Below are 72,089 nucleotides of genomic sequence, written 5' to 3'. Positions count from 1 at the left end.
GATGTTTCTAGAAAAAGAAATAAACTGTATTGCGAATGCTAGGAGGATAAAGTGAGGTCATTCAAGGTTGAAGACATTTTTGAAAAGGCTGTAGAGATGAAAGTGTGTTATGCTTAAAACATTGTTGCTTATATCTAGCGTTTATAAGACATAAGACAACACACAAGATAGTATGTAACCACTTGAAATAACATTGGAAAAGACTTAAGTCTTGATTTATGAATGATTTCTTGGGCCTTAGGATCATTATTTTAGTAAAATAAATGCTCAGACATTTTCTGACACCAGAATTGCACAGTCAGAAAGAACTGATACCTTGCAGGTCTAGAACAACTGGAGTCAGTATGTCCTATTTCATAAGATATATAAATGTTTGCTGACACAATCATTTTTTAATGGTGAGGCATATAAACTTACAGCTAGGCATATGTTAAAATAATAGACACTCAGAATTTATCACTTCTTCCTGGTGTTACACTCGGTTTTCTCTACCTTTCCCAGGTTGCATACATTCTATCTGCATGACAGAAACACTGTGCATTGCTGATCTACTGTACATCTTCTTTCAACTCCACATGCAACAGTCAGTGGCACAAAACTGGGTCACATGGAAAAATTTATATCATGGAAATCAAGAAACACTACAATCCAGTGTTCCCAATCTATACTCCCACCCGAGAACTGGTTTATTAAATAAATATATACCAGTATATCACTTACTTAGCTTCTTTTAGACAGTTAGTACAGGTAAAGGCAAGTGATCCTAATTGGATCTATCAAACAAAGAAGAAAATAGAGGAAGAGGAGGAAGAAAAAAGGAGGAAGAGGAGGAAGAAAAGAAAGAGCATAACAGAACAGAAAGGCTCTGTTTGGATAGGAAACAATCGCCAGGTTTAAATTATAATCACCGTGTTATTTGAATAGGTATGGCCCAACAGACTGAGACCTGGGGACAAAGGTCGTGGGACTATTAAGAGGTGTGGCCTTGTTGGAAGAGACAGGCTTTTAGGTCTAATATGTTCATGCTAGGCCCAGTGTAATATACAGTTTCCTTATGTTCCGTTTGGATCAAGATGTAGAATTATCAGCTCCTTCTCAGCATCAGTCTGCCTATACTCTGTCATGCTTCACACCATGAAAATAGATTAAACTTCTGAAACTGTAAGCCAGCCCCAGTTAAATGTTTTCCTTTAAAGTATTGCTGTGATAATATTGTCTCTTCACAGCAAAAAATACTGAGAAAGTCATAAGAATTTTCTTCAGAAGCATATTGGTCTAAATATTTATAATAGAACACTGAATTGAATTCTAAGTGTCTAACACATAATTTGTTATCTAGGTGTATTTGGATTTGTTCAGAGTTCAGCTAAGTAGGAGGAATTATCAGCTTCACAGGTTATTAAAACATGCTCACAATTTATCTACCAAGGTTTGCAAAAATACAGCAAATTCAGGAATGAAATGAAATCCAGACTTCAATATTTAAAAAATGAGATGAACATAGAGATAAAAAAACAAGATATTTGATGATACATTACAACCTTTAAAATGAAATGTTTATGAAAAGACATGTAATCTACAAATTCTATTTCATTTTCTATAATAATAATAATAATAATAATAATAAATTATTTAATTTGCTAGTAAGTGAGGACTTGCACAGAATAACAGGCATATATTCAGTAAGTCACACACTGGTGTTTGTCAAGTGAGTACAAGTAGTATCAAGTCTTATTACTGAAAGCAGATGCTCTTTATTAGTTACTGAAGAAATAAATATAAATTATTGTCAGGGAAAAGTAAATTAATACTGAAACAAAACACAGTATACTAATCTTCCTGCATTTCTAGATTGTTGCCTTGTCTTATAATACAATTGTTAAGATGGTGTGAGCAGCTTCCTCTTTCTAAGCCCATTTATTCTATGAAACTTGTAGGAGAAACAAAGGTACATGTAGTGACTTTTAAATATCTTCACAGACTATTCCAGAGTAGGTAATATTTTACCTCAGGTTTCAATGATGCACCCATGCTACATTTGGTTCTCACTTTTTTCTTCCCTACTTCCCTAATAAAGAATGTTCCTCCTTTAAGTACTCCTCCTTCTTTGCTATTCAGAGAACATACTGGAAGGATGCTACACCAGTTTAGTCAAGCAATTGCACCTTATTCTCTCTTTGCTTACCTTGCTAGTCCACTTTAGTAATGATAAGAATCACAGAAAATCAAGTCATTGCTATTCTACCAAAGGAGTCTCTCTCTTACACATCTGCCACATTTGAAGCCGAATATATGACTGACAACTATTGAATTTAAAATAAAAATAAATTTCATAAGAGTTGCAGAGCCAAAGCCATGATAGGAATAAAAGTGAAATAAGAAGGGAGTGGAGTGAAAGGCAGGAAACCAGAGCACCGAACAGCAATCCATCTCTTTTGAAGGGTGCTTAAAGGGGCAGCATGTGAAGGGTGTCTGTTCTCTCAAAAGTCACCTACTCTGATAATTAACACTTTTCAACCCAAATTTAGATAAAAAGTAAAATGGAGCAGACATTGTTTTCAAAGTCCAAACTTGTGAGTAAGCTGAATTATGCTTGAGGTTTGCACCTAAAAAAATTTGCATTTATACCTATAGTCCCCCAGATCAAACTACTGATTTTTGATATTACTACTGTTCTCTGAGAAATTAATAGAGAGAAAATCTGCAACATATAATAATGTAAAAGCTGTATGACCTCAGAAGAAATTATAGCCCATATTCTGACTAGTTATATGCTGCATGACATTCTCACAATGACAGGCAGCAGCAGTGGGCACAGATCCAGCAGTCATGAGTTCATGACTTCCAGTAGCTGGTTCTCCCCAGTGAAAAAGATGTGATGTGTGGTCGACTAAGTGCATGATATTCACTTGGACTGACCATATTCTCAGTGCGCGTGAGTTACAGCACACAACTTTCACATCTGTCAGAAGTATGGGTGCTCAATCACTGGTCATCAGTGAGTTTTAGTGCACATATGATTGCAAATGGTACTACTTAGATGATGACCATCTTCATCTTTGAGGGTGAAAAGCAGCCATTCTCATTTTCATTCATGGTTAAAGATACTACAAACCTAGAGAAGGAGGTACAAAAATAACTGGTTTTGTTCTGAGTTGGAATCCAGACTCTGTCACTTCCCAAACTTATGGTTACAGGAGACTTGTACTCTTACATAATTGGAAATAGAATGGGGCTAACTAGTCCTAAGAATAAAAGAGGAAAAGGGAAATAGCAATTTTATTTAGACACTTTTGTACCTCATAGCATGCTTCCCTGATCCCCTCGCACATTTAAAGTGAAAAGGGAGTCCTAGGAGTATAGAGCACCAGTAAAAATATTTCTACGATAATGCAGGGGAAATAATTTTAAACTATACATAGAGCCTAAGGGAGCATCTCTGTGGTAGAGCAACGCTCATCCTGTGTGAGCCCTGGTCTTGACCTTCACATCAATAAAAACTCAGCTGGTGGGGATGTTAGCAATGGGAACATTCCTCCATTGCTGGTGGGATTGCCATTTGGAGGTTTCTCAGAAAACTGGGAATACTTCTAACTCAAGACATAGCTATACCACTCTTAATATATACGAAATGATGCTCCACCATCCCACAAATACTTGCTCAATTTTATTCATGATAGTCAGAAACTGAAAACAACCTAGATGACCCTCAGCAGAGGAATGGATACAGAAGATGTGGTACATCTATAGAATGGAATACTATTCCATTATTAAAATAAAATCATGAATTCTGCCGGCAAATGGGTGGAGAATATCATCCTGAGTGATGTAACCCAATCTCAAAAGGACATGCCTGGTATGTATTCCCTAATAAATGATATTATCCATAAAACACAGGATACTCATGCTACATTCCACAGACCCAAAGAAGCTAAACAAGAAGGAAGGCACAATTGAGAATGCTTGAAACTCACATAGAAGAGGAATAAAAGTGTCAAGAGTCAGATCTAGGGAGGGAACTGGGTGGAAGAGGGGATGAGAAGGGGAATGGGGGGAATTCAGGAACAGGAGTGGGGAGGAAAAGGAGGGATGGCCAAATGACCATGAGAATGAGTGGAAATCTGCAAATGACATGGTAGGGGTGGGCAACTCCAAGATGAGACAGACCTGGGCTAAGGGAAGTGATATCAATGGAAGCATCCTTAGCTGGGACTCACAGCACTGGGGACATGGTAACCAAATCCTGTAGCCAAGGAAGGAACATCAGGGGAACAACAGAGACACCAACCCATCTAAGAAACTTGAACCAAAATCTTTCCTGTCTTCAAGAAATGCAGGGACAGGGGAAGGATCAAAGACTTAGAGAATGGCCAACGAATAACTGGCCCAATTAGAGATGCATCCCATGGGCAAACACTAATCCCTAACACCATTAATGATGCTCTGTTATGCTTGTAAACAGGAGTCTAGCATGGCTGTCCCCTGAGAGGCTCCACCAAGCAGCTGATTCAGACAGATGTAGGTACCCACAGCCAAACAGTAGGCAGAACTTGAGGACCCTTATGTAAGAATTAGAAGGAAGGATTTGGGGACCAGGAGAGGACTGGGACACCATAAAAAGACCAACAGAAGCAACTAACCTGGATCTTTGAGGCTCTCAGAGACTGAACCACCAATGAAAGAACATACACAGGTTAGAGCTAGGCCTCCCTGCACAAATGCAGCCTGGACTTCATGTGAGTCCTGAACAACTTGGTGTGGGTGTTCTCAAAACCTGTTGCCTACATGAGGGATATGTTCTAACTGGGCTGCCATGTCTGGTTTCAGGGACAGTGGATATGCCTAGACATTTAGAGACTTTATGTGTAAGTGTAGGGAGATATCCAGGAGGAACCCTACCTAGTCAGAGGAGAAATGATTAGGGAATGTGGAGAAGGAATGTGGGAGTCGGTGACCAGGAGGGGGCAGTGGCAGGATATAAAGCAAATTAAGTTAAAAATAATAATAAAGGGAGAAAAATAAAAACACCTGAGAGGTGGTGTCACCTGTCTTTAATCCCAGCACTTAGGAGGCAGAGGCAGGCATTATTTAAGGGATAATTGGGTTCAATATAATTCTAAAATTAGTAAAAGAATACAAATTAACAGAGGCAAAACAAGCTGGAAACGAATAGTAAGGCAGGGGGAATCAGTTTACCAAATTGAGATTTAATATGCAGTTCCAGTATTGCAAACACGAAACACAAAGGAAGAATCTGGCAATGGACCTGACAGCCCCCAAAATGCCTAATTGATCTTGAAAGTTGACCTTCTATAGAGCAGAGACAGTTCATTGCAATAACACTAGTGTTACTCAAACCTGACAGTCAGAGATCTAATAGAAACTTTGAGTATTTCAAAACTTACATAGAAATTCAATCAAAATAGATCATGGACTTACCTCTAAAACAAGAAAATAGGACATCAATAAAAATGTTAAGACCGAGATTAAAAAAAAAAAGAAAAGAAAAAGAAAAGTAAAGAAAAGAAAACTTCAGAACAAGGCCTTGGTAAAGAGTCATTCATAAAAGGAAATATTGATAAACTACACTTTGCCCGTTAAAGGCCACTTTAGGAGGAAACACTGCAGCAGAAGCTTCCCTGGCAAACCTGGAACTCCCTGTAGACCAGACTGATCTGAAACTCAGGAATACACCTGCCTCTGCTTCCCTAGTGCTGGGTTTAAAGGAATGGGCCACCACTGCATGTCTGGGGTAATATTTTTTTTATAAAAATTGCCAGATTTGAAAAACTACCAGATGAATTCTACCTAATATGTAAAGAAATCAACAAATTAAAAAAAACTAATAGGAAATTCAACAAAGGGTGGATTAAAAATATACACTGATAATTCATCAAAAAACAAGAAATTCCAAAGGAAACAACTAAATTCCAAATTAATCATCTGGCAGAGTGGCACCTGTGCTTGCAAATGCTCTGCAGAGTGACAGATGAGAACTGAAGCAACCTCTGATCTACTGAAGTTCTCCAGAAGTGTGCTAAAAACAAGACAAAGCTCCTTTCTGGGACTGGGTCAGGTAATGAGATGGGTAGCTCTTCTTGCAGCGGACCCATGTTCAATTTCCAGCTTCCTTATGGTTGTTCACAACAACCTAGAACTCGATTTCCAGAAGGTTCCATACCCTCTAATGACCTCTAAGGACATCAGGCTCACACATAGTGCAGACATAAATGCAAGATCAACGTTCACATTCATAAAAATATTAAAGAAATAGAGAGACATTCTCTAGTATTTCACTTGTGCTTTGTACATGCTTCTGTCACACCACAGAGTTCAACCAACCAAACTCAGACACAGGAATCTTACACAGAAGGTAAATATTACAGGTAGCAAAGAAAGGGTATTTCACATTTATAAACCTATAATTTAGATGAATGCTCCTTTCAGGATAGCACAGTTCATAAGGGAGCAAAGTAAGCCAGTCCCACTCTGTCTATATTCCCAAGGCCATGTTCCTGCTCTTGACACACAAGGGCTTTTCACTCAAATGCTTCTTTAAAATTTTTTTCTGGCAGAGGACTTGTTTAAATTGAAAGAGGGAGGTAATGAAACCTTACTGTGGGCAATGCAAAATTAGGTGTAAGATTAGAAAAAGAAAAACAATTAGAATCTTTTAAGTAGTGTTTGTTTGAGTAGGAAGACTTGGTGGGTTGGTGTTTGAGACAGGGTCTTGGTGTGTAGCTTTGACTGTCCTCAAACTCAAAATCCTCCTGACTCAGGCTCTCAAGTGCTTGGAGTACTGAGCTATGCACCCTCACCCAGCTGTGAAGTTCTTGATATAGGAAACAGAAAAGTGTGTGTGTAAGTGTCAGGGACAAGAAAGACTAACCAGCAGTTTCTACATTTTGTATCAGTTTTCTTTGCATTAATCTTTCTGTACCAGAGATGAAATATGATGAGTAGGTTATAATATTTCAACTTATTTGGTAAGTGTTGATTCCCCTTCTGTAAACAGGTAAAAATTTTTCCTTTAAAGAAGATATGTTCTAGGATCCCCTTCGAAACCATTAAAAAAATATGTACCAAGCACTGAGTATCCTGCCTGACTCAAATTCAAATGCTATGTGTCGATGAAATATTAGGTGATGACGAGATTTTTCTTTTCTTATCCACTAAACATAACAGAAGCACTATTTTACTGTATGAAACAAATTTTCTTTCAACGTTTCAATGAAAACCATATACTGCATACTATTCAGAGTATCACTGAAGAGGCCAAGGTGTAGCTGAGAATAAGGATATGCTTAGCATGCTCAAGGCTTTTCTGTAAATCCCCAACATGTGATTTGCAATGTGTGCACATTTGTGTCCACTACATTCTAAGAGATATATAGATGGCATGTCTTATTTATTAGCATAATAGCCAACTTCCTAATTTTTTCCAATACTTCCTATAAAATGTATTTTATTGGGGCTGGACAGATGGCTCGATGTTAAGAGCACTGTCTGTTCCTCCAGAGGATCCAGGTTTAATTCCTAGGACTCACATGGCACCTCACAACTGTCTGCTGTCTGCAACTCCAGTTCCAGAAGAATCTGAATATATATATATATATATATATATATATATATATATATATATATATATATATATAGAGAGAGAGAGAGAGAGAGAGAGAGATACACACACATATGTATGTACCTCCATCCACACATAAAAGGGAGGTGAACACAGACTGCCCAAATTTTCTTCTCATATCACATGCACATAATGGCATGCACAGAGCCCCCATTACATATACATTAATAATGAAATAAAATGTACAAAGAACATAATGCTAGGCAAATTAAACATACTAGCTAAATCATTTCCCACTTGAAATAGCATTAATGTCACTGTTTTCCTTTAATTCAGAGACAACTTATTCCCTTGTAGACAAGGACTTACTTTCCTATTGGAGCTGACTCCACACTGCCTGAACCAATGCTGTGGCCATTAGTGGGATGGAAAAGTTCCTGGCTTGGAACTCAGTGGATGTGGTAATTAGGACAAGGAAGCAGGACATGGGTGTATCTTCTGATAAGCACACCTTGCATTTTTCTTGCTCACTGTACTTCTGTGCTTTCTCAAGCAGAGCTCTGTAACATTCAATGACAGCACAACACCCTATCTGATTGGTTCTGTTTTGTTTACCTAGTTATTAACACTGTGACATTGGGTAGTACTCAGGGCATTCGGCAAGCTTAGAAAAAAAAGACTAGTACAACAGAAATGATCACAAGGCCTTGAAGTGATTTATAGGACTGTTATCCATTTGGTAGTGTGGATTTTGAAGTTCAATCTTTTATGCATATTCATAACCTTGGTTCTTCTACTTCCTAACTGGGGGGCTTGGGTAAATATCTTAACCACTGCTTTAATTCCCTTTCCTATAAAATGAAAATCAAGTGTTTGTCTCTCTCAAAGACTCTCTCCTTGATTTGTTTAGCTAAGTTTCTTTAACCTTTCCAGGCCTCAGTACTACCTATTGTACTTTGTACATGGGGTCTATATCACCTAGCCCTAACAAGCATCTTGGTAAGTAAGTCAAGACTGTGCAAACCCAACCTACATTGGAGCACCTACGTCTGTCTTCAGTAAGAATCTATGAGGTTAGCTTAGCCAGGGTCTCTAAGCCAGTGGTTCCTTTTAGGAAATTCCCTTTCCTTAACTTCTTCACTATAAACCCTCATTTCTTTGTTACTGATGTAAGTGGAGTTGCAAACACAGAAAGAATAATGATCACTTTTCTGCAATGGTCATGTTTCTCAATAAAATGCAACGTTTAGACCTGCCTAGCTCTGCTTTCCATATCCATAGCTGCTATGAGCAAAGTTAATTGGTACATGTTAAGTATTTCCAATAGTGTCTAGCCATGGACACAGTCCATAAATGTCACATTTGACATCAGTATTTTTTGTGATTCTTCTGTGGACATAGAGGCCAGAGGGGAATGTTAGACTTCTTTCCTCAGGGACATTCATCTTCAATTACCACCTGAGATAGGGCCTCTCTTACCCTTAAACTTGCCAAGTAGGACTGGTTGGCCTACTCCTTCCAGGTGATGGCATTATCCTTTCTCAGGCTACCATGTGATGTTTCATGTCCTGCAGCCGCTAAACCTACTGTAAACTTGTTACATGCTTTCATTTTCTTACTGTAGAATGCCATAAGCATGTCTTAACTTTCCTCAAGTTCTCTTCCTATTCTAGTTATGGAAAGAGATTTACTAGATTGAAAGATATATATTTTGGTTTTTTGAGGCAGGGTTTCTCTGTGTCAAACTCACTTTGTAGACAAGCTACCTCAATCTCAGAGGTGTGTCTGCCTCTGCCTCTTAAGTGCTGGGATTAAAGGCATGAACTACCACACCTGCATAGAAGATATATTTTTCAAAATAACAACTGCCTGAGAATAAATGCTCACTGCCCTGTACCTTTACTGGCAGTGACACCATCACCCAGCAGATATTACCATAACTTGCATTATTCTGCTACAAGTGAACTGAAACACTGCCAATGTGTTTACTCTGCAAAATTATGGTTAAGACCTTTGCCAATTAAGGAGGCATTTTGGAATGTTTTCCATGTAGAGGTCAGGTTGCAGCTGAAATATCATTCCTTTCAGCTCCCCATTCCCAAGGCAAGAGTGTTCTTTGCCTCAGTGATGCTGGGTTTGTTGGTTACTTTTGTGTTAGGCAGGGCAGGCTTCCTTTGGACCTGCTGGGAGATTTCTTAGACAGCAAGAAAATAGGCTTTAAAAGCATTTGTGCAATAGCACTTGCTTTCCTCAGTGCCACAGGAGGAGCTTCCCTTTGCAAGTCTTGCTTCATGGGTTGGGGCTCTAGAATTAACACCCATGGAACAGCCCCACTCCCAATTGACTGGTAAGAGCTAAGCACAAGGGATTGAGGATTTAGCTCAGTGGTAGAGTACTTGCCTAGCAAGCGCAAGGCCCTGGGTTCGGTCCCAGCTCCAAAAAAAAAAAAAAAAAAAAAAAAGACCAAAGCACAGATAAAACAGGGCAGAATTCTAATGCCTGAGTTCAACCTACTCCAGTGAGTTTCCTGCTGACCCAAAGAGTTTCCAGCAAGAACAAGTTACAATTATTTAAGTTACAAAATTTTGTTTGCATTTATATGTGGTAACAACAGCTGATGAGTATTCCCACTATGGTGAACTAAAAAACACTTTGAAGAGACTCATATATAGTTTTGTCTGCTCCCAAAGTATGACATATAGTAGATATGAGGCCTTATTGTCTGTTTGCCTCCTCATTTCTTCTGCCTTTTCTTTTCCAGCTAAATATGTCAATATAATAAATTCGTTGGATTTCACTGAAAGCATCAATATGAATCATATGTATAGATTAAACTGAAAATTTAGGAGTATTACAAAAGTTATATAACTTATATTAAAATGCTGGTTTTTTGTGTTTTGTTTTTTTTTGGGGGGGATTTTTGTTTTGTTTTGTTTTTTGAGACAGGGTTTCTCTGTATAGCCTTCATTATCCTGACCAGGCCTTCAAATCAAAGAGATCAGGGTGCCTTTGCCTCCCAAGTGTGGGGATTAAAGGTATGTGCCACCACTATCCAGTTGAAATGCTGTTTTTATTATAAGAATAATTAAGAAAATCAATGTAACAAAAGAAAAGAATTAAAACTGAATTAAGGTGTCAACACAGGTGTTACTTCAGTGAAGAAGAAGGTAAAGATTTAATTTTTTTTCAAAATTATAATTCCTATTATATAGAAAATAATTTATCGATACATGGTTTATATATAAAAACAATTATACCTGTTTAAAATCAGCATAATATCAGCGGAAAATGGCAATTAGTAATTAGGAAAAAACTTAGTATATTTATATTTTGGTTTCCTGGTATCAAAAGGTCTTTAGCCAATTTTTTGAGACAGATTGTAAATCAGTTCCTTCCCATGTGAGGGCATTACAACAGAATGTAATAACTTCCAAAAAAGTTAATGTTTTGAGCTAGTTTCAATAGTTAGGCAAAAATGAGAACATTTATCCAAATGAGGTTTTTTTTTTTTTTTTTCCTAACAGCACATACATCTTTTGTTAATGGAACAAAAATTTCCCTAGAGAATTAAAAACCACAATTTCCATTTTTATTATAGTATAAGCAGATTAAAATGTGGACCAGAAGCCTATTATTCAGGGCAGCAAAAGAGGAGCAACTGGGAGAACCCCAGAGAAGCAGCACTTCATGACTACATGTGCTCACTCAGAATAATGAAGCAGCTACTTCTGCAGAGGTCTAGACTGGAGCCGAGAAAACCTCTCTGAGAGGATCAGCCTTCAGAGTGCACAAAGAGACCCAGACAAGACCTGGTCACCAATAATATGGATGTGAGTGAGCTCTACAGATGGTCTCTTTCTAAAATGTAATAGCTAATCCTCCCTCAACCTAAGAAGTCTCAGGAAACATGACATGTAAGTCCTCCACCGTCACCCGCCACCAATCCCTATTATTTACATGAAGAGTAAGGTTCTAATTCCACTAGGATTTTATGTGTATTACAAAACGTTGGAAGTTGGGGTTGGGGATTTAGCTCAGTGGTGGAGCGCTTGCCTAGCAAGCACAAGGCCCTGGGTTCAGTCCTCAGCTCTGAAAAAAATAAATTCAGAAGCTACAAATGCCACACAATCTAATGAAATACTCTTTCCTTACAATTTGCTAGAAGCAATAAGGTCACATCTTTCTGCTCCTATACCTCCCAAATACCTTTCTTTGCAAAGCAAATAAATGTTAAGGAAACCCATTAAACCCATTAAAAATAATTCCCACTTTTCCAATCCAAATTTCCAAGAAAACACTCGTAGGAGTTGTTTCAACTGTGATCATGAATGAAATATGAATCTTTGAACACAGAGATTGGCTGTTAGATAAATTATTTTGTCTCCAAAAATCAATGATAGCAAATAACTTATTTTAAATGTTTCTTTTTTTAATATAACAAAAGAGGCCAAATAAATAGTATCATGACGAATCTTCCTAAATAGGCAGCCTAAATCCTCACCTACAATGATTCTAAATGCAGAGTTAATGGATACACCTCCATCTTAACAAATCATGAAACATAAAATAAAAACAACCACTGTAACAATTTTGAAAGTGCAGTTAATATAGTGCTGTTATTATGGTAACCCATGCAGATTAGTTCTTTGAAAGTATCACATCAGAATCTAAACAAGGTCATGTCATAGTCTTATACTCTTCTTTCCTCACACATGTTTCTTTTGCAACAGCCTCAATAGAATATCTACATAATTAGTCATTTTGACAAGATTCTTTTGTCTCAGTAATTATTTCTAAAGACTTTGTTTTTTAGGACACTGTCCAAACAAATAACCTAACTAGGGCTGGTGTGATGGCTCAACTTGTAGGATGTCTGCCTAGCAAACTGAAGCCCTGAGTTTGATGTCCACCACCACATAAAACTGGTTGTTGTTGTTGTTGCAAATTCCTGTAATCCCAGCACTTAAGAGGAAAACAGAAAGAAGGGAGTCAGAAGTTCAAAATCATGCTTGCTACATAATGAATTTGAAGCTAGTCACACCTATGTGTGGCCTAGCCCTGTCTTTTTTAATTTTCATGTGAGACATATACTTTTTGATTGGTTTTGTTCTGTTATGTTCTGTTTTTTGTTTTCTCTTCAAGAGAGGGCTTTTCTGTGTAACTCTGGCTATCCCGGAATTCACTCTATAGACAAGGGTGGCCTTAAACTCAAAGATCTACCTGACTCTGCTGGGATTAAAGGTATGCACTTATTGCACCTAACATGAGACCTAATCTTAAAGAGAGAAAAAAGGGAAGAAAGGAAGGAAGGAAGGAAAGAAGGAAGGATGGAAGGAAAGAAATGAAACCTGATCACAATTCAATGTCAAAATTTTGCCATGCCAAGTTCTAGACCTCTTGGTACAAAAAATATTTAAGTATCCAATATGCAGCAATATTAAAATATTTTAAAAAATTTAGGGATATGTTCAACAAAATTAATAAATGGTCACTCCATGTTTCTCTCCATGGCATTCATGCAGCAAGCACACCTATAAAGTCAATACCATGATTTCAGGACAATTCTTACAATGATTCTGTGAAGTAAATAGATATAGGTATCATTATCTCCACTTTAAAGATACAGCTATGTGTAAGACAAAAACCGCCGTGACAAATGGGGTCAAGGGAAAGAGAAGAAGGAAGCAGAATTTCTTCTCCCTTACACTGCAAGGTGAGGCTGGATGAGCCCCGTGGCACAATAACCACATGGATTACTGCATTCAGGGTCCTGAGTACGAGTCTGGTATCACAAAATAAAAATAAGGAGCCAGGCAGGATTACTCACTTTGTAATCCAAGAACTTGAGTGGTTATGTCAGGAGTATCAGACCTACATGGTCATTCTCAGCTATATGTACTGAATGTCATCTTTTATCTGTGGCCTAGGAGGCTGTGTGAGAGATTTGTGCTAAGGGTTTTACTGATCACTGCTTACACAACATAGTATAATAGAAGCTTTTCAAAAATATGTGGTTTTAAACCTCCATAATTATGCCACTTTAACCATTCCTTAGTATATACAGTTAAACAAAGCTCTATAATTTTAAATCAGATATAAGGACATAATAATAATGTAATATGATTTTTTTTTGTTTTTGAGAAAAGAATATAATTTACTTTCAGTTTACATATATATGTAACAGATAAGTCATCAATGCATCAAATACATCAATGTAAAACCACATTAAACTATAGTTAAATAATAAATATATATATTTACTAGTACAGAACTGCTTCATTTATAGATAAATTATGCTGGCTCAAACTTTGGTTCACATTCCCTGCCCCCTGTGATACTGGGGACAGAGCATCCATATCCTCATAAGCAAACTGTGCAAACACAGAGGTCAGAAAACAAACTGATGGAGGTAGTTCATTTTCTCTACCATGGGTGCTCAGGGACTCTACTCAGGCTGTCAAGTTTGGCTTCAAGTGCCTTTACTTGTGAAGCCATTTTGGTGGCCCATCCCAACCTTCTTTGTTCTTCTTCTTACATTGTGCTTAGGACTGACCACAGAGCTCCATGAATGACAGGTAAGCTATATATTACTTATTTTGAGACAGGATCTTATTATGTTGCCAGGTAGGCCTGAACTCACTCTGTAAATAAGACAGGCCTTGGACTTGTAATACTTTTGTGTTGTTAAAAGTCTTTATGTAAACATAATTTCCTCAAGGTTGAGTCTCAATGCTGAGCTTCATGATTGTAGATCGTGTGAAGACCCCAACCAGACTACCTTAGACTGTCCCTTTGAAAATCACTCACTTTTCACTCCTGTGTCTGTCACTATCCAAAACTTCAAATAGGTTCTCTGTGTGTGGAGAGCTTTGCATCAGTGTCTTCCCAGGCATTCTCTACCTTATCTTTTGAAACAAGGTCTCTGATTGAACCTGCAGCTCAATGACACCATAATATGACTGGCAAGCAAGTCACAGTGTCTATCTCACCATAGCTGGAGTTATAGGTGTTTGCTGCCTTTCACAGCCTTTACATGGGTGTTGGGGATCAACACCCTACAGCCCTGAAATGTATGCTTAGCAGGGCACCAGCCCTTACAATTCTGAAAGCTAAACATGTTATCAGACATCCCAGATCTATACAGATTTCTCCTTGTTTTGCTGTAGCCTGCTTACTGGCAGTGACCACCAATATGATAAATGCACTGATTTATGTTTTTCTTTGTTCCATATCAAATAAAATATTTTGTGATCACCTCCAGTGGTTATAATCTGAGTCTGTGCTCCCAGCCTACTACCACTTATGTTTGCCTCAAGATTAACTATCTCTTATTTCCTGAGGTGAGTGCTGTATTCTGTGTCATTAGCACCTACCAGCAATTTTAACTTCCTAATGAATATATTACTAGTATAATCTATCCCAGCACTCATTTATATCTAAGATGGGAAGCAGATGTTTCTGATAATTTAGTAAAAGAATCCATATAGCATTTTTACCAAATCAACTGTCAAATCTATAAATCATGGTGCATACTGGTACTGACTACTGGCATTCCTTAGCAAGAACTAAAATTATGGAAGTCGTGGGAATGTGTTTCCTTCACTGAGGTGCTCAATTAAATTCTATCACTTAACAAGAATGAGTACATTTATCAGAACTATTCTAGCACAGACCCTATTTGATACTGTGAATGTTCAGGGATACCAATATCAAGGTACTAACAGTGCCCTCATCTGACATGGCATCAGATACATATTAGAGCAACAGTAGTTTTGTACTTCTGAATATATCTCCCAATAGAGCCACACAGAAAAGGTTACTGAGAACAATTTACGTGAGAATTTAAAAAGCACTTTACTAATCTGCATTAGTCACAGCTCTTTCCACTGTGTAAGTTGTGGGCTGATGCTCTCTACTCAGCAGACAAAGAAGGAATACATTTTAGTGCAAGGGAAATCACTGATTGACAGTTCTTGGGAAAAGGTTAAAAATTCAAAAGGAGTGTCTTCATTTGGTTTTGAACTTAAAAGCCTTTTTTTTTCTATTCCCAACAGAAGAGCAGTAGCAAGTCATAGCAGGATGCCATGGAGATGAGAAACTGGAGGGATCAGAGAACTCAGTTTGCATTTAAATGGGCTGTAAACAATCCTTACAAGTTCGTCAAAGAAAATGATTAAAAATATACTTTGGTTGCCAGAGGGATTCTTGTGCACCTAGCCATTTCTTAACCTCACTAATAAACAAGGAAATTTCAACCTCCCCAACCCCCCAATGATAAAACAACAACAAAAAAACCTCAAAAAAATACTCTAAGCCAGTAAATTAAAACCCAAGGCACTCATAGGGTAAAGCCACTGAGCAACAGACAGGTTTGAAACAGCATCACAATTCTTACCAACTGACTGCAAGTCTTACTGATAATAACTGTTAATTAAAATGAGGTTAAACATGTATTCAAGGCCAAACTGAGATGACCAGGTTCTGAAGCCTCAGCAGACCCAGCAGCAGGAATGACAGAGTCCAGGGCAACAGATTGCAGTAGTAAGGGCTCAAATGGGAGACCTCTGCCTAACTTTGTGAGTGCTGTTAAGGGCTGGAAATATCTTGGTGAAGAAAGTTGTGGAGGATTTGTCAGGCAGCATTTACTAAATGAGGAAAGGCTCTTCTTATGTCAGGGTACCAGCACAGGCACTAAATGAAGGGAAGCCAAGCAGGAATAACACTTGAAATGTATATAAGAAATACTCAAGTTAATAAAAAAAATATCGAAATAAACAAAAAAAATGAAAATACTAATAACATTTCCAGATGGCAAAAAAAAAAAAAAAAAAAAAAAGGAATGCACTGAACAGTGGCTCGCACTCCGTAGGTATATCTGTGGCAAAATTCTGGTTCTGTGAAGATTTCAAAGAAGGAAAACAATATCACAATTCAAATAAAATAACTGTTCATGCCATTTAGTCACACAGTACAACTACCCATCAGCATATCCATAAAACCCTAATCCATGCGTTCACAGTCACTCTCTCCTATGCAGACACTACTTGCTCAACCTCTTTAGTGGCTGAGAAACTGGAGAAGCTGAGGTGACTACTGGGCAATGGTTTTTGTGATTTCTGAATATCCAAGAACCAACTCAAAAAATTTTGTACTTTTTTCAAGTGCAAAAAACCTATAGGAAAAGAGTCTATGAATAAAAAGAAGAAAAACACTTGCTTTGTTCTATGACTTTAAACATAGGAAAATGTAGAAATATCACGGGTACTGAGATAGTTTTGTAAGTGGCAAGTTACTATAAACATACACCCAGACCACGCGTTCTATGGTCTCCTCATAATCAGAGAAAAAATATGGCTCATTATTGTTTTTTATTGCTGCTCTGCAGTAGTTTTTGTTTTGGGGACAGGATTTCATATATGCACCCCAGGATGACCGACCATCCTATGGCTTCAGCCTCCTCAGTGCTGAGATTGCAGGGGAGTGGTGGCCTGCCATACCCTATTTACCATTATCTTTTGTGAATACATGCTAGATCTGTCTACATTAGATCTTTGTTATTAATGCAATCTTCCTAACTATATGAACTTGGCGTCACCTAAGCATGGGTAAAGAGTCAGAAGAATGTCAAGACTTCTGTATTGAACAGGATGTTCTTTCTCAAGGCATCTGACCTGATTCTAATCAATCAGTACTTGGACCACTGGCACCTACGATGGCATCCTGAGCATTTCTATGAGGACACTCTAGGAGTTGTGATACAGCTACCAACACATATGAACGTTGAGAGATAACTGCAGAATTATTTAAGTGTAAGTTGTAAATGTATTGGCGAGTGGTGGACTAAAATGCTAAAACAACTTAAAAGCCAAATAAATGATTTCAGATAAGGAGCTTGCTAACAGGGTGCCAAGCTCATTTAATTACATGTGCAATGCTATTGGATGAGTTTTCATCATAACATTAATTGTCGTAGTTATCATTCCCAATAGTTTAGATCTCTGAATTGGTGGCCAGCCTGGTCTACAATATGAGTTCTAGGACAGCTGCACAGAAAAACCCTGTCTCAGAAAATCAGGGAGAGAAAAACAGGCAGGGCACGTGATTACATCATCTAAGGCCTGTTGCATTCTCTAACCTAAATGACACTCTTAGAGCATTGGGTTTCAAGCCCAGGATCTTATGCATATGAGGCATGCATTCTACCTCTTGACTGCATCCCCCGACTATATAATATTGATTTCACTAATGTAATGGTTATGACTCTGTTCACCTTATAATTTCCACAAAAATCGCCTCTGGCCACTATTCTGAAAATAATAATAAATCTGTTAAGCAAGTAACTCATGCAAAATATTCTCTTAGAGTTTATAGAATGGTATAGCTCAATTCTTATAACAATTCTCTTAAGGGGAGTAGGTTGAGACAGACCTCACTATGTAGCCCAGACCAGACTCTAACTTGAAATTTCCCTGCTTTTACTCACTATGGGCCAGGATCATAGTGTGTAACAGCACACTAAACTTTCTCATAGCAATTCCTAAGCTAGTCTTTGTTATTCCCATTAACACAAACTCACCATGACTTGTTCTCCATAAACCTGTTATAATTACAAAAAAAAAAAAAAAAATCCTGGCATTGCAGAGCAGAACCTGAAACTGGTGCAACCATCAGGAATAAACTCAAGTTGTGCAGGGGACCCAGTTGTGCCTGCATGGAGGAGTATGGATAGAAATAGCTTTTAAGTTTATCCTCTTAGACTCCCTTGACTTTTTCATACAGAAGAAAATGAATAGATAACAATGCATTCCACTGAGACTAGTAATTCTGAAAATGAGTTTAAATTCCTAGCTCTCTGGTGGTATAGCTGTATTCATTTAGTAGACACATTCAACCTGGGAATCTATGGCAGGCCTCCCGTCAGATGTGGTTGTTTCTTTATCTTTATTCTATAAGCATTTCTCTTCAGAGGGATTCATAACTATATAATATTAATCAATCTTGAATATCATTTATAACATATAATGTTTGAAGCTAGCTATGGAAACAATAATAACAAGTTTTGAGATACTGGTCTCTGGAGCCGATATATTTTGATTCCATGGTCCTCTGCCTGTGCTGATAACCACTGAACCCTCTCCAGATCCCTTAAGTTTATGTCCATGCTCACACAATTATACTGAAAATATAAAAAACTGGTAAAACCGGATCTGTGCCCAGGCAGTCATTTCACATGCCTTAAGAGGCAGGAGCAGCAGACTGGGTGAGTTCAAGATTAGCCTGTTTTGCAGATCTAGCTCCAGGACAACCAGGGCAATACTGAAATACCCTGCCTTGAAAAATAACAACAACAAGAACAACAACAAAACAAAATAAAGAAAAAATGTTCGCTAATGATATAAATAAGGACTCTATTCTAAAACTTTAGTTAGCTTACTGGAAAAATGAGGAAATGTTACTATTGGAAAGTCTGGGACTTAGTGCTATCTAATTGGATTCTTAGTTGGGTCAAATGCAATGATAGGATAGAGGACAAATGACTTAGAATAGAAAAAGATTCTATTCTATAAGTAGAATGCTCTATATTTGACACACTAACGATGCAGAAAGTTAGTACTTAAAGTTCTTAAATTTTTGGATGGGAGGAGGGAAGGTAGCATAAGTCATTACAAAGATTCCCATAAAGCTATGAATATAAATGGTGAGCAATCTTTATTTTTAAGACCATGTTTTTTTCAGTAAAAGTAAAGATAAAAAACAAGGGAAATAAGATTTTTATTTTAGGACAAGTATTTACAAAACATTTTCAATAAATAAAACTATGGTGAAAACATTCTGTTAATTCTCTGACATACATTTTAGGGAATCATTTTATCAATGAAGTATAAATAAATAGGCCAACTGATTTTAAATGACTTATACACAGTAACACTTTTGTTTTAATAACGGTATTACAAAAACAACAAATCACTGCTTCAAGGAAGACTTTTAGTAGTGTGTTAATCCTTTTTATACTTCACTCCAGCCTTTTCAACCAATCAGTCTAAATTTATCATCACACAGTTCAGATACAGATACACATCCATTCAACAGGGGTCATTCTACTCATCAGAGAAAGTAGCCATGAATGAAATGATGGCTTCCTACAAAAAAAAAAAAAAAAAAAACTCACCGAGGCACTGCACACAAAGTACACATCTATACCATCCTGCTATTGCAAATCATCACAGTAAGCTTTCTGAATCTTCCAAACCTCATTTAGAAACAAGTTTATAGAAAAGCTAGAGCGTTGGCACAGTAATTATGTACTGCTGCTCTTGTGGAGGAAGGGGCTTAATTCCCTTCACCCATGCTTGGTTCACCACTGTCTACAACTCAAGCTTCAGGGATAAGATAAACTCATTTGTCTTTCCTGAATACCATCCACACACGTGGTACCCATACATATACGTATGTGTAGGCACTCACATATATGATTTAGACAAAAATAAACACTTCATAGGGATTTATAGTTATAGGCAATGTAAGAAAATACTGAGGTAAATACAGTATAAAGTAGCCTTGGACTTCTGATCCTTCTACCTTCAAATCCTAAGTAAGGGAGTACACAATGACACTCTGCATGACTTTCTTTTCTTTAGAAAGAAAAAAAAGTGTTATATATTACCACACTGGTTAATTAACTATAATAGTTACAATCAATTCACTATCTGGCTACCATTTTATAAATGTTCAAGGTTATCTGGTATCTAACAAAAGCACTTACTCCTGAATCTGCGTACTATTCCCTCATCCCAATGTGAATCCCGCTCCTAGGCTGTGCAATCCAACAGTCCAGTGAGACATTTGAGGAAGTCAATGCAAATGTACTATTCTCAAAATTTGTGCATGCCTTCTAGACTTACCAGAAGTTTCAACAGCCAAAATCTGATTTATAATAGAAAGTTATGTTGGGGTTGATAAGAAAGAAGACCATAAACCCATAAAGGGCAAGCGAATACACATATATAGGGATGATACTAATTGGAGCAAATAAGCATGACAGAAGGCTCAGGCACCATAATATCCCCAGGAATCCAGCAATCTGTAAAGCAGAGGGAAGACAAAAGAGAGAAAGTTCATTTGTATCATTACACAGAATAGCCTTGAATAAACAAAGATATGAAAAATGATGAACAGTTCAATAATCCTCTAGTGGGAGATGGACTTGAGCACTGATCAGGTTATTCATAAACACCCCTGCAGTCAGTCACTCAGAGTGGAGCACATCCATGGAGTCACAGTGAGTCAGCCACTCTGTGAGAGTGGAGAACACTCAGGAGACTCCCAGTGAATTGGCCATTCATTTAGCCAGGACATGTTCACACGACTCTGTGCTTTGTTACCTCAAAGAGATGCTGATGAGACAAATTGTTTCTTGAATTAAGTTCAAACATGAGAACATGATTTAGCCCAGCTTGTCTCCAATCATATGTGTTGATGACCAGTAGAAAAATGAATTCAATCAGAAGATAGCTACCCCAATAGATTCTTATCAAAGGCCATACAGTTCTATCTATTTCAAGTTTATATACAGCTGAAAGAATGTATTGGTTAGTTATCTACCATGTTCCCTTTAATTATCTTTTCTTGTAATTTTCTAAGACAGAGACCTAGGACAGAATGTGTCTACAAAGACAATCTGTATCTAGATAATCTTAAGAGTCAATAAATATGCCTCTAGGCATATTTCTTCTGCCTCTTTACACTACAGAGTACCATTAGAATAATTTCCATCAAGCTTTTTTAATCATGTTATACCATTATTCTATATTTTTTTAAATTTTCATTCATTTTCTAAATTATTAGACAGCAGGGTTAAATGGCATTGGACAGTAAGTCCAGACTTTGTTTTTGTTTGAGACATGCAGTCACGGCTATCCTGGAGCATGCTATGTAGACTAGGCTGGCTTTAAACACAGAAATTCTCTTTCTTCTGCCTCCTGTATGCTGGCATTAAATATGTGCCAAGCCTAGTATAAGATTAGTTTTGTCAGTGGGAGCTTTCTAAATGATACAACCTCTTCTACATTGCTTTCTCTGTCATTACACTAATTACATTATCTTTTACTGCATGGATTTCTTGTAAAATGAAAAGATACAAAACACAAGGCAATGTGGGGATCTAAATGTCACATAATAATAGTTGACATCTATGGAATGTTTAATATGCTAAGAGTATAGTTTGTTCCTGGTAGTTTTACATGTAAAATAGTTTGAATCATTATAATAGTTTCATGAATTTAGATTACTATGCCTATGTTGACTGAGAAAACAAGAGCACAGATAGGTTGAGTAATTTGCTCTGGATTATTGAGCTAACTATAGCGTTTCGTAGGCCTGGCCTTGTACTTGAAGGTACCCATCTTAATCTGCCTCCACACCTGGCTGCCAATTTTATAACTGTGCACAAAGCTGGTTCTCTCCAGTATTATGGTGCTTATATGCCCATTCAAACCACTCAGGACCACTACTGATCTACAGTTTCATATAATTCTGATATTCAAACACCTTAGCTCTGCAAATTCAAGCTCTTAAAGACATCTACTCTCCAAGTTACTTTTCCCAAACCTACCCTGCACTATTCCCAGTGACAGTCCCAATGCATCTTACCTTTTAAAAAGTGAGTTTTTCCCCAGCACCTACAGTGCTCTTTCATTTCATCTCAACCAAATTATACTTACTTAGTTTAAATAACCATTTATTGTTTATAAATTTATGTATTAACTTAAAAATAACAGGTCAGAGAAAGTGTTGCTTTGAAATCAAATATATAAATCAGATATTAAATAATGGTAGGACAAATTATTTTATTTAGAATTTCTAGTTCTCAGTTTCCTCTTGGTCAATGGAAATATCATCTGTTCTCATAGTGGTCTAAAAGAAAAATGCTTAAAATGATTAGTTATTAGGAAAATGCAAAATAAAAAATAAGACAATACCTCACATCAACTTGGATGGACGTAACAGCACCCTCATACATTACTGGAAGAAATGGAAAGTGGTATATTCTCTAAAGAAGAAAATAAGATGCTTTTCTATAAAGTTAAACATGCCCCAAACCTGCACACCTACCTGGGTTCCATTTCTCGCCCCAATAGGAGGGAAACAACTCCCTCACTTATGTCACTTGTACAGTGTTTTCTGATCACTACATGTGAGCCATATCAAGCACATGCCCATAACTGCTAATATAATAAAAAAAACAAAGAAAAGCCCATAACTGCTAATATAATAAAAAAAAACAAAGAAAAATATGAAGTTTAGAATACCCAAAGAATCTATTAATGGTTGAATAGGTAAACAAACTGTGATATGTGGAATGTAGTACAGAATGATGCCACAACGTGAATGCATGTTGAGAACACACTAAGTGAAAAGGACACAAGACTTCAGTCACATGGACTATCTACAGGAGGTATATCCATAAAGACAGAAAAGGACAGTAGTTGTCACCAGCTGGGGCAATAGAAATTTGTGACTGGGCTTCCTTCTAGGACGATAAAAGGTTTAGGTAGATTGTGCAACAACACTGACTTCTTATTGTAAAACAGTTAATTCTGAAGTCAAAGAAAGAGCAAGCAAGACGAAGTGAGTTTGCACCATATAAAAGCAGGCTTTGTCATAGATACCTATAACTTAGTGGTGTATCATGAAGCCAGGCAGGCCTGGAAAATTCACTAACCAGCAGCTGAGCAAAATGACCAGCCTCACATTCAGTGAGCAACCTGGCCTAAGGGAATAAAGCAGGAATAAGAAAGACACCTGTTATCCTCTTTGGCCTTTTTCATGTACACATGCTGGATATACCTGTATAGAGGAATCTGACTCACACACACACAAACACACACACACACACAGAGAAAGAGAAAGAGCGAGAGAGAGAGAGAGAGAGAGAGAGAGAGAGAGAGAGAGAGAGAGAGGTTCATCTTTTATACACTTCATTTCACTAAAAGAAATAATTACGGAGGGGGAAAGTAATAAAACATTGAAGTTGACATTGCAATTCCATCTTAAGTTTAATTTTTTAACTGTTTACCACTCAAGGATTTGCTCTAACATTCCAAAATTTCTAATTCTGTCTAGTCAACTTTACATAACCTAGAGTGACCTGGGAAGAGGTACCCCTATTGGGAATGTGCTGTGACTATGTCTCTGGGAGACTGTCTTGACTGATGGCTGATGTGAAAGGGCCCCCAAAAAACTCAAGTAATTATGGAATAAGCTGAGTTCATAGAGTTTCTATTTAAGAATAAGAATACCACCTCTGTGAATAATGGATCCATATAATAAAAGCTGCATACTGTTCCATTCTATACTCTCACATAGTTTAAATTTTTAGTGAGATGATACTAACATTATTAGCATCTCCTGGTCTAAGTGATGTTATTATGTGTTGCTTGCTGAGTATAATTTTATTAAATTTCACAGTAAAAACATACATTACTTTACAGTGCTTTCAATTGCTCCATCTAATGACACACAAATTTAATTTTAATTATCTGGTTCCAGAGCCTTCTGGACTTGTACGTAAATTATATACATATCACCACATGTCTGTTAACTCAAAACAAAAAGCAATGACCCAAACAGAAGTATATTCTAAATCTTTTCATTGTAGTCTTTGGTGCATTGAGTCCAGTTGCTGGATATGTTTTCTTTTGTTGTTCTGGGTCCTGAATCACTGTTGAAACTCATCACAATACAGTGCCTGCGCTTTAAATCCCTTTCGGGCCATGGTAAGTAAGCACTGTCTCCTAACACGAATTGTCAATCTTTATGCAAGCTAAATCAAATAATGTGTATTGTTGGTGTTTGGCTTCTTTTGTTAAATTGTATTTATTTATTTTTTTTTACATTTTATTTTTTTTATTAACTTGAGTATTTCTTATATACATTTCGAGTGTTATTCCCTTTCCTGGTATCCGGGCAAACATCCCCCTCCCCCCTCCCGTTCATTATGGGTGTTCCCCTCCCAACCCTCCCCATATTGCCGCCCTCCCCCCACCAGTCTAGATCACTGGGGGTTCAATCTTAGCAGGACCCAGGGCTTCCCCTTCCACTGGTGCTCTTACTAGTATATTCATTGCTACCTATGAGGTCAGAGTCCAGGGTCAGTCCATGTGTAGTCTTTAGGTAGTGGCTTAGTCCCTGGAAGGTCTGGTTGCTTGGCATTGTTGTATATATGGGGTCTTGAGCCCCTTCAAGCTCTTCCAGTTCTTTCTCTGATTCCTTCAACGGGGGTCCTATTCTCAGTTCAGTGGTTTGCTGCTGGCAATCGCCTCTAAGTTTGCTGTATTCTGGCTGTGTCTCTCAGGAGAGATCTACATCTGGCCCCTGTCGGTGTGCACTTCTTTGATTCATCCATCTTGTCTAACTGGGTGGCTGTATATGTATGGGCCACATGTGGGGCAGGCTCTGAATGGGTGTTCCTTCAGTCTCTGTTTTAATCTTTGCCTCTCTCTTCCCTGCCAAGGGTATTCTTGTTCCCCTTTTAAAGAAGGAGTGAAGCATTCACATTTTGATCATCCGTCTTGAGTTTCGTTTGTTCTAGGCATCTAGGGTAATTCAAGCATTTGGGCTAATAGCCACTTATCAATGAGTGCATACCATGTATATCTTTCGGTGATTGGGTTAGCTCACTCAGGATGATATTTTCCAGTTCCAACCATTTGCCTATGAATTTCATAAAGTCGTTGTTTTTGATAGCTGAGTAATATTCCATTGTGTAGATGTACCACATTTTGTGTATCCATTCCTCTGTTGAAGGGCATCTGGGTTCTTTCCAGCTTCTGGTTATTATAAATAAGGCTGCAATGAACACAGTGGAACACGTGTCTTTTTTATATGTTGGGGCACCTTTTGGGTATATGCCCAAGAGAGTTATAGCTGGATCCTCAGGCAGTTCAATGTTCAATTTTCTGAGGAACCTCCAGACTGATTTCCAGAATTGTTGTACAGTATGCAATCCCACCAACAATGGAGGAGTGTTCATCTTTCTCCACATCTTCGCCAGCATCTGTTGTCCCCTGAGTTTTTGATCTTAGCCATTCTCACTGGTTTGAGGTGAAATCTCAGGGTTGTTTTGATTTGCATTTCCACTATGACTAAAGATATTGAACATTTCTTTAGGTGTTTCACAGCCATTCGGCATTCCTCAGCTGTGAATTCTTTGTTTAGCTCTGAACCCCATTTTTTAATAGGGTTATTTGTTTCCCTGTGGTCTAACTTCTTGTGTTCTTTGTATATTTGGGATATAAGGCCTCTATCTGTTGTAGGATTGGTAAAATCTTTTCCCAATCTGTTGGTTGCCGTTTTGTCCTAACCACAGTGTCCTTTGCCTTACAGAAGCTTTGCAGTTTTATGAGATCCTATTTGTCGATTCTTGATCTTAGAGCATAAGCCATTGGTGTTTTGTTTAGGAAATTTTTTCCAGTGCCCATTGTTCCAGATTCTTCCGTAGTTTTTCTTCTATTAGTTTGAGTGTGTCTCGTTTGATGTGGAGGTCCTTGATCCACTTGGACTTAAGCTTTGTACAGTGTGATAAGCATGGATCGATCTGCATTCTTCTACATGTTGACCTCCAGTTGAACGAGAACCATTTGCTGAAAATGCTCTCTTTTTTCCATTGGATGGTTTTGGCTCCTTTGTCAAAAATCAAGTGACCATAGGTGTGTGGGTTCATTTCTGCGTCTTCGATTCTATTCCATTGGTTTATCTGTCTGTCTCTGTACCAATACTATGCAATTTTTATCACTATTGTTCTGTAATACTGCTTGAGTTCAGGGATAGTGATTCCCCCTGAAGTCCTTTTATTGTTGAGGATAGCTTTAGGTATCCTTGGTTTTTTGTTATTCCAGATGAATTTGCACATTTTTCTGTCTAACTCTTTGAAGAGTTGGATTGGGGTTGGGGATGTAGCTCAGTGGTAGAGTACTTGCCTAGGAAGCGCAAGGCCCTGGGTTCGGTCCCCAGCTCCAAAAAAAAAAAAAAAAAAAAAAAAAAAGGAAGAGTTGGATTTATATTTTGATGGGGATTGCATTGAATCTGCAGGTTGCTTTTGGTAAAATGGCTATTTTTATTATATCAATCCTGCCAATCCATGAGCATGGGAGATCTTTTCATCTTCTGAGGTCTTCTTCAATTTCCTTCTGCACTGTCTTGAAGTTCTTATTGTACAGATCTTTTACTTGCTTTGTTAAAGTCACACCGAGGTACTTTATATTATTTGGGTCTTTTGTTTAATTTTAAATGGTTAATTTCATGTTCTATACACCTCACTTATAAACCTTCATCTGTGTTCCTTTATGTGGCTACACTTCATTCCTCTCTCTTCTCAACACCATCCCATTGGGAAAAAAATATCTGTCACGTTGTTGATAGAACTTTGGTTTGTTCCAGTTTGGGGACATTAACATAGTACAGTTACTTATGTTCTCTAGTGCTTCTTCGTAGGTCTATGCTCTCATCTCTATTCCTAAGGACGGATCATAGGTTACTGGCCACAAACATAGGTTACCTCCATTTTGCTAAATGGTGCCTAGCAGCACTCTGAAGTGCTATGCCTACCTTTCACTTCCAGCATTACTGCTGAGATGTGCCACTATACAGGGAAACACAACTCCTGTACACACTCCACAATTTTTGGCTATGTGAGAAGCTTCTAAGATGCTACTGTTGTAGGCAACATGGCACAAAATTATTTCTTTGTATTGTAGCCTCTTAGGTTGTACATTTGTAAAAAATAAATTAAGATGATTGTAACTTTTTATATATACTACCAATTATTCTCAAAAAGGATTTCAACAGTCAATAGTCCTAACATTAGTTTACAAGTGCTTATTTTATACCCTTATGTCTACTGCAAATGTTAAGTAGTAAGTGAAATCTGGTATAATTTGATTATTTCAAATTGAGCAAAGTTTAATAGAAGAAAAACTGAATCCAAAAATCTGTATAGAAAAAAAAATTACTTTTGTGAAATTAAAACTCTGGAATATGAGATTTTTTATGGCAAATTATTGAACACTAGGTCATATCCCCTTGAGAGACCATGGCAATTTTTCACATAATTTTTTATGAGAATGTTCAAAGAAAAAAATCGTGCTTGTACATGCATTATGGCTGCTGGATTTCTCTCTGACTCTCAACACTGCTATCTTCTCAGTACCTGAAGGGAGATAAATAAAGACAGACAGCTGGCCTTATCAATTTACCCTCCCCCTCACCAATACACACAAAAATCAAACAAAATATGGTTCTGATTTAGAGGGTAATGCACAATATTAGCTATATTAATTGCTGCATTAATAGTAAACTCAGAGTAATACAGTCTATGTTTACTAAAAACTCTGCTTGTCAACTATGTTAAAAAATAAAAAAAAACCCTTTCCCTTTAATTCACATGAAAAGAAAGAAATCTTTCGGCAGATCTTCCTGGTTGCTGCCGCCGCAGAGAGCTCGTGGACAGCACCCCGCGACCAAACTTGAGCCTTGGGACCACAGGTAGTACCAACTTTTCTGCTTAAAGAGACCTGCCTGGTGAACTCCAGACACACAAAGGCAGAATTCCTAGGACCAGGCACTTCCTGTGTTTACCGAGAGTTCCACACCCACAGATCCCGGCCCGCAGCAGCTCTCTGCTCCCAGACACCGTGGGAGAGAGACCTCACCACCTGGTCAGGTGGGCACTCCTGAGGCTGTAGAGTGGAAGAGACCACCAACACTGCCCACATCCCTGGCCCAATAGGAAACTGTATAAGGCCTCTGGAATCCCGTGGGGGAGGGCCCAGGAGCGGCAGGACCCCTGCGCCTGTGACACTGCCGGAACCTGAAGGAACAGAATGGATAAACAGTTCTCTGCACCCAAATCCCGTGGGAGGGAGAGCTAAACCTTCAGAGAGGCAGACACACCTAGGAAACCAGAAGAGACTGCACTCTGCACACATTACTGATTCCAGAGGAAACCACCAAACACCATCTGGAACCCTGGTGCACTGAAGCTCCTGGATATGGCGGAGCAGAACTTCCTGGTTGCTGCCAATGCAGAGAGCTCGTGGGCAGCAGCCCGCGAGAGAATTTGAGCCTCGGGACCACAGGTAAGACCAACTTTTCTGCTACAAGTGACCTGCATGGTGAACTCAAGACACAGGCCCACAGGAACAGCTGAAGACCTGTAGAGAGGAAAAACTACACGCCCAAAAGCAGAACACTCTGTCCCCAAAACAGGCTGAAAGAAAACTGGAAAACAAATGTACAGCACTCCTAACACACAGGCTGATAGGACAGTCTAGCCACTGACAGAAATAGCAGAACAAGTAACACTTGAGATAATCTGATGGCGAGAGGCAAGTGCAGGAACTCAAGCAACATAAATCAAGATTACATGGCACCATAGGAGCCCAATTCTCCCATCAAAACAAACATGGAATATCAAAACACACCAGAAAAAGCAAGATCTACTTTCAAAATCATATAAGATCATGATGCTGGAGGACTTCAAGAAAGATGTGAAGAACTCCCTTAGAGAAACACAGGAAAACATTAATAAACAAATAGAAGTCTACAGAGGTGAATCACAAAAATCCCTGAAAGAAATCCAGGAAAACACAATCAAACAGTTGAAGGAATTAAAAACAGAAATAGAAGCAATCAAGAAAGAACACATGGAAACAACCCTGGTTATAGTAGACCAAATGAAGAGACAAGGAGCTGTAGATACAAGCTTCACCAACATAATACAAGAATTGGAAGAGAGAATCTCAGGAGCAGAAGATTCCATAGAAATCATTGACTCAACTCTCAAAGATAATGTAAAACAGATAAAGCTACTGGTCCAAAACATACAAGAAATCCAGGACTCAATGAGAAGATCAAACCTAAGGATAATAGGTATAGAAGAGAGTGAAGACTCCCAGCTCAAAAGACCAGTAAATATCTTCAACAAAATAATAGAAGAAAACTTCCCTAACCTAAAAAAAGAGATACCCATAGGCATACAAGAAGCCTAAAGAACTCCAAATAGATTGGACCAGAAAAGAAACACCTCCCGTCACATAATAGTTAAAACAGCAAACGCACAAAATAAAGAAAGAATATTAAAAGCAGTAAGGGGAAAAGGTCAAGTAACATATAAAAGCAGACCTATCAGAATCACACCAGACTTTTCGCCAGAAACTACGCAGGCCAGAAGATCCTGGACTGATGTCATACAGACCCTAAGAGAACACAAATGCCAGCCCAGGTTACTGTATCCTGCAAAACTCTAAATTAACATAGATGGAGAAACCAAGATATTCCATGACACAACCAAATTTACACAATATCTTTCTACAACCAGCACTACAAAGGATAATAAATGTTAAAGCCCAACATAAAGAGGCAAGCTATACCCTAGAAGAAGCAAGAAACTAATCATCTTGGCAACAAAACAAAGAGAAGAAATTCACACAAACAAAAACTCACATCCAAATATGAATATAACAGAAGAAATAATCACTATTCCTTAATATCTCTCAACATCAATGGCCTCAACTCCCCAATAAAAAGACATAGATTAACAAACGGGATACACAATGAGGACCCTGCATTCTGCTGCCTACAGGAAACAAACATCAGAGACAAAGACAGACATTACCTCAGAGTGAAAGGCTGGAAAACAATTTTCCAAGCAAATGGTCGGAAGAAGGAAGCTGGAGTTGGCATTCTAATATCAAATAAAATAAATTTTCAACTAAAAGTTATCAAAAAAGATAAGGAAGGACACTTCATAATCATCAAAGGAAAAATCCACCAAGATGAACTCTCAATCCTAAATATCTATGCCCCAAATACAAGGGCACCTACATACAAAACAGAAACCTTACTAAAGCTCTAATCACAAATTGCACCTCACACAATAATATTAGGAGATTTCAACATACCACTCTCATCAATGGACAGATTATGGAAACAGAAATTAAACAGAGACGTAGACAGACTAAGAATAGTCATGAGCCAAATGGACTTAACAGATATTTATAGAACATTCTACCCTAAAACAAAAGGATATATTTCTTCTCAGCTCTTCATGGTACTTTCTCCAAAATTGGCCATATAATTGGTCAAAATACGGGCCTCAAGGGGTAAAGAAAGGTAGAAATCATCCCATGAGTGCAATCGGACCACCACGGCCAAAAGATGGTCTTCAATAACAATAAGGGAAGAATGCCCACATATACGTCGAAATTGAACAATGCTCTACTCAATGATTACCTGGTCAATGAAGTAATAATGAAAGAAATTAAAAACTTTTTAGAATTTAATGAAAATGAAGGTACAACATACCCAAACTTATGGGACACAATGAAAGCTGTGCTAAGAAGAAAACTCATAGTGGTGAGTGCCTACAAAAGAAACAGGAAAAAGCATATGTCAGTAGCTTGACAGCACACCTAAAAGCTCTAGAACAAAAAGAAGCAAATACACCCAGGAGGAGTAGAAGGCAGGAAATAATCAAACTCAGAGCTGAAATCAACCAAGTAGAAACAAAAAGGACCATAGAAAGAATCAACAGAACCAAAAGTTGGTTCTTTGAGAAAATCAACAAGATAGATAAACCCTTAGCCAGACTAACGAGAGGACACAGAGAGTGTATCCAAATTAACAAAATCAGAAATTAAAAGGGAGACATAACTACAGATTCAGAGGAAATTCAAAAATCATCAGATCTTTCTATAAAAGCCTATATTCAACAAAACTTGAAAATGTGCAGGAAATGGACAATTTCATAGACAGATACCAGGTACCGTAGTTAAATCAGGAACAGATAAACCAGTTAAACAACCCCATAACTCCTAAGGAAATAGAAGCAGTCATTAACTGTCTCCCAAACAAACAGAGCCCAGGTCCAGACGGGTTTAGTGAAGAATTCTATCAGACCTTCATAGAAGACCTCATTCCAATATTATCCAAACTATTCCACAAAATTGAAACAGATGGACCACTACCGAATTCCTTCTATGAAGCCACAATTACTCTTATACTAAACCACACAAAGACCAAACAAATAAAGAGAACTTCAGACCAATTTCCCTTATGAATATCGACGCAAAAATACTCAGTAAAATTCTGGGAAACCGAATCCAAGAGCACATCAAAACAATCATCCACCATGATCAAGTAGGCTTCATCCCAGGCATGCAGTGATGGTTTAGCATACAGAAAACCATCAACATGATATATTATGTAAACAAACTGAAAAACAAAACCACATGATCATTTCATTAGATGCTGAGAAAGCATTTGACAAAATTCAACACCCCTTCATGATAAAAGTCCTGGAAAGAATAGGAATTCAAGGCCCATACCTAAACATAGTAAAAGCCATATACAGCAAACCGTTTGCTATACATTAAACTAAATGGAGAGAAACTAAAAGCATTCCCACTAAAATCAGGGACTAGATAAGGCTGCCCACTTTCTCCCTACTTATTCAATATAGTTCTTGAAGTTGTAGCCAGCTCAATCAGAGAACAAAAGGAGGTGAAGGGGAAACAGAGCGGAAAAGAAGAAGTCAAAATATCACTATTTGCAGATGATATGCTAGTATATTTAAGTGATTACAAAAGATCCACCAGCGAACTACTAAAGCTGATAAACAACTTCAGCAAAGTGGCTGGGTATAAAATTAACTCAAATAAATCAGTAGCCTTCCTCTACACAAAAGAGAAATAAGCCGAGAAAGAAATTAGGGAAATGACACCCTTCATAATAGACCCAAATAATATAAAGTTCCTTGGTGTGACTTTAACCAAGCAAGTAAAAGATTTGTACTATAAGAATTTCAAGACACTGAAGAAAAAAATTGAAGAAGACCTCAGAAGATGGAAAGATCTCCTATGCTCATGGATTGGCAGGATTAATATAGTAAAAATGGCCATTTTACCAAAAGCAATCTACAGATTCAATGCAATCCCCATCAAAATACCAATCCAACTCTTCAAAGAGTTAGACAGAACAATCTGCAAATTCATCTGGAATAACAAAAAACCCAGGAGAGCTAAAACTATCCTCAACAATAAAAGGACTACAGGGGGAATCACTAACCCTGAACTCAAGCAGTATTACAGAGCAATAGTGATAAAAACTGCATGGTATTGGTACAGAGACAGACAGATAGACCAATGGAATAGAATCGAAGACGCAGAAATGAACCCACACACCTATGGTCACTTGATTTTTGACAAAGGAGCCAAAACCATCCAATGGAAAAAAGATAGCATTTTCAGCAAATGGTGCTGGTTCAACTGGAGGTCAACATGTAGAAGAATGCAGATCGAACCATGCTTATCACCCTGTACAAAGCTTAAGTCCAAGTGGATCATGTACCTCCACATCAAACTAGACACACTCAATCTAAAAGAAGAAAAACTAGGGAAGCATCTGGAACACATGGGCACTGGAAAAAAAATTCCTGAACAAAACACCGATGGCTTATGCTCTGAGATCAAGAATCGACAAATGGGATCTCATAAAACCACAAAGCTTCTGTAAGCCAAAGGACACTGTGGTTTGGACAAAACGTCAACCAATCGATTGGCAAAAGATCTTCACCAATCCTACAACAGATAGAGGCCTTATATCCAAAATGTACAAAGAACTCAAGAAGATAGATCGCAGGGAAACAAAGAACCCTATTAAAAATGGGGTTCAGAGCTTAACAAACATTTCAAAGCTGAGGAATGCCCTATGGCTGAGAAACACCTAAAGAAATGTTCAATATCTTTAGTCGTAAGGGAAATGCAAATCAAAACAACTCTGAGATTTCACCTTACACCAGTGAGAATGGCTAAGATTAAAAACTCTGGTTACAGCAAATGCTGGCGAGGATGTGGAGAAAGAGGAACACTCCTCCATTGTTGGTGGGGTTGCAGACTGGTACAAACATTATGGAAAATAGTCTGGAGGTTCCTCAGAAAAGTGGACATTGAACTGCCTGAGGATCCACCTATACCACTCTTGGGCATATACCCAAAAGATGCCGCAACATATAAAAAAGACTCATGCTCCACTATGTTCATTGCAGCCTCATTTATAATAGCCAGAAGCTGGAAAGAACCCAGATGCCCTTCAACAGAGGAATGCATACAGAAAATGGGGTACATCTACACAATGGAATATTACTCAGCTATCAAAAACAATGACTTTATGAAATTCGTAGGCAAATGGTTGGAAATGGAAAATATCATCCTGAGTGAGCTAACCCAATCACAGAAAGACATACATGGTATGCACTCATTGATAAGTGGCTATTAGCCCAAAGGCTTGAATTACCCTAGATGCCTAGAACAAATGAAACTCAAGACATTCATGATCAAATTGGGAATGCTTCACTCCTTCTTTAAAAGGGGAACAAGAATACCTTTGGCAGGGAGGAGAGAGGCAAAGATTAAAACAGAGACTGAACACCCATTCAGAGCCTGCCCCACATGTGGCCCATACATATACAGCCACCCAATTAGACAAGGTGGATGAAGCAATGATGTGCAGACCCACAGGAGCCGGATGTAGATTGCTCCTGAGAGACACAGCCAGAATACAGCAAACTTACAGGCGAATGCCAGCAGCAAACCACTGAACTGAGAATAGGACCCCCGTTGAAGGAATCAGAGAAAGAACTGGAAGAACTTGAAGGGGCTAGAGACCCCATATGTACAACCATGCCAAGCAATCAGAGCTTCCAGGGACTAAGCCACTACCTAAAGACTATACATGGACTGACCATGGACTCTGACCTCTTAGGTAGCAATGAATATCCTAGTAAGAGCACCAGTGGAAGGGGAAGCACTGGGTCCTGTTAAGACTGAGCCCCCAATGTACTAGACTTTCGGAGGGAGGGCGGCAATGGGGGGAGGGTGGGGAGGGGAACACCCATAAAGAAGAGGGGGAAAAGGGATGTTTGACCAGAAACCGGGAAAGGGAATAACACTCGAAATGTATATAAGAAATACTCAAGTTAATAAAAAAAAGAAACATTTGAAAAACAATTTGAACGTGCAAAGCAATATTTGCAAAGCTAGAATACATATATGACAAAAACATGTGACATTTGTCTCTGTAGGCAATGGGATAACTCAGTGAGTAGAATTATTTCCCACTTAAAAAAAAAAAAAGAAAGAAAGAAATCTTTCCCTGACTTACTTCTTCCCTGACTTACTTAAATCTTTTTTTTTTTTTTTTGTTAACTTGAGTATTTCTAATTTACATTTCGAGTGTTATTCCCTTTCCCGGTTTCTGGGCAAACATCTTCCTAATCCCTCCCCCTCCCCTTCTTTATGGGTGTTCCCCTCCCCATCCTCCCCTCATTGCCGCCCTCCCCCCAACAATCACGTTCAGTCTTAGCAGGACCCAGGGCTTCCCCTTCCACTGGTGATCTTACTAGAAGATTTATTGCTACCTATGAGGTCAGAGTCCAGGGTCAGTCCATGTATAGTCTTTAAGAGGTAGCTTAGTCCCTGGAAGCTCTGGTTGATTGGCATTGTTGTTCATAAGGGGTATCGAGCCCCTTCAAGCTCTTCGAGTTCTTTCTCTGATTCCTTCAACGGGGGTCTCCTTCTCAGTTCAGTGGTTTGCTGCTGGATTGACTTCTGGTTTTTCAGTACTGGAGACTGAATTCAGGAGTCCATTTGAGACAGGCAAGCATTCTGCTACTGAGCTATACAACCCTCTCCTTCCTCTGCATACCCAAACACTTTTTTTTGTCTGGAGACTCATGTGGTTCAAGGGCAGTTACAAGACACATCAAGGTGACCTGTTGGCTTACTGGGGAGATAGCACAGTGAGCAGAGAGCTTAAGGTGCAAGTGTGAGGATCTGAGTTTGAGTGCAAGGAATCCACATAAAAAGCAAGATTTTATCACATGATACTATAGTCTCTTTGCTCCAGCAACTGGATGACAGGGTGAGATAGGAGAATCTTACATGCAGATAGGCCAGCCTGTCTGGCATAGCCAAGGTAAACAACAGAGAAACCCTGCCCCAAAACAAGATGTGACAATGACTGCCTTGGTCCTCTGATATTCTACCTGTCCAGGGGCTCACATTTACATTCATGGAAAACACAAACATGTCAGGTATTAACTTACTTATAGATGAACAAATAAAATAAATTTATACTAATCCTGTAAATTTAAGGTACTGAGTTCATTAAATAGATGAGGGAACTGCTGTAGAAAAGAAGAATTGTCCATACGACCAAAACAACATCCCACCAATGGTGGAGTTGGAACTGAAAGTCAAGCAGAGTTATGCTCTTTTCATGGCAACTTGGTAATCTGGTTGGCCCTGTGTAATGTAGACGTTTCATGTATCCTAGACATGTAAACTATAATTACCCTATATACAAAGAAACAGGTTACAAAATTATCATAACTCTCAGCAATATTAAATTGTATTATCTGGGTGCATAATATTTTTTAGCAACTAGTAGGAAGGATAACCTTGAAGTTTTGGTTGTAATGGCTTGACCTTCTTTCTAGCTACAGAACTCTAATAATACAGTGAAAACATACAGGCAATAGGAAAGTTCATGTAAATGCCCTTGCAACTAGGGTTATAACTTTATGATATAAAATAGGCAATTCTGAGGAAAAAGCATCCAAGAAATAATAAAGTTCACTACATCAGTTAATTTCAATTGATTTCCTCTTCAATCCATTCAGATGTCTCTGAATATTGTTAAACTCCTATTATGCTCCATGTAGTATTCTAGTGCTTAGAGATAACAGTCCAGGCATAAAGGTGTTTGGGACCAAGTCCAACTGTTTCTTACATATTAGTAGCATGTAGAGACAGGAATATGTGATGCACTGCCAGTTCACAAGCATCTGAAGAAAACTAATATCGGCTAAAGGGATAGAAAAATAGAGAGGAGACCATTTTAGTGTAGTGTGATCACAGAATGCCTAACTGAAAATACAGCATTTAACAGAGATCTAAATGAAGGGAAAGAATAATGCAAAGAGACACCTTTCTATGGGAAAGAGCTCCCAGAGCAACAGATGTGTTCAAAGACTAGTGAATACAACTGAGTGAACACAGGAAGAGAGACAAGATAGGAAGTAACCAACAACTAAGGTTCAACATCCTTGAACATACTGCTTACTATGGAGGGGGAGGGGATGAAGAAAGGAGAACAGAAGAAAACCAACTTGCACAGACTTGTGGTTAGAAGAAGCTAACGGTAGATGCACACTGTTGTACGGTAAACAAGAAACAACTCTTGAGACAAAGATAATAATAATGGATGTAGTGAAGAGTGATACAATTCAAACAATAGGAAGACACAGTAATAATATTTCTTCTTTGTGGAAGTGATAAAATACGAAGGATGTTGTTTGGAAACTAAGTGTTCGCCAAAGGTAAAGTATTATGTGTGCTGTCCCCAGCGAGTAGTGATACTAGAAGTAACAGTGAGCAACTGATTCTAACACTGAGACAAAGTGATTTGCCTTCCTACAGACATGAAGGGTTCAAGTTATCAAGGACTAAAACATTTACAAATATGAGCCAAAAGGAATAAAAGACATGAGATCTCAGGAAAACAACTGTGCCCTTCCCAAAACATGGCTTTTGGAATAAAGAAAATAATGATAGAAAATCTCTGACTTCCAGGAACCATAACAAGCAGGGAAGTACAGATGCTTCTGACATGCTCCTGCTCCTGATTCCCATATGTGGAAGGCTGAGACAAGGCTATCTCTTCAGAAACCCACTCAACTCCTACCCAGGAATCACTGAGCTTTCCCACTGTCGATATATTTTTTCCTCTTTTTATACCAAGACAGAAGGCCAGCTAACTTCTCACCATGTCTGATCCTCTTTGTTCTCCTACCCAAAGGGCTGTTTACTCTGAATTGGAGGAAAATTAGTAAACCCTGGAGGTACTGAAAGAATATTGATGAGGCAGTTGCAGACAAAACAACACATTTGACATCACAGAAGAATCTAGAGCTCTCCAAGATATAATACATATTCCAGGGAGGGCCTAATGATGATGTCACTGAGAGCTGCCATATCCTACCTGGGGAACAGCTTTCCTTACATTGACCACATTTGAGGGTGCCCTTTACAGGTGTTTCTCCTGTGACACAGTGAAAAACTTTACATACTATAACTCTCTAAAGGTAGAGACTTTTCTTTGCTTTATTAGTGGCTACATGCTCTGTGTGGAGAAAGTTATTCAGGGGCTTGGCATTGGTAGAAAAGTTCTAGGAACTTGGAGTGGAGGAGATTCTTCTGGATAATAATTCTATTCCCAGGTATATTCCTATGACATACAGTTCAATTTGCTAATTTTTCCCTGCTTTCAAAGATCAGGATTTTCTGAGCAGACCTTTAATTGAATGAAAATTGTATTACATTTTCTTATTGGACATTTCTTGGCATAGGACTTTATATATATTCCAGAATGTGAACTTAAAAATTCTGCTTTTCAATTAAATTTTTTGCAATGATTTTGGCAACAAAGGGTGGCCAGCTTTAGAGTGAGTAAAACAGTTTAAATATTGTGTACTCTCTTCAATGGATGAACTCCCAAATCCTTATATTTTTCTAAAATTACCAGACATCATTAAAGCAAAGGATAACATAGACTATAGAATACAGTTATGTAGTCCCATTAAATATCAGTTTCTAATATCAACCTTCCTGTTTTCCCATGGCCAGACTTGAGGGTTTTGGATATTTTACGATGATTCTTTCTTCAGACCAAACATAAGATTCAGGAGGATGGGCAGGGGGAGGAACGAGTGATGTCCAGCTATACTTCATATTTAATAGGTTCATAAGAACAGGAGGGAGTCTATTTGGCATTGTCATTTGTTGATTCTACATTCTTGAGCTAATTGCGCAGTATCCATGTTAAAATTCCCACCTAACCTCATAATTGTAGAAGCCACCATAGTATATATACCATATATATATATATATATATATATATATATATATATATATATATATATATATATATATATACAGAACAACAAATCTAGATTAGATAGATGAACCTAATAAGTTCATTCTTCCAGGAACCGGATATAGATCTTTCCTGAGAGACACAACTAGAGCATGTCAAATACAAAAGTGAATGCCAGTGGCAAGCCAGTGAACTGAAAACGGAACTCTTGTTGGTTGATTTTCAGAAAGGATTACATGGGCTGAAGGGACTTTCAACTGAATAAGAACAAAGATGCCCACAAACCAGAGCTTTCCGGAATTAAACCAATGTTCAAAGACTGTACATGGACAGACTTATGTCTCCAACTGCAAATTTAGGAGAGCATGGACTTGTAGGGCACCAGAGGAAGGAGAAGCCCTTGGTCATCCATAGGTTTGCCTCCCAATGAATGGGAATGTCAAGGGAAATAAATGTGGTTATAGAGGCATTGGATGGAGACTGCTTAGGGATCTTATGGAAATGAAACTTAATAAAGACATAACATTTGAAATGAAAATATATAAATATTCAATTAGGGTTTGGGGATTTGCTAAGTGGTAGTTTACTTGCATAACAAGTGGAGAGTCCTGGGTTTGGTCCCCAGCTCTGAAAATAAGAAAAGAAAAAAAGAAATATCCAATTAAAAAGGCATAAAGTTTGTTAAAAAATAAAAAAAATGAAAGGAATAATACAAAAGTGAACTGCCTGCTAATCACACCTATTGACTCTGAAATCTAATGAGTCACTGTCAGGGAATGGTAGGCAGAGTAATACTAGTGGAAAGAGTAAGATGATGAAACATCGACTAAAAGCACTTCTTTCTCCTAGATATCAGTGTCAGACACAAACTGCACTCTAGGTATCCAAAGCATGGAGATTACACTGAAGTAAGGATATAAAACTTGTCTTTCCCTCTTACTTAGGATGTTTTCCTATGGATGCCACAATAATAAAAGTGATGAGCTCTCAGAAAAAAATGGACCCCTCCCCCAAAACTGGCTTTTGGAATAAAGAAATGAATGATATAAACTCTCTAACTTCCAGCAGCCATAACAAGCAGGGAAGTTCAAATGCTTCTGAGAGGCACCTGGCTCCTGATTCCCATATGTGGAATGCTCAGATCAAGTCTATATCTTTAGTGAAACCACTCAATGCCTACACAGCACCCACTGACTTTCCCATGAATCATGTTTTTCTTCCTTTTTTTATACCAAGACAGAATTCAAGCATCCTTCTCCCCATCTGACTTTGTCATCCTCTGTGTTCTCTCTCCCAAATGCCTGTTTACTCTGAATTAGTGGCCAAATATCAAACATTATTGGTACTGAAGGAATCCAAGAGGCTCTTGCAGACACAACAACACTTTTGACATCACAGAATAAGATTGCGGTCTCCAGGGTAAAAGAGATTTTTTAGGGAGGACCTAATGATGATGCCAGTGGGAACTGCAATGGCCTACCTGCTAAACAGCTTTCCTTACATTGAAGAGATTTGAGGGTGCCCTTTCCAGGACGTTCCTGTGACACACAGGAAACATTTATATACTACATCTCTCTAAAGCTAGAGACTTCTCTTTGCTTCATTATTGGCTACATGTTCTGAATGGAGAAGGTTAGTCAGGGGCTTGAAATGGGTAGAAAATATCTTGATCATGGAGTGAGGAGATTCTTCTGGATAATATTTTTTTCCCAGGTTGATTCCTGTGACATACAGTTCAATTTCCTACATTATCTCTGTTTCCAAAGGGCCAGTATTTTCCTTAGAGTTATTTGTGTGGATATAGTATTAATTTTTTTCATTATATATATGTGTGTGTGTATATATATATATATATATATATATATATATTTATATATATATATGCCTGAATGTGTACTCAAAAATTCTGTTTCCTAATTCAATTTTTGCAATGATGTAGGCTACCAATGTGGCCGACCAACAGCGTGAATATACCAGTGTATATATTGTGTACTGCTTGAAATGATAAACTCCCAAATCCTTATTTTATCCAAAAAGTACCACATATCAGTAAAGAAAAGGAAAACATGGATTATAGAATGTGGTTCTGTACTCATATTAGATATCAGTTCATCTGTGTTCCCAGGGACAGATTTGAGGATTTTGGATATTTAACCATGATTCTTCCTTCAGGCCAAACATAAGATTCAGGAGGATGGACATGGAGAGGAATGGGTGAGGTACACTGAATCCTCCACATCATTGGTTTCATAATACCATGAGGGTGTATATTTGGCATTGTTCTTTGTGTATTCCACATCATTGATCTAGTTTCCCAGAATCCATGTTAAAATTCCTCCTACCCTCATAGCTGTATTAGCCAGGAAAAGTGTGTGTGTGCATATATATATATATATATATATATATATATATATATATAATCAGCCACCAAGTCTAGATAATGCAAAGAAGTGTCACTGAGAGGAACAAGATATAATTCTTTCCTGAGAGACAGCTAGAGCTTGTCAAATCCAGAAGTGAATGGTAGTGGTAGACAAGTGAACTGTAAACGTACCTCTTTTTGGTAGATCTTAAGATAGGATTACAAGAGCTGAAAGGCCTTTCAATACCATAAGAACAACAATGCCAATTAAGCAGAGATTTCTGTTAGTCTACCAGCTAAACAGCTTTCCTTAAATTGGACAGATTTGAGGGTGCCCTTTCCAGGAGTGTCTAATGTAACAAAGTGGAAACCTTTACATACTACATCTTTCTAAAGCTAAAGATTTCTCTTTGTTCATATTGGTTAAATGCTCTGAATGGAGAAATTTCATAAGAAGAGGAGAAAGTCTTTTTGGCATTGTCATTGGTGGATTCTACATTGTTGACGTAGTTTCCCAAAAGCTATGTTAAAATTCCAACTAACATCATGTTAGGTACCTGTTGATACCACCAAAAGTGTGTGTGTGTGTGTGTGTGTGTGTGTGTGTGTGTGTGTATTTGTGTGTTTGTGAATATATATATGCGCATATATATATATATATATATATATATATATATATATATATATATATATATATATATCTCAGACACCAAAACTAGATATGATTGATGCAGCTAAGAATTGCACACTGCGGGGAACTGGATATAGAATTTTCCTGAGACACACAGCTAGATCATATCAAATACAGTAGTGAATCCTAGTGGCAAACCAGTGAACTGTAAACTGACTACATGTTGGTTGATTTTGTGAAAGGATAACAAAAGATGAAGGTGCTATCAACCCAATAAGGACAACTGTGCCAACAAACCACAGCTTTCTGGTACTACACAAATATTCGAAGGCTGTACATGGATAGACCTATGACGCCAACTGCATATGTATCAGAGAATGGCCTTGTTGGGCACCAATGGAAGGAAAAGCCCTTTGTCCAAATTAGGTCTGACTCCCCGTTCAAGGGAATGTCAAGGTGCAGTAAGGGAGATTGTACAAGTAGGGTATGGGAATAGGTTAGGGGTTTTACTGACAGGAAACTGGGAAAGGAAAAAAAAAACATTTGAAATGTAAATATGGAGACAACACGTTTAAAAAAAAGCAATAAGATTCGCTAAAAAATAAAAAAAAATGAAAGAAATAAAAGTAAGGATAACTGCAAGGTAATGTCACCAAATGTCTCAGAAATCTAAAGAGTCACTGTCACGGAATGGGACTCTGGGTAATACTATTGGAAAGACTGAGATCATGAAGTCTCAACTAGAAGCACGAGATCAGTGTCAGACACAAACTTCACTATAGGAATGCAAAGCATGGGGGAGTTTCCTCTGAGCTGAGGACACAATACTTGTCCTTACCTCCTTCCTTAGGAACTTTTTCTTCTGGACAAAAAGAATAAAGGCATGAGGTCTCATGAAAACAACGGTACGCTTCCCAACACCTGGCTTTTGGAATAAATAAATGAATGAAATAAGCCCTCTGACTTCCAGGTACCATAACAACAGGGAAGTCCAGATTCTTATCAGAGGCTCCCAGCTCCTGATTCCGATACATGGAAGGCTAAAACTAACGCTCCTCTTTAGCGAACCCACTCAGCCCCTACCCAGGTCTCTCTGAACTTTACCGCGAACGGCACATTTCTTCTTTTTTTTCTCTCCATCTCTGATCTCTTCAGCCTTTTTGTTCTCCCTCCCAAATGGATGTTTATACTGAATGAGAGGCTAATTAGTAAACCTAGAGTTACAGAAGGAATGACCCTAAGGCCATTGCTGTGATGACAACACATGTTATATCACAGAAGAAGCTAGTGCTCTCCAGGATACAAGAGATTTTTCAGTGAAGGCCAAGTGGTGATGTCACTGAGGAGTGCCATGGCCTGACTGCTGAACTTATTACTTTAAAGGCCAGATTTGAGGGTGCCCCTTGAAGGAGTGTCTTCTGTGAAACAGTGGAAACCTTTATGTATTCATCTCTCTAAAACGAGAGACTTCTTTAGCTTCATGAGTGTTTACATGCTTTGAATGGAGAAACTTAGTCAGGGGCTTGTCATGGGTAGAAAAGATATAGGATCATGAAAGGGAGGAAATTATTCTGGACAAAAATTCTAATCGAAATTCAATTCCTGTGACATTCAGTTCAATTTCCTAGTTTTTCTCTGTTTACAAAAGGCCAGGACTTTTCCCTACACCCCTGTTATTGAGTGAATATTGTATTTCATTTTCTTACTGTACATCTTGATAGTGGACTATATATATATCTGAATGTGTACTCAAAAATTCTCTTTTCCAATTCAATATTTTTAATGATTTAGACAACAATGGAGACCAAGGTAAAGAATGAATAGAACAGTGTAAATACTCTGTACCTTCTCCAAATGATAAACTACAAAATCCTTTTTTTTAATCCCAAAATTACCAGAGATCAGTAAAGCAATGTAAAACATGGATTATAGAATGTGGTTCTGTAATCCCATTAGATAACAATTCTCTAATATCTACCTTCCTGTGTTTCCAGGCACAGACTTCAGGGATTTGGATATTTACCATGATTTTTTCTACACGACAAACATAAGGTTCAAGAGAATTGGCAGTGAGAGGAATAGCTTGATGTCCCGTGAAACCTCAACTTCAATAGGTTCATAAGAACAATGGGGAATCTATTTGGCATTATCATTTGGGTATTTCTCATTTTTTACTTACTTGAGAAGATTCCATGTTAAAATTCCACCTATTCACATAGTTGTAGGAGCCAAAATAAATGAATAAATATATATAGATATAGATATATATAGATATAGATATAGTTATAGATATAGATATAGATATAGATATAGAATTAGATATAGATAGATGGATATATCAGCCACCAAATTAGATAATATTGGTGAACCTTTTAAAGGCATGCTACTAGGAACCAATATAGTTCTTTCTGAGATGCACAGCTGTAGCATGTCAAATACAGAAGTGAATTCTTGTGGCATAGCAGTGATTTCAGAAAAAAAGGAGGCCCAGCCATAGAGTGAATATAAGAGTGAAAATACTCTGTACCTACTTCAAATGGTAAATACCCAAAGTTTTATTTTATCCAAAAATTACCAGACATCAGTAAAGCAAAGGAGAACATGGACAAGAGAATGTGGTTCTGTAGTACACTTAGATGTCACTTCTGTAATATCTACCTTACTGTGTTCCCAGGGTCAGACGTGAGTGTTTTGGATGTTATACCATGGTTCTTTATTCACATAAAATATAAGATTCAGGAGGTTGGGCAGGGAGAGCAATGGTATGAGGTCCAGGGACAGCACAATATTACTAGTTTCATAAGAACAGTAGGAAGTCTATTTGGCATTGTCATTTGTGGATAATAAAATATTGAGGTAGTTCCAAAGAATCCATTTTAAAATTCCACGTTATCTCATGGCTATATGAGCCAAAAAAATATATATATATTACATATTATATTATATTTTATATTATGTATTTTATTGTAGTATATATAATACACACACATATATATATACATATATGTATATATATATATATATATATATATATATATATATATATATATATATATATATATCACCAAAACTAGATAAGACTGTTGAAGATAAGAAGTACATGGCTCCAGGAACAGGATATAGATCTTTCCTGAGAGACACAGCTAGAGCAGGTCCAGTACAAAAATGAAAGCTATTGTCAAAACAGTGAACTGAGTAGATTTTCTGGTAGATTTTGAGAAAGGATTACAAGAGCTGAAGAGGTGTTCAACACCATAAGAACAACAATGCCAAGGAAACAGAGATTCCAGGTTGTAAACCAATATTCAAAAAATGTATATGGACAGAACTAAGGCATATGTATCAGAGGACGTCCTTTTGGACACCAGAGGAAGGAGAAGACCTTTGGTTTCATCACTAGGTTTACCTCCCAGTTTATGAAAATATCAAGGGGCAGTAAGGGTGGTTTTAAAGAAATTGGATGGGGACTGCTTAGGGATCTTATGGACAGGAAACTGGAAAGGGACAAAACATTTCTAAAGAAAATATAGAAGTATCCAATCAAAGAAGCAAAAATATGTTAAAAATTAAGGAAGTTATAGAAAAGAGAACTGCCTGCTAATCACCCCTATTCACTCAGAAATATAAAGAGTCACTGTCAATGAATGGTAGTCAGATAATACTAGTTGAAAGACTGAGAGTTTGAAGTCTCAACTAGAAGCATTTTTCTCTCCCAGATCAGTGATAGACACAACATCCACACTTGTAGGTATTCAAAGCATGGAGGAGATTGCACTGAACTGAGGATACAATAATTGGCTTTCCCTTCTTCCTTAGGATATTTTCTACTGGGCAAAAAGAATAAAATTGGTGATCTCTCAGGAAAACCGCGCCCTTCACAACTTTTGGCTTTGGGATAAATATATTAGTGATATAAACTCTCCGATTCCAGGAACCATAACAAGCTGGGAATTCCAGATAATTCTGAGAGGCCCCCAGCTCCAGATTTGCATATGTGGAAAGTTCAGATCAAGGCTGTCTCTCAGAACAGACTCAACATACCCAGAATTCACTGAGATTTCCCATGGATGAAGAATTTTTTTATACCAAGTCAGAAGGCCTCCTTCCATCTCTCCATCTCTAATCTCTTCATCCTCCCTGTTGTCCCTCCCAAATTGTTGTTTATCCTGAATTATTAGTCAAGTAGTAAACCCTAGATTTATTGAAGGAATATACATGAGAGTTGTTGTCATGCGAAAAAGTGTATCATCAGAGAAGAAATTAGGATTCTCCAGGATAGAAGAGACTTTTCAGGGAGGGCCTAAGGATGGTGTCAGGGAGAACTCCATGGTATACCAGCTAAACAGCTTTCCTTAAATTGACCAGATTTGAGGGTGCCCTTTCCAGGAGTGTCTAATGTGACAAAGTGGAAACCTTTACATACTACATCTTTCTAAAGCTAAAGATTTCTCTTTGTTCATATTGGTTATATGCTCTGAATGGAGAAATTTCATAAGAAGAGGAGAAAGTCTTTTTGGCATTGTCATTGGTGGATTCTACATTGTTGACAAAGTTTCCCAAAAGCTATGTTAAAATTCCAACTAACATCATGTTAGGTACCTGTTGATACCACCAAAAGTGTGTGTGTGTGTGTGTGTGTGTGTGTGTGTGTGTGTGTGTGTGTATTTGTGTGTTTGTGAATATATATATGCGCATATATATATATATATATATATATATATATATATATATCAGACACCAAAACTAGATATGATTGATGCAGCTAAGTATTGCACACTGCGGGGAACTGGATATAGAATTTTCCTGAGACACACAGCTAGATCATATCAAGTACAGTAGTGAATCCTAGTGGCAAACCAGTGAACTGTAAACTGACTACATGTTGGTTGATTTTGTGAAAGGATAACAAAAGATGAAGGTGCTTTCAACCCAATAAGGACAACTGTGCCAACAAACCACAGCTTTCTGGTACTAAACAAATATTCGAAGACTGTACATGGATAGACCTATGACGCCAAATGCATATGTAGCAGAGGATGGCCTTGCTGGGCACCAATGGAAGGAAAAGATCTTTGTCCAAACTAAGTCTGACTCCCCGTTCAAGGGAATGTCAAGGTGCAGTAAGGGAGATTGTACAAGTAGGGTACGGGAATAGGTTAGGGGTCTTACTGACAGGAAACTGGGAAAGGAAAAAAAATATTTGAAATGTAAATATGGAAACATCCCGTTTAAAAAGAAGCAATAAAATTTGCTAAAAAATAAAAAAATGTAAGAAATAAAGAAAAGAAAACTTCAAGGTAATGTAACCAATTGTCTCAGAAATCTAAAGAGTCACCATCACGGAATGGGAGTCAGGGTAATACTATTGGAAAGACTGAGACCATGACGTCTCAATTAGAAGCACGATATCAGTGTCAGACACAAACTGAACTATAGGAATGCAAAGCATGGGGGAGTTTCTTCTGAGCTGAGGACAAAATATTTGTCTTTACCTCCATCCTTAGGAACTTTTTCTTCTGGACAAAAAGAATAAAGGCATGAGGTCTCATGAAAACAACTGTACGCTTCCCAACACCTGGCTTTTGGAATAAATAAATGAATGGTATAAGTGCTCTGACTTCCAGGTACCATAACAACAGGGAAGTCCAGATTCTTATCAGAGGCTCCCAGCTCCCGATTCCGATACGTGGAAGGCTAAAACTAAGGCTTCTCTTCAGCGAACCCACTCAGCCCCTACCCAGGTCTCTCTGAACTTTACCGAGACAGCACATTTCTTCCTTTCTTTTTCTCTCTCCATCTCTGATCTCTTCAGCCTTTTTGTTCTCCCTCCCAAATGGCTGTTTACACTGAATGAGAGGCTAATTAGTAAACCTAGAGTTACAGAAGGAAGAACCCTAAGGCCATTGCTGTGATGACAACACTTGTTACATCACAGAAGAAGCTAGTGCTCTCCAGGATACAAGAGATTTTTCAGTGAAGGCCAAGTGGTGATGTCACTGAGGAGTGCCATGGCCTGCCTGCTGAACTTCTTTCTTTAATGGCCAGATTTGAGGGTGCCCCTTCAAGGAGTGTCTCCTGTGAAACAGTGGAAACCTTTATGTATTCATCTCTCTAAAACTAGAGACTTCTTTAGCTTCATGAGTGTTTACATACTTTGAATGGAGAAACTTAGTCAGGGGATTGTCATGGGTAGAAAAGATCTAGGATCATGGAAGGGAGGAAATTATTCTGGACAAAAATTCTAATCCAAAATCCATTCCTTTGACATTCAGTTCAATTTCCTAGGTTTTCTGTGTTTCCCAAAGGCCAGGATTATCCCTACGGCCCTGTTATTGATTGAATATTGTATTTCATTTTCTTACTGTACATTTCTTGATAGTGGTATAAATATATATATATATATATATATATATATATATATATATACCTGAATGTGTACTCAAAAATTCTCTTTTCCAATTCAATATTTTTGTAATGATTTTGACACCAATGGAGGCCAAGGTAAAAAGTGAATAGAACAGTGTAAATACTCTGTATCTACTTCAAATGATAAACTACCAAATCCTTTTTTTTTTAATCCAAAAATTACCAGAGATCAGTAAAGCAAAGTAAAACATGGACTATAGATGTGGTTCTGTATTCCCATTAGATAACAATTCTCTAATATCTACCTTTCTGTGTTTCCAGACACAGACTTGAGGGATTTGGATATTTACCATGATTCTTTCTTCATGACAAACATAAGGTTCAGGAGGATGGGCAGTGAGAGCAATAGCTTGATGTCCCGTGAAACCTCAACTTCAATAGGTTCATAAGAACAATGGGGAATCTATTTGGCATTATCATTTGTGGATTCCTCATTTTTTACCTACTTGCGAAGAATCCATGTTAAAATTCCACCTACCCTCATAGTTGTAGGAGGCAAAATAAATAAATAAATAGATATAGATATAGATACAGATACAGATACAGATACAGATACAGATACAGATATAGGTATAGATTTGATATAGATATAGATATAGATAGATGGATAAATCATCCACCAAAATTAGATAATATTGGTGAACCTAGTAAGGGCACGCTGCTAGGAACCAATATAGGTCTTTCTGAGATGCACAGCTGTAGCATGTCAAATACAGAAGTGAATGCTTGTGGCATAGCAGTGATTTCAGAAAAAAAGGAGGCCCATCCATAGAGTGAATATAATAGTGAAAATACTCTGTACCTACTTCAAATGGTAAACCTCCAAAGTTTTATTTTTTCCAAAAATTACCAGACATCAGTAAAGCAAAGGAGAACATGGACGAGAGAATGTGGTTCTGTAGTACCATTAGATGTCAGTTTTCTAATATCTACCTTACTGTGTTCCCAGGGTCAGACTTGAGTGTTTTGGATGTTTTACCATGGTTCTTTCTTCAGATAGAACATAAGATTCAGGAGGTTGGGCAGGGAGAGCAATGGCATGAGGTCCAGGGACAGCACAATATTACTAGTTTCATAAGAACAGTAGGAAGTCTATTTGGCATTGTCATCTGTGGATAATAAATAATTGAGGTAGTTCCAAAGAATCCATTTTAAAATTCCACGTTATCTCATGGCTGTATGAGCCAATATATATATATATATTACATATTATACTATATTTTATATTATGTATTATATTGTAGTATATATAATATATATACGTACATATGTATATTATATATTACATTATATTGTGTATTTTGTTGTAGTATATATAATACACACATATACATATATATATATGTATATCTATATACATATATATATATATGTATATGTATATTTGTGTGTGTATATATCACCAAAACTAGATAAGACTGTTGAAGCTAAGATGTACATGGCTCCAGGAACAGGACATAGATCTTTCCTGAGAGACACAGCTAGAGCAGGTCCAATACAAAAATGAAAGCTATTGTCAAAACAGTGAACTGAGTACCGACCTTTGCTGGTAGATTTTGAGAAAGGATTACAAGAGCTGAAGAGGTGTTCAACACCATAAGAACAACAATGCCAAGGAACCAGAGATTTCAGGTAGTAAACCAATATTCAAAAATGTATATGGACAGAACTAAGGCATATGTATCAGAGGACGTCCTTTTGGACACCAGAGGAATGAGAAGACCTTTGGTTTCATCACTAGGTTTACCTCCCAGTTTATGGGATCATCAAGGGGCAGTAAGGGTGGTTTTAGAGAAATTGGATGGGGACTGCTTAGGGATCTTATGGACAGGAAACTGGAAAGGGACAACATATTTCTAAAGAAAATATAGAAGTATCCAATCAAAGAAGCAAAAATATGTTAAAAATGAAAGAAATTATAGAAAAGAGAACTGCCTGCTAATCACCCCTATTCACTCAGAAATATAAAGAGTCACTGTCAATGAATTGTAGTCAGAGTAATACTAGTTGAAAGACTGAGATTTTGAAGTCTCAACTAGAAGCATTTTTCTCTCCCAGATATCAGTGACAGACACAAAATTCACACTTGTAGGTATTCAAAGCATAGAGGAGATTACATTGAACTGAGGATACAATAATTGGCTTTCCCTTCTTCCTTAGGATATTTTCTACTGGGCAAAAAGAATAAAATTGATGATCTCTCCGGAAAAAAGCGCCCTTCCCAACATTTGGCTTTTGGGATAAAGAGATTAGTGATATAAACTCTCTGATTCCAGGAACCATAACAAGCTGGGAATTCCAGTTAATTCTGAGAGAATCCCAGCTCCAGATTTGCATATGTGGAAGGCACAGATCAAGGTTATCTCTTCAGAAAAGACTCAACTAAATACCCAGAACTCACTGAGATTTCCCATGGATGAAGAAATTTTTTTATACCAAGACAGAAGGCCTCCTTCCATCTCTCCATCTCTAATCTCTTCATCCTCCCTGTTTTCCCTCCCAAATTGTTGTTTATTCTGAAATATTAGTCAAATACTAAACCCTAGAGTTATTGAAGGAATATACATGAGAGTTGTTGTCATGCAAAAAAATTGTATCATCACAGAAGAAATTATGACTCTCCAGGATAGAAGAGACTTTTCAGGGAGGGCCTAATGATGGTGTCAGGGAGAACTCCATGGTCTACCAGCTAAACAGCTTTCCTTAAATTGGCCAGATTTTAGTGTGCCCTTTCCAGGAGAGTCTAATGTGACAAAGTGGAAACCTTTACATACTACATCTTTCTAAAGCTAAAGATTTCTCTTTGTTCATTATTGGTTACCTGCTCTGAATGGAGAAAGTTTATAAGAACAGGAGAAAGTCTTTTTGGCATTGTCATTGGTGGATTCTACATTATTGACGTAGTTTCCCAAAAGCTATGTTAAAATTCCAACTAACATCATGTTAGGTACGTGTTGATACCACCAATGGTGTGTGTGTGTGTGTGTGTGTGTGTGTGTGTTTGTGTTTTTGTGAATATATATATATATCATACACCAAACGTAGATAAGATTGATGAAGCTAAGAATTGCACGCTGCGGGGAGCCAGATATACAATTTTCCTGAGATACACAGCTAGATCTTATCAAATACAGTACTGAATCCTAGTGGCAAACCAGTGAACTGTAAACTGACTACATGTTGGTTGATTTTGTGAAAGGATAACAAACGACGAAGGTGCTTTCAACCCACTAAGGACAACTGTACCAACGAACCAGAGCTTTCTCGTACTAAACAAATATTCGAAGGCTGTACATGGATAGACCCCTGACGCCAACTGCATATGTAGCAGAGGGTGGCCTTGTTGGGCATAAATGGAAGGAAAAGCCCTTTGTCCAAATTAGGTCTGACTCCCCGTTCAAGGGAATGTCAAGGTGCAGTAAGGGAGATTGTACAAGTAGGGTACGGGAATAGGTTAGGGGTCTTACCGACAGGAAACTGGGAAAGGAAAAAACATTTGAAATGTAAATATAGAAATATCTCGTTTAAATAAAAGCAATAAAATTTGCTAAAAATAAAAAATGAAAGAAATAAAAGAAAGGATATCTGCAAGGTAATGTAACCAATTGACTCAGAAATCTAAAGAGTCACCGTCACGGAATGGGAGTCAGGGTAATATTATTGGAAAGACTGAGACCATGAAGTCTCAACTAGAAGCACGATATCAGTGTCAGACACAAACTGAACTATAGGAATGCAAAGCATGGGGGAGTTTCCTCTGAGCTGAGGACACAATATTTGCCTTTACCTCCTTCCTTAGGAACTTTTTCTTCTGGACAAAAAGAATAAAGGCATGAGGTCTCATGAAAACAACTGTACGCTTCCCAACACCTGGCTTTTGGAATAAATAAATGAATGGTATAAGTGCTCTGACTTCCAGGTACCATAACAACAGGGAAGTCCAGATTCTTATCAGAGGCTCCCAGCTCCCGATTCCGATACGTGGAAGGCTAAAACTAAGGCTTCTCTTCAGCGAACCCACTCAGCCCCTACCCAGGTCTCTCTGAACTTTACCGAGACAGCACATTTCTTCCTTTTTTTCCCATCTGATCTTCCTCAGCCTTTTTGTTCTCCCTCCCAAATGGCTGTTTACACTGAATGAGAGGCTAATTAGTAAACCTAGAGTTACAGAAGGAAGAACCCTTAGGTCATTGCTGTGATGACAACACTTGTTACATCACAGAAGAAGCTAGTGCTCTCCAGGATACAAGAGATTTTTCAGTGAGGGCCAAAAGGTGATGTCACTGAGGACTGCCATGGCCTGCCTGCTGAACTTCTTACTTTAATGGCCAAATTTGAGGGTGCCCCTTCAAGGAGTGTCTCCTGTGAAACAGTGGAAACCTTTATGTATTCATCTCTCTAAAACTAGAGACTTCTTTAGCTTCATGAGTGTTTACATGCTTTGAATGGAGAAACTTAGTCAGGGACTTGTCATGGGTAGAAAAGACCTAGGATCATGGAAGGGAGGAAATTATTCTGGACAAAAATTCTAATCCAAAGTCCATTCCTTTGACATTCAGTTCAATTTCCTACATTTTCTGTGTTTCCCAAAGGCCAGGATTTTCCCTACAGCCCTGTTATTGAGTGAATATTGTATTTCATTTTCTTACTGTACATTCCTTGATAGTGGACTATATATATACCTGAATGTGTACTCAAATATTCTCTTTTCAATTTCAATATTTTTGTAATGATTTTGACACCAATGGAGGCCAAGGTAAAAAGTGAATAAAACAGTGTAAATACTCTGTACCTTCTTCTAATGATAAACTACCAAATCCTTTTTTTTTAATCCAAAAATTACCAGAGATCAGTAAAGCAAAGTAAAACATGGACTATAGAATGTGGTTTTGTATTCCCATTAGATAACAATTCTCTAATATCTACCTTCCTGTGTTTCCAGGCACAGACTTGAGGGATTTGGATATTTACAATGATTATTTCTTTAGGACAAATATAAGGTTCAGGAGGATGGGCAGTGAGAGGAATAGCTTGATGTCCCGTGAAACCTCAATTTCAATAGGTTCTTAGGAACAATGGGGAATCTATTTGGCATTATCATTTGTGGATTCCTCATTTTTTACTTACTTGCGAAGAATCCATGTTAAAATTCCACCTACTCACATAGTTGTAGGAGCCAAAATAAATAAATAAATAGATATAGATATAGATACAGATACAGATAAAGTTATAGATATAGATATAGATGATATAGATACATATAGATATAGATGTAGATGTAGATGTAGATGTAGATGTAGATATAGATATAGATATAGATGTAGATGTAGATGTAGATGTAGATGTAGATGTAGATGTAGATATAGATATAGATATAGATAGAAGGATATATCAGCCACCAAAATTAGATAATATTGGTCAATCTAGTAAGGGCATGCTTCTAGGAACCAATATAGGTCTTTCTGAGATGCACAGCTGTAGCATGTCAAATACAGAAGTGAATGCTTGTGGCATAGCAGTGATTTCAGAAAAAAAGGAGGCCCAGCCATAGAGTGAATATAAGAGTGAAAATACTCTGTACCTACTTCAAATGGTAAACACTGTCCCACGCTACGTCTCAGCAAGAATGACGCAGGACACAAAGGATCCTTCTGCAGAAAGAGCTTTAATGCATCTTGAGCGCGAGAGCACATGCTTACAATACGGAGACCCCGAGTGAGGGAAAGACCATCCCTTATATAAGAAACTATCCTCGCCTAGGACGTGTCATTCTCTGGCTCGTTGCTGCCAGATGTGCCAGATGACGTACCACAGCATACGTGTCCCCCTGATTGAGGAATTTACGAGGCGCTTGCGTATTGCCCTTTTATTAGTTGCATCCTGCCGAATATCGGCGCCATCTTACAAGGAGAATGTGAGGACGGCCCTCCACATCTCCCCTTTATCTGTTTTTAAGCAAATAGGACACCCATAAATAGGAGGGTGAAGGCAGAGGTCATATCCTCGCACAAAGTTGGCGAACCTGTACAAGAGAGATACCCTTAAGCTGTTGTTGAGACCCAGGGCACTCCCGACCCATCACACTGCCATTTTTTCGAGGGAGGGAAAACTGGGGCAGATACCCTCATGTAATATGACATGCCTTCCAGGGAGCGTGTTTGGTAGAGCTTCCCTGCGCGATGCTAAGCTCATCATCCCTCATGGGCTGCTCAAGCTGGACACTCTAATCCTGTGCAATGAACCGAGGTTCTAGGAGTGCAAGAGCTGTCCAGCCGGCGACCTATTGCTTAAGCATGGTTAACCAAATATCAGCTGACACTCCTTGTTCAAGAGCTATAAGTGCCTGGGCGATCACAATTTTGTCGCTCTTTGTTTGAAATCTTAATTTGCAAAGCAACCAGAGGAGTAACACTAATCCGCAGCAGAGGACTGCTCCATAAAGTCCCACCACCACCCATTCCTTAAAATAAGAGACTGCTGAGGTGATCCAGGATGACAATCCTTCTGTCAAAGACATATCCAGTCAGGTAGAGTTTACTTGAATGATGGCAGCTCTCAATTCCCTGAGCGTCTGCTTAAAATCCGAGGTCCAATTTTGTAACAAATGCTGTGAAAGGGTTTTAGACAAATTGGCAGCTTTGGTAAATTGTTCATACTGTATAGACGTGACACAAAGGCCGGGGAGCTTTTGTTCACAGCCAAGCTGGGCCAGTTGCCATAGGATATCTAGTTGCTCTTGGACCAGATCTATACGTTGGTTAACAAGCATGAGGCTTCCTTGTATCTGAGTACTAGCCGAGGACTGTCTGTCCAGAGCCACAGAGACGGTAGCCGATAAGTCATTGATAGTTTGGGTTGTCTGTACTGTGTTTGACAAGGCCAATGCCGAAGCAGTAACTGAGACAGCAACTGCCGTTGTAGCAATAATGCCAACAATGATCGCAGAAATGCCAAAATCTCTCTTTCCTCTAAATAAGGTCAGGGTCCCCGGAGTCTCAACAGGAACCGGGATAAAGCGAGGCATACGGGTAACTACCGCTATGGGATACTGGCTAGAATCCCAACACAGGGCATAAAAACATGAACCGTCTGTACAATTCAATTTAGAAACTTTAGTGGCATTACTTATAATCCACACAAATGGCAGCCAGACACAAACCGGAGCAGGGTTAAACCCCGTGCTCCAGTAAGGTTTATATTTAATACGAGTAGCTGTCCAGACAGAGGCTGAAGGGTGGATATTCTCCATCCAGGAAAATGATAACTGTCCCTTTTCGCCCTTTCCTCCAAGTAGCATCGCCATGGGCGTAAGATCAGTGCAGCTACCATTAACGCCACAAAGCATCCATTGATCAAAGGGATTATTATTGGACCGTCTAGGATCAATGGTGGTGAAGGTCACTCCGCCTCCCAAATCAGGGGAGAAAGAGAAAAAATTCTGGACTGCGCAGGCAGAGTCCCGGGACTGGCAACCAGTCCACGGCAAAGTAAGTTTTTCATCCTGGGTCCCTCTACAAAAGGGTGCCAACTTTGGTTGACGGAGAGGGCAGGTGGAGGATTTAATGTAAGGCCAACAACCATAGAGAACTGTGGCGTTAGCCACAATGTCTTCCTCACCAGTTCCCCATGTGGCCTCCCTTAACCAAGCAGAAGATTGATTACTCAATATAATGCAAGGAAGATCAGAAGATATTTTGTTGAATATGCCAAAACAAAGGCTCCCCTTAAGGGGAATAGTCCTATTTTCTTTTACTTGCTCTATTTGGTAATCTAGTGGTAAATAGGCTAGTCCCAATTCTTTGTTGGTAGTAAAGAAACGTGGAAACACTGGGGCATTATACATCACCGGACTCGGGAGGGGGAAGGTTGACATAATTCCCCACCATAGTTCGCTCTGCACTTTTATTGGCACTCCCTGGATCAGCATGAGGATCACCAGAGTTGTCATCTTCTTGGTCCTCTGTCTTGATATTCCAAGTAAGTCGTCCCGGAACTCAAACTGGATTTTCATTATCCTGTGGAAAAACACAAACAGCTCCCCTGGATCTTATCAAAACAGGATCCGGGCCCTTCCATTCGTTTGTCAATACATCCTTCCATTTAACTAATTCTTTTGTTTTTTTGGGCTCTGAGCAATGTCGCTCAGCCGCTGTTTGCCCAGCTTCATCAAGATTTAAAAAATTTAAGGTAAAAAGGGCCAAAGCAGTGGCCACTCGGGGTGTTGGGGGGAGTTCTATCATAATTCCCCCTCTTTGTTTTATTAAATATGATTTGAGCATCCGATGAGTGCGCTCTATGATTCCCTGTCCTTGAGGGTTGTCGGGCAGGCCCCTCAGATGGGTAACTTGCATCTGAGCATAAAACTGACGGAATTTTTGAGATGTGTAGGCGCGGCCATTGTCAGTTTTTACACATCTTGGCTTTCCCCAAGCACTCCATGCTTCAAGGCAGTGCTGAATGACATGTGTTGTTTTTTCTCCTGTAAGTGGGGTGGCATGTAGAATGCCAGAACATGTATCTATAGATACATGCACATACTGTAATTTTCCAAAAGTAGAATTATGAGTAACATCCATTTGCCAGATTTGCAATGGCTGTATTCCTCTCAAGTTGTCCCCGATGTGAGGAACTGGGAGGAACTGGCAGCACTGTTGGCATTGTGTGTCTATATCACGTGCCTCTTTTCTAGTTATAGAGAAGCAGCGGCGTAAACTTTCCGAGGTAACATGGAAATTGCCATGAAAAGTTTTAGCGGCCTCTAGAGGAGAGGCCAGGGCCACAGCTATCATTTTTGTGGCTTTGTCAGCCAAATCATTCCCTGAACTCATTGGACCAGGGAGTCCAGAATGGGCCCGTATATGAGTAATATATACAGGGAATCTCCTATTTATTAAAATAATTTGGATTTTATGGAAAATCTCTGCTACCTTTCTAGTTGTCTTAATTATGCCGGCGGTTTCAAGGATATTAACAGCATTGACCACATAGGAGGAATCTGAAACAATATTTAGAGGCATCTGAACTCTTTGAAGGACCTCCATGACCACTAGGCATTCTACCACTTGGGGTGAGGTTTCAAAATATTGTCGTGAGAACACTTGGGAATTTACCACATATGCTCCCACTCCTGTTTTTGACCCATCCGTATACACTGTTATCCCTTCTTTTAACGGTCTATGGGATGTGACACGAGGGAAAACAACAGGTTGTGATCTAGCAAAACATAATAGGGGGTGTTTAGGATAATGATTATCTATCTGTCCAGCAAAGAAAGTAACTAACACTGCCCAAGGATTTGAGGTAGCAGCTAATGTTTGAACCTGAATAGCTGTATATGGTACTATCAAAGTTTTGGGTTCTTTCCCAAAATGAGTAATAGCTGCCTTCAACCCGCGGAGTGCAAGCTGAGCGACCGGATTGGGATACCAGTCAATAATCTTAGCAGGAGATGCATTGGGATGGATCCATAATAAAGGCCGATTCTGCCACAAGACAGCTGTTGGTAATTGCATAGTTTTGAAAACGCACAAATCAAAAGGTTTGGTTTCCTCAATGCGCTGCAATTGAGCATCCTGTAAGGCCTTTTCTACAACTTGTAAGGCCTGGTTTGCGGCTGGGGTCAATGCTCTCGGAGAGGAGATATGAGAGTCCCCTTCCAAAATATCAAATAAGGGCTTAAACTCAGTGGAGGAAATCTTTAAAAATGGTCTCAGCCAATTTATATCTCCCAATAACTTTTGGAAATCATTTAAGGTATGCAAATAATCCCTGCGAATCTCTAATTTCTGGGAACTATTTTTTCTGGATAAATGACCGATCCCAGAAATGAGCCAATTTCTGCAATTTGAACCTTTTCTACAGCGACTTGTAGTCCCCATCATCCCAATATTTTGATTAAGATGGGATATGAGGTCTGTAAGGTTGTTAAATCTTTATCACATATTAAAATGTCATCCATGTAATGAGCCAGAAGCAAAGATAGAAATTGCTTCCTTATAGGTTCAAGGGCTCGTTGCACATATAGCTGACAAAAAGTGGGGCTATTGGCCATGCCTTGAGGTAGGACCTTCCACTGAAATCTCTTATCAGGGGGCACTCCTGAGGCTGCAGAGCGGAGGAGACCACCAACACTGCCCACCCCTGCCCACATCCCTGGCCCAAGAGGCAACTGTATAAGGCCTCTGGGTTCCCGTAGGGGAGGGCCTGGGAGCGGCATGACCCCTGCGCCTGAGACACCGCCGGAACCTGAAGGAAACAGACTGGATAAACAGTTCTCTGCACCCAAATCCCGTGGGAGGGAGAGCTGAACCTTCAGAGATGCGGACACGCCTGGGAAACCAGAAGAGACTGCACTCTGTGCACATCCAGACGCCAGAGTAAAACACCAAACGCCATCTAGAACCCTGGTGCACGGAGGCTCCTGGAAAGAGCGGCGCAGATCTTCCCGGTTGCTGCCACAGCAGACAGGACTTAGGCAGTACCCCACGAGCAAACTTGAGCCTTGGAACTGCAGGTAGGACCACCTTTTCCCCTGCAAGAAACCTGCCTGGTGAACTCAAGACACAGGCCCACAGGAACAGCTGAAGACCTGTAGAGAGGAAAAACTACACGCCCGAAAGCAGAACACTCTGTCCCCATAACTGGCTGAAAGAAAACAGGAAAACAGGTCTACAGCACTCCTGACACACAGGTTATAGGACAGTCTAGCCACTGTCAAAAATAGCAGAACAAAGTAACACTAGAGATAATCTGATGGCGAGAGGGAAGCGCAGGAACCCAAGCAACAGAAACCAAGACTACATGGCATCATCGGAGCCCAATTCTCCCACCAAAGCAAACACGGAATATCCAAACACACCAGAAAAGCAAGATCTAGTTTCAAAATCATATTTGATCATGATGCTGGAGGACTTCAAGAAAGACATAAAGAACTCCCTTAGAGAACAAGTAGAAGCCTACAGAGAGGAATCGCAAAAATCCCTGAAAGAATTCCAGGAAAAGACAATCAAACAGTTGAAGGAATTAAAAATGGAAATAGAAGCAATCAAGAAAGAAGACATGGAAACAACCCTGGACATAGAAAATCAAAAGAAAAGACAAGGAGCTGTAGATACAAGCTTCACCAACAGAATACAAGAGATGGAAGAGAGAATCTTGGGAGCAGAAGATTCCATAGAAATCATTGACTCAACTGTCAAAGATAATGTAAAGCAGAAAAAGCTACTGGTCCAAAACATACAGGAAATCCAGGACTCAATGAGAAGATCAAACCTAAGGATAATAGGTATAGAAGACAGTGAAGACTCCCAGCTCAAAGGACCAGTAAATATCTTCAACAAAATCATAGAAGAAAACTTCCCTAACCTAAAAAAAGAGATACCCATAGGCATACAAGAAGCCTACAGAACTCCAAATAGATTGGACCAGAAAAGAAACACCTCCCGTCACATAATTGTCAAAACACCAAACACACAAAATAAAGAAAGAATATTAAAAGCAGTAAGGGAAAAAGGTCAAGTAACATATAAAGGCAGACCTATCAGAATCACACCAGACTTTTCGCCAGAAACTATGAAGGCCAGAAGATCCTGGACAGATGTCATACAGACCCTAAGAGAACACAAATGCCAGCCCAGGTTACTGTATCCTGCAAAACTCTCAATTAACATAGATGGAGAAACCAAGATATTCCATGACAAAACCAAATTTACACAATATATTTCTACAAGTCCAGCACTACAAAGGATAATAAAGGGTAAAGCCCAACATAAGGAGGCAAGATATACCCTAGAAGAAGCAAGAAACTAATCATCTTGGCAACAAAACAAAGAGAATGAAAGCACACAAACATAACCTCACATCCAAATATGAATATAACGGGAAGCAATAATTACTATTCCTTAATATCTCTCAACATCAATGGCCTCAACTCCCCAATAAAAAGACATAGATTAACAAACTGGATACGCAATGAGGACCCTGCATTCTGCTGCCTACAGGAAACACACCTCAGAGACAAAGACAGCACTACCTCAGAGTGAAAGGCTGGAAAACAACTTTCCAAGCAAATGGTCAGAAGAAGAAAGCTGGAGTAGCCATTCTAATATCAAATAAAATCAATTTTCAATTAAAAGTCTTCAAAAAAGATAAGGAAGGACACTTCATATTCATCAAAGGAAAAATCCACCAAGATGAACTCTCAATCCTCATCTTCGGTTTGTTTATATACAAGTGTGCAATTTCTAGGCTTGAAAGTAAAATGATGCTATCTGGTGCTGGATAGAGGAGCCTTATTTTTTATTATGGCAGCTTGCTATTTTTGTAACATGGTGATTTGGTTGAACACAATAAAGTACAGTAGTAACTGATCTTTCCTTCTTCCTGGTTGAGTGAGGAGATGATTAAATGTTGATGTCAGCATCCTTGAGCATATTCAGATGAGCTTCTGCTTCTGTTGAAAAGGATGCTGTGTTTGATTGTGGACCAAAGCTTTGAAGCACTACTTGGCATCTCCTTCCTTGGAGGTCTCACTGTTTAAACATAACAGATTTGATAGCTTGTTGGTAAGGTGAGGTCCAGCTTGTCTCCACTAGGTCATCTTCATGTGAATCCGGTGGTTATACGGTTTTGTTCTAGGGATATTTCATTTTTTTAATAACGGTTTTAGCTGACATTCATGGAGAGAATGAATCCTTAGAACTGTGCCACTAGTGAAAGGAAATCCTGTCTAGAGTATGTTTCTTTACAATCTGTGTCACACCATCCTTTGGGCCCTCTGCTGGAAAAGTAGAATCAAGTCTCAAATAATGCCTTTTAAATTGTATCCTCTAGTATTATAGATGTAGGACAGTACTGTATCGTACCTCTGTGGATGTAAAATAGCTTGTACCTGCTTTATGATACATAGTAGTGACCGTGCTTTATCAGAGCTGTTTTTAATGATGTTGCTCAGAATGTTTTCTTTCCAGATGATGATTGAGAAGCTAATTTAAAAAAAATGGTGCCAGGTACCACAAGAGTAACAGAACTGTGCCGTTTTCTCGGGTTTTGTTTTTTTACTTTTTTTTTAATGGAGTGTGCTGGATGTCTCTACAGTTTTGTTCAGATGACTGCAGAACCTTGAAAAGCTGTTGCTGCTGTTGATGCATAACACACTGCTATTATTGGTCTTTCTATATAAATATAAATATATATATACAGAAAAAAACTAAAATATAGGTTGTGTGCTCGCAAAAAAAAGTAAAAAATAAGAAAACAGAGATATGTTAGGACAATTTTCATAATATGAGTAAACATATTGTCTCATCTTAAAGAAGAAATATGTTTGAAGAGCAAAAGTTCTGAAAAAATATACTAAAATATTTTCCCTTGGGAAAAAAAAAAGAAATCTCTTATCAGGTTCAAGATGATTAGTAGCTGGTTTAGTAAATGGAAACCTCTGTCTGTCCTGTGGACACAAGGGCATGGAAAAGAAACAATCCTTAATGTCTATTATTATTATCTTTCATTGCTTAGGTAAGGCGGAGAGTAAGGGTAGGCCTCGTTGGATTGAGCCAAATAAACGCATCTGTGCATTAATGGCTCTCAAATCATGGAGAAGTCTCCATTTTCCTGATTTTTTCTTTATCATAAAAATAGGAGTATTCCATGGTGAAATGAACGGTTCTAAATGACCAAGCTGCAAATGTTCATTAACCAATTTATTGGCAGCTTCTAATTTTTCAGAGGATAGATGCCATTGAGGAACCCATATAGCGTCATCTGTAAGCCAGGGTATGGGCATAGAACCCTCAATGGTACCTAGGAAAAACCCAGGCCTTGTTTATGGGGGTTTGCGACTGGTTCAATGGGCGTGAGACAGCCCTGTTCTAATCGCCCTAGGCTTTTCCCTTCCTTATAGCAAATATTTGACATCATGTGGGCCACTTGTGGGGGGTATTCGTTAGATAAGGTTAGTCCCATGGTCTGCATATCATCTCTCCCCCAAAGATCAACAGGTAGGGGAAGTACATAGGGAATAAATTGTCCCTGTCGGCCATAGACAGTCGTCCAAGTTAGAGTGGCAGAGCTGGTTTTAGGACACGACTGGTAGCCTAAGCATTGTAGCGAGTGAGAAGATCTTATGGTAGGCCATGATTGAGTCCACCATTTTGAGGAAATTATACTTTTATTAGCCCCAGTATCCAGAATGCCTTCAAATTTCTTTCCATTAATTTCTAAGCTCAATTTTGGGCGGTTGTTAAGATGAACCACCAAATATGCCAAATCATTACCAGTAGACCCCATGCGCCCCTTGGTATCCTGTATTGTGGTTTGGGAGCACGGAAGGAGTAATAACTGTGCTATTCTATCTCCTTCACTTATGGAAAAAACCCCATCAGGACTTGAACAAAGAATCTGTATATCAAGAGAGTGCTGAGCTTCAACAAGGACTGGATGAACTATCAGTCCTTGTAGGGCGAGAGATTCTCTCGAAGGACAAGGCCAATGGTTCCTGGGGGCAAAGGCCCCACAGTCTGAGCAGGAATTAGCTGAATGCCCATCTGGGGCATTAGAAAGAAGTTGGAGGCGGCACACAGGTCCAAATTTGTGTCACCTCTTGGGGAGTCTCCTCTGTCAGGGTCATGGCTTTCTGAAAGCGGTTCCCATATCTTTGAGGGCCGTGGGACCGGGGGCCCAACGATCCGTTTTTTGACATCTCATTAGTCTGAGCTTCGAAAGGAGGGAGTAGTTTTCCCTTAATATCCCTCACTGAGCGGCACTGGTCAGGCCTATGGTAGCCCTTGCCACATCGGGTATAGATAGTTGCAGGCCTCCTGTCTCCCTTGGTTATCCTACAATCTCTTTTTAAATGGCCCATTTTTCCACATTGAAAACATGATCTTGTATCTGTCCCTTTAAGGGGGCGTTGCCGGGACTGGAGAATGGCGGCCACCTAGCCTGCGTTAGTAAGAGGCCCCCCGAGTTCTCTGCAGACTCTGAGCCAGTCCTGTAATCCTTTGTTTTTTCTGGGTGCTATAGCTGCCCGGCATTCCTGGGTGGCTTGCTCATAAACGACCTGTTCTATGAGCGGTGCTGCTTGCTCCGCATCACCAAATATTCATCCTGCAGTCTCTGTCATTCTGGCTACGAAGTCTGAGAATGGTTCCTGAGGTCCCTGGATGATACGAGTAAGTTGATTATCGGCCCCTCCTTTCTTGGTGAGTGCCTTCCAGGCCTTAATGGCCAAGATGGAGACTTGAACATAAGCGCCCCAATGGTAATTAGCTTGGTCCGCTGCGAAGCGACCCTGTCCTGTCAAGAGTTCAAACTTCCATTCTCGCTGCTCAGGCGTTAAGGCTGTGGCATTAGCTCTGGCCTGTGTTTGAGTCGCCTCATACCAAAGGGCCTTCCATTCCATATATTGGCCCATGTTCACAATGGTCGCTTTTGCAATCATCTGCCAATTGGCAGGTGTCAAATAATTTGGAGCCAGCCTTTCAAGAATGGTTAGGGGGAAATTGGCTGTAACTCCGTACTTTCTGACAGACACCGCCAGCTCTTTTATCTGATTGTATTCGACTGGGGCATGAACCCGCTCACCCTCCTGCGTTTCAAAGACCGGGAACGTCATCCGCAGCTTCCTTCTCACCCTATCGGGGACTAAAGAGAATGTGCAAGAGCGCGCCTCATACGGAGGGGGTGCGATTGGCGGCTGCCACGGCAGAAGCTTTTTATTACCTTTCTTTTGTTCCTCGGAGTGATATTTCTCTTCCTCATATCTAGCTGCTTCCTCATCTTACTCCACCTCCTCCTCTGAATCTAAGATTCCATTCTCAGAGCTATCAGAACTGTCGAGGTTCAGCGCTTCTAGCTCTTTCACAGGGTATATGCTGGCTCCCCCTCCCAGTTGCTATGTAGAGTGGGAATTGCTGGCATCTGAAAGCTTTAACACCCCCTTATCCGCGGACTTAATGGGAGGGCTCTTTTTCTTTCTCAGGACGTCCTTTTTCTTGCGCGCGCCTAATCTCTCACTACGTTCAGTTTCTGACATACTGTCTCGCAATACCTCGAGTGTGGTCTGCCCTCCTACAACTGCTGCCTTGCACACTTCATCTGCTAAGCAATTTTTGACTAGTTACCATATGGCTTTAGTTCCTAGACGCAGATCTTTCTCCACCAATTTTCTGTCTAGGTCACTTCCAAGTTTGTCCCATGAGGCAATTGTAAACGAGCCTGAGCAGGCAAACCACGGAGCCACCCTGTCCACTTCTTTCACAAAGTTTTTAAGTGTTCTTCCTCCAATTTTAATGTCCCTCTGCTTTAGAACCGTTTCCAGAGCCATGATCACAGGCTGTGAGGATCCCATGAGTGACCAATAACGGCCAGCGGCTTATCTACGTCCATCTGACAAGGCGTGAGTAGAAACAGACACGCCACTCTCTTATATACGGGAGTCTTACGCGCACTTCCCGGGCGGTGCTATCGCCCTGCTCCCCAACAGTAAAGGGGACCTGTGCGAAGCTCACTTATTTACGAGAGACTGAGACGCGCCTCCAGCTGCTGTCCTTTTAGCACCGGAAACGGTGAAAACAGTACATAATAATAAGAAAGAGTAGGGTGGCTCCAAGAACAAATACCATAGCCTCAACAAATCCTTCCCAAGGCGGCGACAACCCCAGACCAAAATCCAAGAAAGGCATGCCTCTCTGAACGTATTTTTTTTACCTGCAGTTCTGAATCCTCCTTGTCACCAAGGGGTCTCTGGAGGTGCTGATGAGGTCTTTTTCCCGGGTTTCTGGCACAAAATGTCCCATGCTACATCTCACCAGCAAGAATGACGCAGTACACAAAGGATCCTTCTGCAGAAAGAGCATTAATGCATCTTGAGAGTGAGAGCACAAGCTTACAATACGGAGACCCCGAGTGAGGGAAAGACCATCCCTTATATAGGAAACTATCCTCGCCTAGGACGTGTCACTCTCTGGCTGGTTGCTGCCAGATGTGCCACGTGACATACTACAGCATACGTGTCCCCTTGATTGAGGAATTTACCAGGTGCTTGCTTATTGCCCTTTTATTAGGTGCATCCTGCCGGATATCGGCGCCATCTTACAATGGAGAATGTGAGGACGGCCCTCCACAAAACACCCAATTTTTTATTTATCCAAAAATGACCAGATCAGTACAGCAAAGGAGAACATGAACAAGAGAATGTGGTTCTGTAGTACCATTAGATGTCAGTTTTCTAATATCTACCTTACTGTGTTCCCAGGGTCAGACTTGAGTGTTTTGGATGTTTTACCATGGTTCTTTCTTCACATAAAACATAAGATTCAGGAGTTTGGGCAGGGAGAGCATGGCTTGAGGTCCAGGGACAGCACAATATTACTAGTTTCATAAGAACAGTAGGAAGTCTATTTGGCATTGTCATTTGTGGATAATAAATAATTGAGGTAGTTCCAAAGAATCCATTTTAAAATTCCACCTTATCTCATGGCTGTATGAGCCAAAATATATATATATATATATATATATATATTTTACATATTACATTATATTTTATATTATGTATTATATTGTAGTATATAAAATATATATACACACACATATATATTACATATATTATATTTTATATTATGTATTATATTGTAGTATGTGTAATATATATACACACACATATATATATGTATATATACATAAACACACACACATTGATATATATATATATATATATATATATATATATATATATATATATATCACCAAAACTAGATAAGACTGTTGAAGCTAAGAAGTACATGGATCCAGGAACAGGATATAGATCTTTCCTGAGAGACACAGTTGGAACAGGTCGAATACAGAAACGAAAGGTATTGTCAAACCAGTGAACTGAGTACCGACATCTTGCTGGTAGATTTTGAGAAAGGATTAAAAGAGCTGAAGAGGTGTTCAACACCATAAGAACAACAATGCCAAGGAAACAGATTTCAGGTAGTAAACCAATATTCAAAGAATGTATATGGACAGACCTAAGGAATATGTAACAGATGACGTCCTTTTGGACACTAGAGGAAGGAGAAGACATTTGGTTTCATCACTAGGTTTAACTCTCAGTTTATGGGAATGTCAAGGGGCAGTAAGAGTGGTTTTAGAGAAATTGGATGGGGACTGCTTAGGGATCTTATGGACAGGAAACTGGAAAAGGACAAAACATTTCTAAAGAAAATATAGAAGTATCCAATCAAAGAAGCAAAAATATGTTAAAAATGAAAGAAATTATAGAAAAGAGAACTGCCTGCTAATCACCCATATTCACTCAGAAATATAAAGAGTCACTGTCAATGAATGGTAATCAGAGTAATACTTGTTGAAAGACTGAGATTTTGAAGTCTCAACTAGAAGCATTTTTCTCTCCCAGATATCAGTGACAGACACAATATTCACACTTGTAGATATTCAAAGCATAGAGGAGATTACAGTGAACTGAGGATATAATAGTTGCCTTTCCCTTCTTCCTTAGGATATTTTCTACTGGGCAAAAATAATAAAATTGGTGATCTCTCCGGAAAAAAAGCGCCATTCCCAACATTTGGCTTTCGGAATAAAGAGATTAGTGATATAAACTCTCTGATTCCTGGAACCCTAACAAGGTGGGAAGTCCAGATAATTCTGAGAGAGTCCCAGCTTCAGATTTGCATATGTTGAAGGCTCAGATCGAGGCTATCTCTTCAGAACAGACGCAACTAATACCCAGAACTCACTGAGATTTCCCATGGATGAAGAATTTTTTTTATACCAAGACAGAAGGCCACCTTCCAACTCTCCATCTTTAATCTCTTCATCCTCCCTGTTATTCCTCCCAAATTGTTGTTTATCCTGAATTATTAGTCAAATACTAAACCCTAGAGTTATTGAAGGAATATACATGAGAGTTGATGTCATGCAAAAAATTGTATCATCACAGAAGAAATTAGGACTCTCCAGGATAGAAAAGACTTTTCAGGGAGAGCCTAATGATGGTGTCACTGAGAACTCCATGGTCTACCAGCTAAACAGCTTTCCTTAAATTGGCCAGATTTTAGGGTGCCCTTTCCTGGAATGTCTAATGTGACACAGTGGAAACCTGTACATACTACATCTTTTTAAAGCTAAAGATTTCTCTTTGTTCATTATTGGTTACATGCTCTGAATGGAGAAAGTTCAAAAGAACAGGAGAAAGTCTTTTTGGCATTGTCATTGGTGGATTCTACATTGTTGACGTAGTTTCCCAAAAGCTATGTTAAAATTCCATCTAATATCATGTTAGGTACCTGTTGATACCACAAAAAGTGTGTGTGTGTGTTTGTTTGTTTGTGAATATATATATATATATATATATATATATATATATATATATATATATATATATCAGACACCAAAACTAGATAAGATTGATGAAGCTAAGAATTGCACGCTGCGGGGAACCGGATATAGAATTTTCCTGAGACACACAGCTAGATCATGTCAAATACAGTAGTGAATCCTAGTGGCAAACCAGTGAACTGTAAACTTACTGCATGTTGGTTTATTTTGTGAAACGATAACAAATGATGTAGGTGCTTTCAACCCAATAAGACAACTGTACCAACAAACCAGAGCTTTCTGGTACTAAACAATATTCGAAGGCTGTACATGGATAGACCTATGACGCCAACTGCATATGTAGCAGAGGGTAGCCTTGTTGGGCATAAATGGAAGGAAAAGCCCTTTGTCCAAACTAGGTCTGATTCCCCGTTCAAGGGAATGTCAAGGTGCAGTAAGGGAGATTATACAAGTAGGGTACAGGGATAGGTTAGGGGTCTTACCGACAGGAAACTGGAAAAGGAAAAAAAAAACATTTGAAATGTAAATATAGAAACATCCCGTTTAAAAAAAAAAGCAATAAAATTTGCTAAAAAATAAAAAAAATTTAAGAAATAAAAGAAAGGATAACTGCAAGGTAATGTCACCAATTGACTCAGAAATCTAAAGTGTCACCGTCACGGAATGGGAGTCAGGAAATGGAAAGACTGAGATAATGAAGTCTCAACTAGAAGCACGATATCAGTGTCAGACACAAACTGCACTATAGGAATGCAAAGCATGGGGGAGTTTCCTCTGAGCTGAGGACACAATATTTGCCTTTACCTCCTTCCTTAGGAACTTTTTCTTCTGGACAAAAAGAATAAAGGCATGAGGTCTCATGAAAACAACTGTACGCTTCCCAACACCTGGCTTTTGGAATAAAAAATGAATGATATAAGCGCTCTGACTTCCAGGTACCATAACAAACAGGGAAGTCCAGATTCTTATCAGAGGCTCCCAGCTCCTAATTCCGATACGTGGAAGGCTAAAACTAAGTCTTCTCTTCAGCGAACCCACTCAGCCCCTACCCAGGACTCTCTGAACTTTACCGCGACAGCACATTTCTTCCTTGTTTATCTCTCCCCATCTCTGATCTCTTCAGCCTTTTTGTTCTCCCTCCCAAATGGCTGTTTACACTGAATGAGAGGCTAATTAGTAAACCTAGAGTTACAGAAGGAAGAACCCTAAGGCCATTGCTGTGATGACAACACTTGTTACATCACAGAAGAAGCTAGTGCTCTCCAGGATACAAGAGATTTTTCAGTGAGGGCCAAGTGGTGATGTCACTGAGGAGTGCCATGGCCTGCCTGCTGAACTTCTTTCTTTAATGGCCAGATTTGAGGGTGCCCCTTCAAGGAGTGTCTCCTGTGAAACAGTGGAAACCTTTATGTATTCATCTCTCTAAAACTAGAGACTTCTTTAGCTTCATGAGTGTTTACATGCTTTGAATGGAGAAACTTAGTCAGGGGCTTGTCATGGGCAGAAAAGATCTAGGATCATGGAAGGGAGGAAATTATTCTGGACAAAAATTCTAATCCAAAGTCCATTCCTTTGACATTCAGTTCAATTTCCTAGGTTTTCTGTGTTTCCCAAAGGCCAGGATTTTCCCTACAGCCCTGTCATTGAGTGAATATTGTATTTCATTTTCTTACTGTACATTCCTTGATAGTGGACTATATATATACCTGAATGTGTACTCAAAAATTCTCTTTTCCAATTCAATATTTTTGTAGTGATTTTGACACCAATGGAGGCCAAGGAAAAAAGTGAATAGAACAGTGTAAATACTCTGTACATACTTCAAATGATAAACTACCAAATCCTTTTTTTTTAATCCAAAAATTACCAGAGATCAGTAAAGCAAGGTAAAACATGGACTATAGAATGTGATTCTATATTCCCATTAGATAACAATTCTCTAAATCTACCTTCCTCTGTTTCCAGGCACAGACTTGAGGGATTTGGATATTTAACATGATTCTTTCTTCATGACAAACATAAGGTTCAGGAGGATGGGCAGTGAGAGCAATAGCTTGATGTCCCGTGAAACCTCAACTTCAATAGGTTCTTAAGAACAATGGGGAATCTATTTGGCATTATCATTTGTGGATTCCTCATTTTTTACTTACTTGCGAAGAATCCATGTTAAAATTCCACCTACTCACATAGTTGTAGGAGCCAAAATAAATAAATAAATAGATATAGATATAGATATAGATACAGATACAGATACAGATATAGGTATAGATTTGATATAGATATAGATATAGATAGATGGATAAATCATCCACCAAAATTAGATAATATTGGTGAACCTAATAAGGGCATGCTGCTAGGAACCAATATAGGTCTTTCTGAGATGCACAACTGTTGCATGTCAAATACAGAAGTGAATGTTTGTGGCATATCAGTGATTTCACAAATAAAGGAGGCCCAGCCATAGAGTGAATATAAGAGTGAAAATACTCTGCACCTACTTCAATGGCAAACACCCAATTTTTTATTTATCCAAAAATTACCAGACATCAGTAAAGAAAAGAAGAACATGGACGAGAGAATGTGGTTTTGTAGTACCATTAGATGACAGTTCTCTAATATCTACCTTACTGTGTTCCCAGGGTCAGACTTGAGGGTTTTGGATGTTTACCATGGTTCTTTCTTCAGATAAAACATAAGATTCAGGAGGTTGGGCAGGGAAAGCAAGGCCTTGAGGTCCAGAGACACCACAATATTACTAGTTTCATAAGAACAGTGGGAAGTCTATTTGGCATTGCCATTTGTGGATAATAAATAATTGAGGTAGTTCCAAATAATCCATTTTAAAATTCCACCATATCTCATAGCTGTATGAGCCAAAAAAATATATATATATTACATAATACATTATATTTTATATTATGTATTATATTGTAGTATATATAATATATACACACATATATATACACACACACACATATATGTATATATATATAAACACACACACACACACACACACACACACACACACACATATATATATATATATATATATATATATATATATATATATATATATATATATATACCCAAAACTCGATAAGACTGTTGAAGCTAAGAAGTACATGGCTCCAGGAACAGGATATAGATCTTTCCTGAGAGACACAGCTAGAGCAGGTCCAATACAGAAATGAAAGCTATTGTCAAACCAGTGAACTGAGTATGGAACTCTTGCTGGTAGATTTTGAGAAAGGATTACAAGAGCTGAAGATGTGTTCAACACCATAAGAACGACAATGCCAAGGAACCAGAGATTTCAGGTAGTAAACCAATATTCAAGAATGTATATGGACAGACCCAAGGAATATGTAACAGACGACGTCCTTTTGGACACCAGAGGAAGGAGAAGACCTTTGGTTTCATCACTAGGTTTATCTTCCAGTTTATGGGAATGTCAAGGGGCAGTAAGGTTGGTTTTAGAGAAATTGGATGGGGACTGCTTAGGGATCTTATGGACAGGAAACTGGAAAAGGACAAAACATTTCTAAAGAAAATATAGAAGTATCCAATCAAAGAAGCAAAAATATGTTAAAAATGAAAGAAATTATAGAAAAGAGAACTGCCTGCTAATCACCCCTATTCACTCAGAAATATAAAGAGTCACTGTCAATGAATGGTAGTCAGAATAATACTAGTTGAAAGACTGAGATTTTGAAGTCTCAACTAGAAGCATTTTTCTCTCCCAGATATCAGTGACAGACACAACATCCACACTTGTAGGTGTTCAAAGCATGGAGGAGATTACACTGAATTGAGGATACAATAATTGCCTTTCCCTTCTTCCTTAGGATATTTTCTACTGGGCAAAAAGAATAAAATTGGTGATCTCTCTGGAAAACAGCGCCCTTCCCAACATTTGGCTGTTGGGATAAAGAGATTAGTGATATATACTCTCTGATTCCAGGAACCATAACAAGCTGGGAATTCCAGATAATTCTGAGAGGCCCCCAGCTCCAGACTTGCATATGTGGAAGGCTCAGATCAAGGCTATTTCTTCAGTAACCCACACAGTCCTTACCCAGGACTCATGTAGATTTCCCAGGTACCAAGTATTTCCTCCTTTTTTTTCATGCCAAGACAGAAGGCCTGCTTCCTTATCCCAATCTCTGATCTCTACATCCTCTTTGATTTCCTTCCCAAAGGCTGTTTAATTATAAGCCAATTAGTAAACTCTAGAGGTTCTGAAGGAATATCAAATAGACAGAGGCAGAAACGACAAAACTTGTGACGTCACAGAAGAAACTAGGGTTCTCCAGGATACAAGAGATTTTTTCAGGAAGGGACAAATGATAATGGAACTGATAACTGCCATGACTTATCTGCTAAAAAGCTGTAGTTACATTGAGCAGATTTGGCAGTGCTCTTTCCAGGATAGTCTACTGTGATGCTGTAGTAAGTAATCTTTACTTACTACATCATTCTAAAATTAGAGACTTATTTGTGCTGCATTAGTGGTTGCCTGCTATGAATGGAGAAAGTTAGTCAGGGGCTTGCAATTGGTAGAAAAGATCTAGGAACATCGAGTGGAGGAGATTCATCTGGATAATAATTTTATTCCCAGTTTCATTCCTGTGACATAAACTTCAATTTCTTTGGTTTTCTCTGTTGCCCAATGGACAGTATTTTCCCTACAGACATTTAATTTAGTGAATATTCTATTACATTTTATTTCTTTCTTTTTATTTTTTATTTACTTTTTT

General features: G+C 38.7%; 1 protein-coding gene across 1 annotated transcript; it reads right to left on the bottom strand.

The window, feature by feature from the left end:
* Positions 1-54,511: 54,511 nt before the first annotated feature.
* On the bottom strand, positions 54,512-68,367 carry LOC134484496 (uncharacterized). The gene is made up of 3 exons (XM_063280679.1): positions 68,137-68,367; positions 64,696-64,829; positions 54,512-56,003 (listed from the first exon to the last, which is right to left on the bottom strand). The coding sequence occupies exons 1-3, from the start codon at positions 68,272-68,274 to the stop codon at positions 54,512-54,514; spliced, it is 1,764 nt and encodes a 587-aa protein (XP_063136749.1). The 5' UTR covers positions 68,275-68,367.
* Positions 68,368-72,089: the final 3,722 nt, after the last annotated feature.

Source organism: Rattus norvegicus, chromosome Y (genome assembly GCF_036323735.1).
Source record: "Rattus norvegicus strain BN/NHsdMcwi chromosome Y, GRCr8, whole genome shotgun sequence".
Taxonomy (NCBI): domain Eukaryota; kingdom Metazoa; phylum Chordata; class Mammalia; order Rodentia; family Muridae; genus Rattus; species Rattus norvegicus.
The sequence above is the reverse complement of the archived record's forward strand: the minus strand, read 5'-3'. Positions and strand labels throughout refer to the sequence as shown.

What these genes read in the sequence shown, in the direction of transcription:
- LOC134484496 (XM_063280679.1), bottom strand. Translation starts at nt 68,274, where the DNA reads ATGGTACCTGGAAGTCAGAGCGCTTATATCATTCATTTTTTATTCCAA. An exon ending in AAAAGTTCCTAAGGAAGGAG is followed by an intron (nt 64,830 to 68,136) that starts GTAAAGGCAAAT and finishes CTCTTTCTGCAG; the next exon opens with AAGGATCCTTTGTGTACTGC. An exon ending in AGGAGGATTCAGAACTGCAG is followed by an intron (nt 56,004 to 64,695) that starts GTAAAAAAAATA and finishes GTTTTTCCACAG; the next exon opens with GATAATGAAAATCCAGTTTG.